The 72,089-nt window shown below is 39.2% G+C and overlaps 1 protein-coding gene across 2 annotated transcripts; it reads right to left on the bottom strand.

The window, feature by feature from the left end:
- Nucleotides 1-21,192: 21,192 nt before the first annotated feature.
- On the bottom strand, nucleotides 21,193-61,335 carry MYSM1 (Myb like, SWIRM and MPN domains 1). 2 transcript variants are annotated; one of them, XM_046014096.1, is made up of 20 exons: nucleotides 61,253-61,335; nucleotides 57,090-57,165; nucleotides 55,413-55,483; nucleotides 53,236-53,313; nucleotides 53,120-53,143; nucleotides 51,952-52,030; nucleotides 49,187-49,285; nucleotides 46,049-46,818; nucleotides 40,727-40,857; nucleotides 39,518-39,621; nucleotides 37,748-37,825; nucleotides 36,068-36,153; nucleotides 32,824-32,878; nucleotides 32,441-32,491; nucleotides 31,657-31,731; nucleotides 30,625-30,813; nucleotides 29,560-29,692; nucleotides 24,787-24,892; nucleotides 24,552-24,609; nucleotides 21,193-23,546 (listed from the first exon to the last, which is right to left on the bottom strand). In XM_046014096.1, exons 1-20 carry the CDS (start codon nucleotides 61,333-61,335, stop codon nucleotides 23,379-23,381), a joined length of 2,514 nt encoding a protein of 837 aa, XP_045870052.1. In that variant the 3' UTR covers nucleotides 21,193-23,378. The 2 variants fall into 2 exon arrangements, with proteins under 2 accessions (XP_045870052.1, XP_045870053.1); XM_046014097.1 differs by having other exon boundaries at nucleotides 24,552-24,606; nucleotides 61,253-61,324.
- Between the last annotated feature and the right edge of the window lie 10,754 nt (nucleotides 61,336-72,089).

Below are 72,089 nucleotides of genomic sequence, written 5' to 3'. Positions count from 1 at the left end.
CCTGCCTCTCTGCCTACTTGTGATCTCTGTCAAATAAATAAATAAAATGTTTTTAAAAAATAAAATAAAATGCCGCATCTGACACTCACTCATTCAGTAATTGTGTGTTGAGAGCCTACTATATGCCAGGTACCATTCAAATGCTTGGGGGAAATTGTTGAAATGCATAAAACAAGGGAGATCTAGACACAGTTGTAGAAACAGAAATATTTCAGTACACTAGGACAGTTATATTTTGTAAAATAGCTAGATCCAATTTTTAAATTATATAGTATATAAATAAATATGCATTCTCATTGTTTAGGCTCCCATTTAGGCAAACCAATTCAAGGAAGACTTCTAAGAGCTCCTCACACTAGGTTAAATCCTCTTTGGAGGGAGTGGGAATGTTTTTTTTGCACCATATCAAGTTCCTGCTATAACATGAATCACATTACGTCACTGCCTGTTTACTTATTTTCCCCACCAAAAATCATGTGGAGAACAGATCCCGTTTTACTGAGTCAAATCCTTGCATGGGGCCTTGCTTCCAATCCACATTTGTTAGGTAAATGGGTTCATATCTAGTACTTTGGATACACCTGTTTGAACTCAAGGCTATGAAGTTCCTTACCAGGAAGAAAGCCATCTGGCTATTGGCCAATCACAAAATATGGAGTCCAGAGGGTAGAAAAGAAAACGTACACACTTCTCTGCCAAGTTCCTTTTTTAAGGATGTGCCCCAGCAAAACTAGGGAGAGAGAAACAGAGGGTTCTGTCCAGAAGAGCAACATAGAGTATTCCCCCAACGGTAGCTGTGCAGCAGGCCCAGAGAGCAGTCCTTCTAGTTTGGAGCCGGAGGACAGAAGCTTCTGGAAAGAGGTCTCCATGTTGGAACAAAGAGAGGAGGTAATGAGACCAATGAAGTACCCAGTAGGAGAGTATGAAAACAATAGTCAAAGGATAGATAGAAGATCTGCTGAGGAGTTTGAAAAAAATTAAAAGAATCGGATTACACAGTCATTATAATGTAAACCGTGATTTTTTGATATAACTAAAACTATAGGACAAATGGGGGGGTGGGAGGCTGGTATAAGGAAGGCTAAATGTTTAGATCAGAAGAGACAATAGATAATGGCTACTTTTGGTAAAATAGGAGGTAGTAAAATAAGCGTATTATTTAGGAAACAGAGGTAACTGTCCGGTGAGACAGCTCCATGAGACCAACGGTGTTGCCCTTGGAATGGGGCGCCAAGATATGGCGAAGGGCTTGCTGTGTTTCTTTAGAAGCCTTAGGCTACTTTTTTTTTTTTAACTACTTGCCTATATTAGTTGGATGAAATATCTTAAAAAACTAAGTGAACCACTGGCTTACAAGAAGAATTTCAGTGAACCGGCTTTGCATCTGGCTGCCTGGCAGCAACGTTACAGAAGGCTCGCTCACGTGGAGAGCTGGCTTCTCCTAGCCTGCTCATTTTGGCCCGGGGAAGTCATTCCTCTGACTCCCTGCCTCTTGTTTAGACGTGGAGGGAATGTCAAGTGACCACTTTGGCTAATGACAGTGGCCCCTGGGAATGAGTGTCTGACTGACTCGCGTCTAATCTTGACAACGGCTCTGTAAGGTGGGTATTATTATTCCCATTTCGCAGAGGAAGCAACAGCTGCGGAGGCACTGCCTCGCCCCAGGTCAGTATGCCAGGGAGAGGCGGGGTAGGGAGGTTCGCTGACGGCAGAACACAAGCAACTCTGGAGAGCAAGCTCTAAGGTCACATCCAAGTGTGTCTCCTGCAGTGCCGTCTGCCCCAGCAAATCGCCTTCGACCCCTTCTCTGCCCATCTTGGCCCATAGAGGCAAGGCCAGTTCTAGCCCTCTCCCTGCTCCACCCCTGCCTGGCCCCCGCCACCCCTGCCGACCCCTGTCCTCACCGTCACTGCTTGGATGCGTATCCTTCCACTTGCCTTCTGTCCAGATGCAAACAGATGGCTTTTAAAATAGGTGAAATCGCATGATACGTATTGTCCTGCCCTGTGTTGTTTTTCTCATATGTCTCGTCTCTCAGCCTCCATTCGGATTGTTCCGGATCATTTCTTTTTCACACACAGTCTATGCTATTCCACAGTATAGAGAACCTTAATTCACTTAATCTCCCTCTGCACGTCTGTAGGGACATTTATCACCATTTTATCATTCTGATTCTTACAGCAACACTTCAGGCAGAGAAATTACCATCCTGGCTTGTGAAAATGCAGAAGGTAGGCTTAGGCAGCTAGTCCCTTGGTCTCAGCCACTGACTTGACAAGAGAGGCTTGATGAGAAATACCCACAGTCCAGAAACAGACCCAAGACTCCAAAAAGTGCCCCTCACTGGGCATTGCCCTTAACTGCACAGAGCTGCTTCCCTCCTTCCCAGTGGTAAGCCAAGGGCCGCTGCCTGGCAGATGCAGGGATACAAGGGTCCAGTCCCCTTTCCCTCAGTTTGGACGACCTTGAAGGGTTGCCCTCAAGTGCAAGCTCACTATAGTGTCTGCTGGGGGCTCAGACGTAATCAAACTATGGCTCAGCATCCTCTCTGCCCAGTCCTGCTGTCCTCATGTTCTCATGGGTGTATTTCCTGAGAGCACCTCCCAATCAACCTTGTGCATTCCGTCTCAAGTGCCTAGTGTATCTCCAGGGCACGGAGACTAAGACACTGCTGCTTTGGAATTTAGATGCCTCCATTCTTTAAATACTTCTTCCTGCACACGCCCTTTACTCTTGTTCATAGCATTTACCGATATCTGATATGTTATGTATTTATTCCTTATTTGCTTTCCTCTGTCCCCAGAGCATATGCTCCATGCAGACAAAGACTTTATTTTGGTCTCTTTTGTATTTCCAGCAGCTAAAACAGGCCTTGCACTATTTAACAATAAAGGATTTCTGAGGCACCTGGGTGGCTCAGTTGGCTAAGCGACGGACCCTTGATTTCAGCTCAGGTCATGATCTCAGGGTTGTGAGATCGACCCCGTGTTGGGCGCTGAGTATGGAGTCTGCTTAAGATTCTCTCTCTCCCTCTCTCTCTGGCTCCTGCCCCAGCTCACACGTATACACACCCTCTCTCTCTAAAACAAAACAAAATAAAACAAAACAAAACATGCACCCCCAAAAAGCAACAAAGGATTTCTAAATTAACTGAATAATTGATTCCTTTGAGAGCTGTGCAGGAAACATAGAGAAATGGGTTGAGTTCAGTGGCAGACAGACTGCTCGATTTCAACCCTGTGACCACGGGTAACTTTGGGCAAGATTCTCAACCCGTCTTAGGCTCAGTTTCCTCACCTGTAAAATACGGTAAGTAGGAGCTACATCGTAGTGTTTTGAGATAACCAAAGGAGATAACGTACACGAAGCCTATAGTGCCAAACTCAATGTTAGCTCTGAAGCCTGTGAAGTGATAATTATAATTCTGAACCGATTTCTCAAAAGACGATAATTATAAAAATCACACTTCTAAATTATTTTTCTAGACCATTGTGTTAAAATACTGGGGGAAAATACAATTAGGCAGTAATTATCTCTCCAACCTGCTGCAGGAATATTTTCCCTAATTACAATGTAGATTTCATTAGCTGGTTCTGCAACATTCAGTCCAGGACACAAAAACTCACCGGACAAATTACCGCCTACTCCTCCCTGGGCTCAGGGCCCTTCATCTGAGCAACTGGGGCTCTCCAGGCATATTATCATCATTTGTAGCAGCCTGCAATGCTAGGTGTATTTGGGAAATCTGGTAGCTTGGAGAACTGGTTTCAAAGCTGGGTAATACAGAAGTACTAGGAAGGAAAGAAGGTTTGACTTTGAGTCCTTGTTCCTTCCTCTGAGGGCCATGCCAACTTGAACAAGAGACCTATCCCTCCCTCCATCCCTCCCTCCATCCCTCCCTCCATCCCTCCCTCCATCCCTCCCTCCATCCCTCCCTCCATCCATCCCTCCATCCATCCACCTGACGCTTACTAAGCGTCTATACATGGCAGTCACCCTGCTAGACTCTGGGATAGGAATGAGCAATTTCGGCTCTCAAGGAGCACAGCCTCTAGTGAGAAAGAGAGAAAACAACTTCACACCCAGGGAGTAAGCACTGGAGTTAAGTGGAATGTGCCATGATGGGGCCTCGTCCTGTGCCGGGGCCAGGGGAGTCAGGCGAAGCTTGCTGGAGAAACTGATGTAAGTCGGTCAAAACTCCAGGCAGAGAGAATGACACAGGAGCCGGGCAGGAATCTTGAGAAATGAGGTCCGGTAGCGAACTCTGACAGCTGAGTATGAGTGGGACATAGAACACCAGTCAGGGAATGAGGGGTGATGGATCCAGGAAGAAGAGCTGCGTTACAGACAGAAGGGGACGTGATCAGCTAGGGGATTTGCAATTTGTATTGATGATAGGGAGATCCTGCGTGGTGTAAAGGAGAACAGGGGCGCCATGCAACCGGTGTTTATAAGGATCGCGCTGTCGGCACGGGGGTGTGGGGTCTGGAGGGGAGGGGACCTAGAGCCGGGGTTGCAGAGGACTGAGGGTGGCAACGCAGGAGGTCAAAACAGCATCCAGGCCACTCACAAGCCGGAGGAGGTGGTCGGGACCTCTGCCAACGCAGGAAGGATCCTCTGGAGAAGCGGTACTCTGCAGCCCAGGGCTCAAGGGACAGGAGGGGCAGAGGCTGTCTTGCAAATTTCTGGCGGGGTGGTGAGGAGGGCGGTGGTGCTGGGAACCGAGGTGGGCAATCCCGGAGGTGAACAGGGTCTGATTGGATCAGTGGGGATGGGAGCTCGCTGAATCCCTTTCTGGACAAGTATGTTGTCGGGAGCCCTCGTGGGTTGTTGGAGGAGATGCGCTACAGTTGTGGGAAAAACAGAATGGAGCTCAGAAGAGCAGCTGGGTGGGAAAGTGCCCTCCTCGACAAAGAGGAGCAACAGTACTTTCCTTGAGGATTCAACAGCACCGGGGATGTGAAGGCTCACTGTAACGTGAAAGGCGCCCTTTTCTGAGAATAAATAACGGGTCGCTCAGTGTTCGGGTCTCCAGCTTCATACTTCCTTTACAGAGTGTAACTGGGATCTACAAGTAATGAGAACGACTGTGCTTTGTCTCTACAAGGTGGACACCAAGTCCCTGTCCTGGTTCTCTCCCTGGGGGAGAAATCACTCTTTGTGGTGACATTTTCTCAGGTTCCCTGAAGGTCTGAGGGAGCCATGGCCCATGCCCACTTCTTGCCTTCCCTGTCCAGGGTTGGCCTTCACCTCCGTGGGGCTCCCACCGCCATGACCCCTTGTCTACCTCCTAGCGCTCAAGGCTTATGGGGTGGCGCATGAGTACTGGGACACTACCACACTGGGGATTCACCCCCCCAAGACTGCCATCTCCCAGACCCCGACCCTCGGTGCTCCTGGGGTTAGAAGGAGGGGTTCTCAGCTCCTGCGTGGGGGATGTTCCTGCCCTCGATTTTGTCAGGCCCCACGTGCATTGGACTGTGTGGGGTGCCTCGACCTGCACGTTATCTTCTGGGCACCAGGCTCCCTTACAGGTGCCTCGACTGCTTTCGCCCCACTGCCCCCAGGCCCCAGGCATGAGCACCAGCGTGGCTGGGCTTCTGGCGCATGGCTCAGGGGCAAGGGCCCATGCATACCCAAGCCATGGGCCAGGCCAGGCCAGGACCCTTTTCTTTTCCCTCTGTAGCCACAGGAAAAGCCCTCCAGATCTGCAAGGGCCTGTTTGGGTTTTGCTATTCTGGTTTTGTCATTGCTGTCGCTCTCTTTCCGGAGGCGGGGAGGCTAACTCCCTCTGGGTCTAGAGCGCCTGGTCCGCCCACAGCACAGGTGTGAGCCCCGTGTGCTGGGGGCCAGAGAAGCCGGGCTGGAGGGACACCCTGGAGGAAAAGCTCCTTGTGCAAAGGCATCATTCACAGCGCAGAAGGGGTTTGGAAGGGAGCAGGGGCTGCCTCTCCCGGTCTGCCTGGCTAGCTGGGAGGATGCCGCACTCCTGCTCCCCGTTTGCCCCACCTGCTGGAAGAAGGCAGAGCCCATTTCCCTGTCTGACCTCAGGTGATGGATACACCTTTGTCGTCTTAAAAATGGTGCTACCTCATTGCCTGCTTTTCAATTCAAGTTGTTTTCTCTATGGGAGGTGCACGAGAAGGCAAGGCGATGGGTGAACATGTTGGAGCAGCTCCCTCCCCCAGCTTGCAGGGATAAAAAGACCCAGAAGGAGATTGGTAACACCACCAGAGCCTCAGAGCTACCCAGCTCACGGTGCACTTTTGATTAGAAAGCGCGATCGTGTCATAGCGCTCCCACACCATAGGAACCAGCAGGAGAACCCATCTTCTGCAACGAGCTACCAGGCTCACAGCTGACTGATGTACCAGAAGCTCTCACTGCCCTTTCCCTAATGAAGAGGTGCTGCTTCTCCAAGGCTTTTCCACTTTTGCCCTAACTAGAAAATCTGACAACTGAGTGTGATACAACTGGTTTTCGCCCAAAGGATCTTTCTTCTGTTCTTTTTGTTTTCCGTCATTCATTCAATGATCAAATGTCTTCTTAATCTATGCTACGTATTCTATTAGGCGTTGGGGATACACAGTTTAACACGGCAGGATCCATGCTATTCAGAAGCTCCCAGTCTGGTAGAGGCCCCAGAAACTTACAGAGACAAGGAAAAGCCAGGGTGACCAGGGACGTGACAGATGGCTTAGTTGAAGAGTTCTAACCCAGTCTGACCTTGGAAAGTCAAGGCAGGCTTCTAGGTCAAGGGATGTTTGAATTTTGAAGGTCACATGGAAGACAAGGGTGGAACTAGGGGACATGTTCCATGCAAAAGCAGAAGAGTGTATTGGCCTGCTGGATGGAGCTATGAGTGTTAGGGTTCACCAATAGTGAACACTAGAGCAAAGAGTGTGTGTGTGTGTGTGTGTGTGTGTGCGCGCGCGCGAGTACATGTGCGTCTGTGTGCGTGCATGTCTTCTGGAAGTGGAGGAGGACTGGCAAGAGGTGAGACTAGAGAATGGATGGGGCACATCCTGAGTCTTGTAAGCATCTGTGTTGGACCAGACGCAGGGAGCTCGGTGAGCCTTTCGAGAATCTAAAACAGAGTGCCTACATGCTCAGATCTGTGCTCCACAGAACAAACAAAACAAAGCAACAACCCCCCATCTGGCTGCAGTGTAGAGGGTGCAGGGAGACCCACTGGAAGCAGAGAGATGACTTTCGAAACATGCAAGGTGCTCTGCTGGTGAATTCCCTTCTCCCAGCCTTGGCCATAATAGGGAAGACAGAGAACGAGGTTGAAGCAAAATTTCTATCTGTAAGGTCCATTTCTTCTGTCTAGGTAATAGACTAATAATCCTATGGCTTCGCTTGCTGTGTTGGGGTATAGCATGGCACAGGATCTATGATCGCAGGATCTTGGGGGTTTCCCAGAGAAGGCAGGGAGTCCCAGAGCTGGGATCCAGGAGCATGGGCGATGGGAAGGCAGTGATCGTCCTTTTCTGGCCTTGACTGAGTCTAATGACTTGGACAGGTCACTTCTCATCACTGGGTATCAGTTCTCTCATCCAAAAACGAGGAGATTTGAACTAAATTGTTTCTTAGGTTCCTTCCAGCTTTGAAACCAATACCATGGTAGTTTGGTGAGCTGATTTTAGAATCCTATGAACAACAGTCTGAATTCTGCGTCTGCCACTGCTAGCTTACACAACACTCTAAGGCTAAGTTTAAAACGGGGATGATACAACTTCTTGTAGGGCTCTTGTGGGGATCAAATGTAACACTGTACATAAAATATTTAGCACTGTATCTATTTATAAATGGGTGGATGCAATTGTGATAAAACACCTTCACGTATGAAAATGGCTGACCCAGAGACCATGAAACAAACTCACCGCTATACCACACGACGTCAAGGAACTAGACAAGAGAATGCTTCACAACCTGCACAAATTCATCAATCTGCGCGGTGTTTTCTGATGGTCGGGCTGGTCACTGTTACAGGGCTGAAATCATTGTGCTCATTCGCTGTGGGAGAGCGCCCTCTGGTGGCCTCAGAGTTAACATTTTCATTAAGATGATTGAAGAGCAGATGTAGCTTTGGGGATTTATAAAACAAACAGCGAGGATTTGGGGGTTCGTTAATCTTAGATCGAGCTAATATAGCTAATCTTAGATAAAGCTACTAAAGTACCATTAATTATATCACTTCTAATAGTAATTCTTTAGTCAACTTTTCCATAAAAGTCATGTTCCTGGCATTTATTAGATCTTGCAGTTCTAAAAGACAAAATTACATTTTAAATTAAAACATAAATTATATGGAACATTTGAATCATACATAAAATCTTCACAGTAGTTCTTTGTGCCATGAAATTGAAAATAATTTGGTATCACTCAAAAGGACGGTGCTAGAGCAAAGCTGGGGTTTGCTCCGGGTAACCTTGCTACCAAAGGGGCTGTGTGGCTTTGGACAAGGTGATTCATTTCTGGGGACCTGTTTCCTTCTATTAGGATATAGGACTCTAAGCCTAAACATTTCCAAGGTCCTTTCCAGCTCTCAGATTCCTTGATTTGAGGGAGATATGTTTTCCATTTTCTTTTAGTATATGTGCTGCCGAAGCGAGCACATCCATTTTCTTTTAATATTAGGGCTCTGGCTTCAAAGAAACTTGATGTCAGTTTTTCCTTATGAACCGGCGGGGTCTGAAGCACAGTAGTGCAAGGCCCATTTGAAGATGGGTTTGTAACATTGTATAGAATCAGCTCTAGCTGTCTGTAGCAGAAATGGCTGGTCATTAGCTGAGATTCATGTTCTCCTTCCATCAGTAGAATTTTGTGCAGAAGCATCTGCCCCATCAGGACTCTGCCGAGCAGTCCCTCTTTGCATCCAGGTGGGACCGTATCATTAGTTCTTGATCGAGAAATTATGAGTAAAAATGATGTGTGTCCTCCAAGCCAAGGTAGTTAAATATCAGTTGTGTCCCCCATTCTTTCTCATTCTCCTTTCAAAGAGGTGACACGTGAGTTACGGGGAGTCACAAGATGACAGAGTCAATGGGAAGGTGCTTTGGCACCTGAATTACCCATTGGAAATGCACTGCCCAGGAGAACCGCCCAATTAGATCACTTGCAACGGACTTCCTGTGAGTGAAATTTTACTATGTCCAGGCACCGAAAATTAGGGGTGGTTTGGTAGAGCATGGCTTTAATGATCTCAACATATTCTCCAATTGCCTGATGCTGAAATCTCATTTGAGACATTGTATCTCAGCAAACTGAGCTCATAAAAGCTCCCTCTCTTTCTCTCTCTTAGGAGAGACAGAACTAGTTACTCAAAGTTAGTTACATCTCTGTTCTGAAAAAGATCTTTCCAAGATTTCCTTTGAACTATTTGATTTTATTACACAAAATGAGCCCAACTTAAGACATTCTTCTGGTTCTGGATGGGTCTAGACGCTGTAATTACTGCTGAGTCATACCTGTCAGGTGTTTGGAAACAAAACAAAGTCCAGTAATCGGTGATATGGAAAAAATTGCCTAAGCAGTTAAACTGCTTTCTGAACCTTTCCAGTTCCTCTGCATTTGGAAGTAAAAGGAATCACTGATTCTACCCAGTAACAGGTATCAGAGTTATTAACTGGTAAGTCTTGTATTTGATAAGAGGAAAGATATGGGAACACAAAAGCAAGGTTTTGTTAGGTTTTTTTTGCAAGGGTTTTTTAAAAAAAATTTAATTTTTTTTTTTTTAAGTAGGCTCCACACCTACTTAAAAAGGTGGAGCCCAACACAGGACTCAAAATATAAGATCAAAACGCTTGATCTCAACGCAGTTGAGAGTCAAACGCTCAACTGACAGAGCCACCCAGAAGCCCCCAAAGCAAGATTTTTTACTTAGCTCTATCTTTCTGCAAACTCTGACAATATTTTGTTTAAGCCAGCACCCTATGAAAAGAGAACTGAGAATCAGTGATGTAGAAACACATCAGCAAGAGTAAGAAAAACCATTACAGTACAAATAGGATTGTGGGACAATGTTGGTCTGGAGCTATTGGCTGAGCATGATGCTGGTCACAATCAGACAATTACAGCAAATGTTTAATTAGCAAGAATCCGTAACAGCTGCACGAAGGCATGAACTTCCAATGAAATAGAGGTCTCATGAAATTAAAACTCTTAGGATTTTATGGTACTTTGCCACCTAAGTTATATCATTTAGGATCCTTGAGTTCAAACTGGTTCTGTAAACAACATGATACACATGGCTATATTGCTATGAGGAAAATGAGCTTATAGAAATGGAAGAATTTTCTGCAGAAACTAACAAGATTTAAAGGACACATAGATCTTGATCTGGCATCTAAGCTGCTAGGAATCTAGTCCAGGAAATATTAAGTGTGCAAAAAAAAAGAGAATTATTTTTCCTAGAAAAATGGAAACCACCTAAAGTTCATCCGTTAAGAACTGATTGGATCGATGATGGCAAATCTGTGCTGTAGAATGCTCTGTACGTCTTATAGAGAGCAAATAGTTATTTATGTGCTGTTGTAGGAAGAAGTCCTCAACGAAAGGACAGAAGCCGAAGACACATAGTATGACCCTGTTGGTCCTTGTTTTTCAAATTGGTGGTGTCACTGGGGCCCAAGAGGGCAAGAGCACCTGGCTCAGGGACCGCAAATGCGTCAGGTTGGTTTGCCTACTCACCACTGGCCAAATCCAAAGGCAGAGACAGGGACGGTGGTGAAATAAGGATGGAATTTAATTTCTGTGAGGCCAACGCTGGAAATACAGTGCACTAAAGTCACAAAGACTGTTTCCAAAGTGCTGTGAAGACTTCAAGGTTTAAATAAGGAAGACTGGGATGAAGGCAGGGGCTATGTGCAGCTGGGGCGTAAAGGTCAGGTTGATCACTGCCTCGAGGTCAATTGCGTGGGGTCCTGCTGGTGTCAGGGCAGTCCCTATTATTTGAGGGGTCGTTTCAGTCCCCATCATAGGATGCTTTGCCCACAAGGTCTTTTGCCTGAGTTAAGAAATGAGCGGGAAAGAACTTCATTCATTAGAAAGTACAGAGCAAGGTCAGAATGGAGGCAGTTGACGTCATCTTTGCAATCCCCACTGTCAAACACCATTCCTTTTGTACAGAAGGAGAGGGGTGACAACCGTGCCTTCTGTGGCTACTTTCTGCTACCAAAGTAGCAGATGTAGCAATGCCTGGGACGATGTAGGGATTTTGGAATGGAAGACTTGGGTGCATAGGAGAACTTCATGTCTTGAGTCTCTCCTGAAATAGCCACTGATGGCATCTCCAAGCTTGTGTGAATAGCGCAGGCTCCCATTTAACAAACACAAAAAGTCAACCAACCACCAAAAGGAAAAAGAACAAGAAATAGAGCCATGCTTAGCAGAGCACATTTCCAACCGCTGAAAGGATCGAGAGCTAGAGCATCTATAGCAGCGATGTGTTCAAATCTTTCATGGCTTCAGTTCCATGTTTCAAGTGATTTGGAATATATACGCAGCATTCTGCTTTAAGGAGAGCACGGCTTCCTCTTCGGGCTGCAGTCAAGGTATTGTGGGCCATTTGGTCGTGAAGGACTAGTTTCAAATTTGTGTGGTTTCATCGTTTAGGAGGGTGACTATGTGCCGTGTTTGGTTCAAAAGCAGCTGCTGGGTGCTTGGTGAAAGCCTCTATTTGTAATTCTACACCCGGAGAGGCAGGCTCCTTGGACAAATATGTTAAGGGATAAGACCATCGAGAAGTCTTCTTTGCCTCCCAGTTACGAGGAACCACTGGCAAGTGGGAGAGGACTCATCTTGGGGGCTATGTGCATCCCCAAGCACACTGTTCAATCCAATCTCCAATCCACTATTTTTATGAGCCCATAGTGAACCCCATAAGGTGGAGGTATGCTCTGACTTGAGTGATTTTGCTGCATAGAAGTGGTCAAGGTGATAGCTGAGTTACATAGTCAGTTGTTGGGAGAAGTCGATCTCATTGTCCAGCTGTTGAAATAATCATATCCCTGTGGGGTCCTTTTATTGTCCCCACAGAGTAACAGAGATCATCTACACCTGGACTGTTGTGGCAATTTCTCTGAAGTTTACCTCAAGTTGTCTAGCTTAGACAAACAACAAACATTCAAACACAATTAGAACCAGCATCTGACTTCCACAAAGTGTGTGTTATTGAAACATGGTTTTTCTCTCTATAATCACTCTCATTTCCATCAAAGATTGCCAAATTATGACGAATTCATTTGTAAAAACTTGTCCAGTTTTAACAAAGATGGCCTAATTATTTACATATCACAGCAAGAATAGTGACTGATGATATAAGTTCTTTTTAAATTTGCTTTGCTGGAACTTTTTATGAGGAATTTCTGACTGAACTTTTAATAACCACTCAAGGCCAGAAGCCATGTCAAATGTTTGCCATCAGATCTTCCTGCAATATCCTTAGATTTGGGTGAATTCCTCTTCTTGAGTTCCCCCAGAGTATCCTGATGTTCCTGCACCTGCCAGGAAGTGACATTCTTCAGTCACTGGTAAGGCCGCTGGGAAGCTGGTATCAGACCAACATTTCAAGATGGCTCCATTGGTTCCATAAAGTCAACCTGAGTTCCTAATAGCTGTCTGGTCATGCCTGTCTATGCATGTGTCTCTCAAATTTGACTTTCCAGTCAAAGTCTTAGTAATATAACCAGTGTTTCCAAGGGTGTCCTGTTACAAGGAGAACAGGTTCTTATTGACCTTAAGCAAATAATTATAACTGTCATGAAAGAAAGAATATTCACTAAGAGTTTCTGAATTCTGGAGGGTTCAGGTATGGAGAAAAGTTAAATGTTTCAATTTGTTTATAAAGGAGTATTTTATCATATTTCTGTAAATCATGGATATCTTAAGAGAAAAAGTTTGCTTCAATCTGAAATCTGGGAGGTCAAACATTAGAAAATCAGCAGTGTTTCAAACAAGAGTCACAAAGAATATAATCATCTTCTTCAATTCATTCAGTCTCATGTTACTGATTCTTGTTCTGGTTGAATGCAGCTTTCCCTTTAGTTCTGAAAATTCTACTCAGCTTAGTTTTGCCATTTAAAAAAAATTATTTATTTGAGAGAGAGAGGATGAGAGAGAGTGAGCATGAGAGACGAAAGGTCAGAGGGAGAAGCAGACCTCCTGCCTGAGCAGGGAGCCCCATGGGGGACTCCGTCCTGCGACTCCAGGATCATGACCTGAGCTAAAGGCAGTCGCTCAACCAACTGAACCACCCAGGCACCCATTAGTTTTACCATCTTTTTTTTTTTTTTTAAAGATTTTATTTATTTATTTGACAGAGAGAGAGATCACAAGTAGGCAGAGAGGCAGGCAGAGAGAGGAGGAAGCAGGCTCCCCGCGGAGCAGAGAGCCCGATGCGGGGCTCGATCTCAGGACCCCGAGACCATGACCTGAGCTGAAGGCAGCGGCTTAATCCACTGAGCCACCCAGGCGCCCCTAGTTTTACCATCTTAAAGGTATGAGAAAACTGTATTTGTCAAAAGTCCTTTTCATGCATCTCCTTGAAGATGAAACATAGTTTGTAAGAGCATCTCACCCAACAAATGTCATGGTTAAAGATCTGATGAGAGTTCATCATAATGCAGTTGACAAAAAGTCTGCTTACTTTCATGACACTCATTTCAATAATTAGAATGTCAAGTGACCTTAGATCAGGACCTATTAAAACTTCAGGTATTTCAGGGTGCCTGGGTGGCTCAGTGGGTTAAGCCTCTGCCTTCTGCTCAGGTCATGATCTCAGGGTCCTGGGATTGAGCCCCGCATCAGGCTCTCTGCTCAGCAGGGAGCCTGCTTCCCCCTTTCTCTGCCTGCCTCTCTGCCTACTTGTGATCTCTCTCTCTCTGTCAAATAAATAAATAAATAAATATTAAAAAAAAAACAACCCTTCAGGGATTTCATATAATTTCTAGAACAGTGATAGCATTTACCCATTCAATATACCCAGGCTTATCACCATTTAACAGGATTCCATGTAAATTTACAGACCACATAAAGAAGCTTCGTTAGTCAAAAAGAATTTGAATCTTGGGGAGTTTGTTAAAAACCTCAGAAGGTTATAAAGAATATGCTTAAATAGGATTCAGATAATTATAACACTCAATATATAATTATTTAACCATGTTGGCAGTAAGAGAGAGATTCTACAGACAAGTATAGAAGGTTACACAGCCTTAGTAAAACTTAGCTCTTTCAATATGGACAAGTTTTAACTTTTTTAAGGAATCAACAATCTGATAAGACAACATAGAAATTTTGGTTTTCTAGGCAGATTAAGAAAACTTTGCTTACAATGTCATATCAAGAGCAGACCAACAATCCAAGAGAACTTTGTCATTTTAACAGAGGAAAAAACCCAAATCCCAGTCTCATACTAGTATATTTTAAAAAATTCATTCATTTCAATCTCAGTCCTGGTCACACATTAAATTCTTTTCCAAAGATTCCCCTTCACTTTCTTTTTCATTCAGATTTTGTCCTAAGTGTTCTCTCTCTAAATAACCAGTCTCATTTTAGGACAAAATTACTTTCTTTTCCACAAAAATGTATTCCCATTCCTCATGCCATTCTTATCAAAATCATAGCTTATTTCCTTGTATATAAAGTTGCTTTCTTTATCATTTCCTGGCAGTCTTAATTATGTTTATCAGAACTTTTACTTAGAAGTCTTAGTTTCTAGTGAAAACTATGTAGTGACTGACTGTGCACTATTACACCAGGATTCTTTAGATCAGAAGTTTATGAATATGTTTCCTAATTTCCAGAAACATGCTTCTCCATACACTCTTTAATTATGCATAAAGCCAAATACAGTGTCTTTGGTTTTTCTGTAATAAGAAGCCAAAAGCAGATGAAGTTGTGTTTAGTAATGAATGTTTCAGTATTTTTTCTTATTTGGAAAAAATTTAGCCATCCACTGAGTTATTACTTAACCTGGCAAAACTTCAAAGTCTGAGGTGACCAAAGATGTTGAAAGCTATAAACCTTTTAGTCAACCTACTTGCTCTTAACAATTACCTATGGAAGTTTTAAGAAACAGACAAAATTAACTATCATTTTAACTCAAATTGCAACAGATAAAACATGAATTTAGTTCAGGTAGAAGAGAAGTTGATTCTCTGTATTATATTTGATGTTGGTAACTCCAAAAGACATGCCTATTTTAATTAAACCAGCAAACTTAGATTAGCATCAATGCTGATACGTTATACCCATGTCCAGTGTGTGTCAATTTTACCTGGGGCTCCTATGGGGAAATCTGAGGTGGGCATTCTGAGTCCCTGGGCCCTTTCATGCTGACTTGGGAGGTGCCCCAGTTTGAACCTCATAAGGAAGTGGAGCTTGTGCCAGCTCCGTGAGCGGGGGCGGGGGGGGGGTGCGCAGACACGGGGTGGGGCCGGGAGGGGGGAGGGGCATGGGTGCCACTGACAAGGCTGGAGGTGGGTTCAAAGTTTGGACTAACACTGCTTAATCTGTCTCCTGTTTCTCCCTCCTGCTAAACAGGCTGTTTCTCTGGGTGATTTTCAGCCCTTTGCACCAATTATTCAAAATATACCCCAATGCACTTTCTTTGGGTACAGAAGGAGTATTCCTTCATCTTCCTAGGTAAAAGTTCAGAAAGGACAGGGAAGAAACACAATTATGACTAAACGAAGCTCATTCACTTTTCCCCAAAAGTCAGAGCTTCACCCACTGAACCAAAGGGCTTTCTAGTCAAACTAAGAGAGTCAAACCAACCGTCCCCACCCACTCATGTGGAGGCAACCGAATGAGAGGAAGGGATACTAGAGAGCTATTCAGTGACCATCCTTCCTCTGAGCTTCACATGCATGGGTCAGGCAGTGTTGCAATAAAAAAATCATCTCCTTAATCACAGGGTTCCTAACCAAAGGTAGACCAGTTAGCCAGTACTCTCCCTAGAGGGCTTTGAGAGGGGATAGTTAGCATCCCCCATCTTGTACACACACACACACACACACACACACACACTCCAACAGAGATCTCCCCAAATGCATACCCTGGCTTCTACCCTCCTCACGTCCACTCCTTTTCTCAAGGATAGCTTCACAAATTAGATCAGCCCCTGCCACAACTCAAGTGACGCCAGCCTGAACAAATGGGTTATGGAAACCCGAACCAAATGGTTCAAAAGAAACCAACAGCAGGGAACCAAGGAAGGATGGGTTCCAGTGTGCACTCCTGGGGAACTTACCAGGAGCCAAATGTCTAGGGCCCACTGATTCTTCAACTCGTTTCTCTGCTTCACCAAACGCAGTGAAGGCAGTCGATACAGCTCAGGGCAAGCAAGAAAGTCCTGCAACAAAACAGGTTTCAGCAGCTGCCCAGGACTTCCTGTCCTCACATCCGGGTGGAGTCACCATGAGCAGCTGATTCTGACCTACCACAGCCACTGGCTTGGGAAACAGCAGAGCCCCTGGTGCTGCCCAGACCCACTGCTCCGAAGGGGAGTGCCCAGGGGGCTGGACAAACTGAAAATACAGCTCCTGGCTGGCTTGCCAAGAATTGCAGCTGGGGGGGTGCCTGGGTGGCTCAGATCAGTGTCTGCCTTTGGCTCAGGATCTGATTGCAGTCCTCGGATCAAGCCCCACATGCAGCTCCCTGCTCAGCGGGGAGTCTGCTTCTCCACCCTCTCCCCCAACTTGTGCTCTCTACCGCTCACTCTTTCTCAAACATAAAATATTTTAAAAAATTGCAACTGGGGTGCAGGGGTGCAAGAGCCCCAGCTCCCAGGGTCCCAGACAGACCCGTTTCAGCCACTCGCCTCTGACAAAATCCAAAGCAGAGAGAGGAGTGGTGGTGAAACCAGAAAGGAGTTTTTTCAGTGAGGCCAACACAGGGAGACTTTGGACTAGCAGCTCCAAGTCTGTCTCTGAAGAGCTGAAAATACTTCCAGGTGCCCATCAGGAAAACATGGGGCAAAGTGGATGGGTACGAGCAGCTGGGCAGTAAGGGTCACGTCAATCATTATCTTGGGGTCAATCACATGGGGTCTTGCTGGTGTCAGGGCAGCCCCTATTATTTGAGGCGTAGTTTCTGTCCCCATCATGGGATGCTTTGACCACAGGGTCTTTCGCCTGTGTTAAGAGATAAGTAGGGGGCACCTGGGTGGCTCAGTTGGTTGGGCGACTGCCTTCAGCTCAGGTCGTGATCGGAGTCCTGGGATCGAGTTCCACATCTGGCTCCCGGCTCCATGGGGAGTCTGCTTCTCCCTCTGACCTCTCCTTTCATGCTCTCTCACTGTCTCTCTCTCGAATAAATAAATAAAATAAAAAAAAAAAAAAGATAAGTAGGGAAGAACAACTTTATCAATTATATAGTACAGGCAGGTCGGAATGGAAAAAAAGTCCTCCTTCAAGTTTTGTATATGCTAAGAAAAAAGACTAGAAAGTTGAAGGACAGTGAGTTAATTGATTTTAAGGTGAGATTTTCCTCTTACTTTATACCTTCTGCATCCTTAGTTGACTCAGTGTGAATTACCTAATGAGCGTCTCCATATACTCTACGCTCTGGCCAAGACTCACCATTCTCAAGTACTTCCCACTCCTCATCCCCACACCTGTGCTAAGGTCACTTCTCTCTCGAACATCTCTCCCCAAATGTCACTCAACCAAATCCTGCTAGGTAGATCTCATCCAAGAAATCAATCTCACCCCTCACATTCTAGAGAATGATTTCTCATTTGTCTAAACACCTATTACCGGGGCACCTGGATAGCTTAGCTGGCTGTGTCTGCCTTTGGCGCAGGTCATGATCCTGGAGTCCTGGGATCGTTCTCTCGCTCTTTTAAGAAAAAAAACAATAACAACAACAAACGGCTATTACCCTTGAAGTCTTTTACAGGCATTTATAATCAATTCCAATTTGTATCTCAGTGTCTTACCTGGGTTGGGTTTTATGTATCTTCCACTGACTTACTAGGTAATGGGTTTCTTGTGGGACGAAATCAAGATTTACTCATCTTTGTGCCCCCTACAATGCTCAACATAATAGACACTCAACCAATGTTTGAATTAATGAGGCATATTTGCAATTCAATGTGTATGCTGCTAAAACTTTAGAGAGACCAAACGATTCACCACTTTTTTTCAAAATTTTATTTATATAGAATCTTCAGAATGTTTCCTTTTAATTTTTACCACAAGCTAAAATCTCAAAGCTTAAAATCAGACATTTTATAATATGCCATTGTTTAGTACAGGGAGAAGAGTTCAACCATTTCAAGGAAAAGGTTTCAAAGCTGTATAAACATTAATATTTACAATATTCTTTAATACAGATTTAGACAATGTGGTATCATATTTAAATGTACAAAATAGTTTAAGTCATTATATTCCATTACAGAACATTCCAAAATACAAAGTAATAAAAGAAATCCATAAACACTAATAACATTTGGGGAAAACAACAGCCCAACAGGTTTATCAATAATCATAGTAAACTTATATGATACTTATACATAATACACAATTTACAATTTATACATCAAATCCATAAACTTAAAGATCTGTGGCCAGTCTATTTAATCATGCTGGATTCTAAATACTATTTTATAATTCATAGCTCAAAACAAATGTTCTATGGCAAACCTATGAAACAGGAGTATAATCTATGAAATCATATTTAACATTCCTCTTAAATCCTAAGAGACTACTCTAGGAAACCTCAAAGATAGCACATAAGGCATTTTTCCCTGAAATTAAAGTTCTTATGAATATATTCGTAAATATATTCAAGAGAAGAAAATATAAACAACCCAGAAACCATGAGTTAATTTTACCTTCTCAAATTCAGTTTGGTATATAGCATCTGGTATAATCACAGCTTCTCTGGGAAATTTTTATTTTCTCCTGATTTAGGGGGTTAACATATTTATTCTCTGCCTTGTTCCAGAAAGAATTTAAGGTAGCTTACAAGATTCAGAAAATGCTGGAAAGCACAAATTACAGGGCAAATGTCAAAACAGAGAAAAGAGAGTTTGGAAGAACAGCACACATAAAACCATTTGAGAAAAGGTCAGGACTTGATTAAGTTAAAAGTATATGACATTATTCTCCACAGTGATTTTCTGGAAATATTGCAAAATAGGATATTAATCTGTAAGAAAGTTATTTAACTGCTGGTAAGCTGGGAATACTGATCAAGTTTGTTAAATTTTATATTAATCCTGATAGAGATGATGATGATAAAAATGTGCTTTTTTCCTTTGTGCTTGGGTGAAGTTAAGTTTTCCCAAATGCCATGATGTATAAATCTGGACTTTCAGTGTCTTGTTATTGGTAGAGGACCGTGTAGGTGAAAAAATACAAAATTGGGGTACCCTTACTTAATTCCTACTAAGAAACTCATCCACTGAATGTCTGTTGATGACCCAAAGCTAGGGAGCCTCAGGTGACCACAGGTCCCCTTGTCCCTGTGCGAGGAATCAATCTGGAGCATCGTGCCTACAGCATTTCCCCCATGTCCTCCGGCTCACCTCGTCAGGCCCAAACAGGGCAAACTGAAGAGCAGGAGGCCTGCTCAGGCTGGCTTGTCAAGGCGGCCACTGCGCTGCTGCCCAGACAGCTGCAGAGGTTCTGACCCTGCTTGGTGCCCACATCACCAACCTCACCCCACTCCTGTGGGGGAAGTGAGTTTTGGAGAGAAGGCTGGGGCAGCACTAATCAGCTTCCGTGAAATACGAATGGATCTGTTCACCTCTATCCTTCCGGCCTTGCTGTCACCAAATGCTCAATGAACCATCCTGTACCTGTATTCCGAGAGGTAAGTAGAGGGAGTGGGGGAAAAACAGGGAGTGGGGCTTGAGGGAAATGAAGAAAGAAAAGCAGAGGTAGGATATGTGGCATGAGTTTCAAAACTATAAATTACAGGTCAGAACAAAAATATCTACCTGAAAGCTAAAACTAATCACTGCCTCCTATCTTTTTCGTGATGATGATTACTTCTAAGCAACACTCCTAAATTCTCTAAGTCTAGAGCTCAACGTTCTTGGCTGGGGTGGCAAAGCTGCCCTAGGGTTTGTGAGATAGGTGATACGGGGACAGGGTCATGACTGCCGGCGTTCTAGCGCTACCCTTCAGAATACAGGCAGGGCCACCATTAGACACCAGGCCGGCGGTCACCAATACTTTTAAGGCCAATAAAAATGTTTTTATTTCTTTTAAATTCAGAAGGAAAAAAATAATCTTTTAGGTTGAGGACGTGTTTATGTATAATATTAGACTCATTTTATACAAATGCAGTTGTAATGAATTAATTTTTAATTTTTTTCTGGAGGAAGACATCTAAGAAAGCAAAAGTGTCTAAGTCCTACCTAATGTGGCTTTGGAAATAGTTCAAGAATAAAATACTGAAGGGGTAAGGAGAGTCTGATCTTGATGACTTTATTCTACTGGTTTTTCTTTTTTGAATGTTATTTTGGGATTAGATTTTTAAAAGAGCTAAGTCTCATATCGGAGAAGTACTAGTGTAAAATTCCACCAGCCAAGCAGGAAAAGAAGAAAAAAATTAAGTTTATTATTTAATTATCATTGTGCAATCTTAAGAATCAAATCAGGATTAAGAGATCTGGATGTTTCCAGGTCCTGTCTCCACTCCTGTAAATATTACCAGAGGTAGGTTTTTTTTGGGGGTCTCTGCCTCCTGAACCTCCCATGTTACACTGCCTCTCAGTTCCAGACTTCTGTGCTTCTCCAAGGTCCTGGCTCTGACTACCCTAAGTAGCCCAAGTTGGCAGTGACAGGAATGTGGGCACCTGCAGTGGCAAAAATGTTTTAAGAATATGTTAAGAGAAAAGAGGTAACAGGGAGAATGAACAAGGGAGGAGAGGAAGAAAATACCACAAATTTTAATGTTCTAAAATTGCCTAGTCCAGGGGCACCTGGGTGGTTCAGTTGGTTAAGCGACTTCCTTGGGTTCAGGTCAGGATCTCAGCACTTCCCAGCAGGTAGTCCGCTTCTCCCTCTGCACCCCCACCCCCCGTTCATGCTCTCGAGTGTGCTCTCTCTCAAATAAGTAAATAAAATCTTTGAAATGACACGGCCCAGGGGAAAAAAGGGGGAAGAATTTATACTAAAATATTACCTGTGGTTTTCCAGATAATAGGATTTATATTTTTATGTTTGTTTTTTAAAAAAATATTTTGAGATAAACATATTCCATCAGAAAAAAAATACTCAGTATTATTTATAAAATTGTGCTCTCCAAACTGTATCCTTTGAGAATTACCATCTTTGAGTTCCTCACGGTATGGCTTAGGTTAGTAAATATGTTAACTACTGGCATGCAGGGGACCCAGATTGGAAAACAGAAGTTTTAGCAATTTCCATTATTTTCCATCACCCAAATTAATCAAAATTACAGGGAAATGTCAATCAAGAGAGCTATTTCATACCAACTTCTAGGATGCGTGCCGCACATACAATGAGAAAAACGTGTCAAAAGGAAGAGTACCAAGGAATCAATTACTACCTTTCACAAATTGCAGACTTTCGGTGCTTGGAAGGAAAAACAGAGCCATAAAATTTAGACCCATGGATTATATAGGTGAAGAGCCTGGGGCCCAGACAGATTATGTAATGTTATCTCTGCCACAGAGGGAAGTGGTAACAAAATTAGGATGAAGACTTGGGTTTCCTGATGTTTGGTCTGCAGCTCTTACCTCCCCTAGTCGTAAAGGTAACTGTGTTATAAGTTATGTTTCATTGTTTATCCTACCTACATATAGAGAAATGCATTTTAGACCTGGAAGGTTGTCAGGAAGGTAACTTAGCCCTCAGGTGCACAAGAATTCAGACAGAAGTCAGCTTATATTCCCTACTCCACCACCACGAAGTCACAGGGTTGAGCCAAGACATAGGCAGGCCATCTAGAACCGGTTCACTGCTCCCTCAAACACTGCTATATTCTTCCATGGCTAATGATTACAACCAAAAAAGGTAAAAATACAGAACCATATCCAGATAAGGTGTAAACTGTTTACTAGTAAGAATGCTTGGAGGCTGGGTATAAATCGTTCTATGGCTCAGAGAAATAAACTCAAATCTATCTGTGCAAATGAGGCAGCATGATTGCTAATTTTACTTGAAAATATATTTAAATGTAAATCATAATTCTAAGTTTTGTTGTTGTTTGAAGATGACGTAAATAAGGCTTTTCAGTGTCTCAGGTTCACATACCTGAAAATAAATTACAAATGTTTGTAATTCTCTAGAGCAGGGGCTGGAAGATAATGGCCAGCAACCCATTTTCTGTGAGGCTCATGAAGTAATAAGAATGGCTTTACATTTTTTAAGGACTGTAAAAAAAAAAAGAAAAAAGAATGTCTGATAGAGACAGTATGTGACCTGCAAAGCCTAAGTTTTTGTCTAACTGTCCCTTTACATAAAAAGTTTTGCTGACATCTGCTCTAGATTTAGAAAATATATGAAACCAGACTAGATATGTAGTATGTCCTAGAAGGCTTTCTTCTTTTTAAAATTAAGTCTCTGATTTAATATTTAAGCATTATTAAAATCTGCCTCTTTCTCCTGATAGCAGGTAGTAGAAAAAAAAAATCTAGTTTGAGAATTATGATTATCTGTGTTCCGATTAAATGAGGTTTATCACACATACCAAGTGGACATAGAGTTGAAGCTAATTATTTTATGTATCTGAAATCCATACTAAATGTTTCAGTTAGCTGAGACAATGGCACAGCCTGTAGTATTATTGCTATAAAGTAAAATGGAAACAGAGATCTATAACTGAAAAACCAGCAATCTGATTCTCTCCGTTGGTCTCTTCTCTATGGTAAAGACTTTGGCAGTAGGCCTCCCCTGGCCTCCTGCAGCGTGGTGTTAGATTTACTGCACCACTAGTTCTCATCCATGTTCGTTACCTCAGTGACCATCCATCCACATTTCATTTGCAACCAGAAACAAAATCTCACCAGAAGACATGGCAAAAATGGAGGTGCTCCTAATGAGACACAGACATGAAGTACTAAAAGTGGAATGACTAGTTTGGGGAGAAATAAATACTAGAGATACATTGCATTTATCAACCTGAACACACCAGTAAAGCAGACAGCCCTTCGGAGTCCCCTGCAGAGCCCGCCAGCCATGGTGGGACTGCAGATGCGGCACACCCTGCTTCACACCGCACTCTGATAACGGCTGTGTGAAAACAAGTGTCACAGGATTTATGTGGGAAAGTTTGGATTTTGTGACTAGAGAAAAAATAATAAAGTTGTGCCACCATTAGCTGAGTTACAATACTTTCAAGGTTATTACTTGCAAAGAAGGATGTCGAAAGCAAGGGGTCTTCCTTTAAAATAATTACATTAACAATTCCTTTGGACACACAGCACAGTTCTCTTCAGTCACTCCATTCTCTTGCTTGCTTTTATAATTGGAAAGGAATAAATTTTCTATTTGAGTTAAGAATTCTTCAGCAATGAAGCAATTAGTCACTTTGCTCAGAGTTTTCCTCAGACATTCCAAAAGCTAGTTGAAAAGAAAATTTTATATTTAAAACACAAAAAAAGCGTAAGAGGGTTTGCATTACTATCATTATTGTATCTCTTTCCAAATCTCACATTTTCTAATGTGCAAATGAGAAATAAACATAGTTGGTGATGAATTTATGATCATTTATGATCAATAATCATACAGCCAGAGTGTAGGAGTGTAGGAGAAATGCTTAGGCTAGTTCCTTTATGATTTCATAAGAGGAGACAAACCTGAGATTTTAAGTGTGATGCCTTCTACCTTGGACAAATTTGTGACTTTTTTTTTTAAATTTCTTTTTAGTAGTTACATTTACAAAGCAAAATAATCCTGTAGAATAAAAATCTATGTGCATACACAGGACTCTACTATTTTAAAATTAGGATACTAGAGTTTGTTTCCTAAAAAATATGCATATTAATCTTCTAACAGAACAAAGTAGCTTTAATAGAAAGGGGTAAAAAATATTAAAAAGAAACTTAGTATGTTTAAGTTTTCTATTCTTAAATTGCTACCAAGAAAAAAAAAGGTGTTGCCATACTGGTCTTTAACTCTATACATATGGAAACAAAAAGTGAAATAAAAGAATTAAGGACTCTAACTTCTTACCAGAAAGTTAAATAAAATGACCACCTAAATGTAATTATTAGATTTATATTACTATTACTGAAAATGATCAATTGTTAAACCTAAATGGAAACGTGGTGCTTTTGAATTTAATGAAATGAGAAAAATGTTCTCCACTGTGTACATTAATCTGCTAAGAAATTAATCGGCCAGTACAAATTTATTCTAAAATAGTATTATTTCTATATGCAAGTGTGTGCAACAAAACGCATTACTAATTATCTCTTAGAAATTAATTTCTGAAAGGAAAAAGCAATAAAAAAAAATACAGAGAAAATGTATCCACAAAGCATTTGGCATCATGGGAAAACACATCAAGATGAATAGCTTTAGAATCTATGAACAATAGAACCAATTAAAATGAAGGCAGCTTACTTTCTGCAAACAAGTCAGGTCAGAATCCCGGCGAAAGATTTTATCCATAGGGACACTGCTGTTGGAAGAAATATGAAGACAGACTGATGAAACAAATACCATAAACTAATCAGTTCTGTAATAAACTGTCACTGATGCCATATATCACAATTTCCTATTTAACTCGGGCTTTCTCTGAAACCGACTTTAATGAGAAACGCTGCAGATGTGCAACATATCAAACCACAGTACATACCTATGGGAGAGCCGATATTTTTCTATTATCCATCTTGTCTTTTCAAACACTAATCCCCACTGAGGTTCTTCCAGCATCTGCTGTACTTCAAATTTGTAAGGTAACCCTAGAAAAGCATAAAGAAGCAGACTGTCATCAACTATTTCTTAAATCCCCAATCTCCTTTTAATTACCTAAAATCCTCACCCTCGCAACTTGGCACACCAGCTGAACAGCACTTTAAACATAGTGGGCATTCATTAAATATTTACTGCCTGGCTGAACCTGGTCCATCAAGCACATTAATGCCAAGCAATTAATAATAATAAAGAAAAGTAAAAGCACCATTTGCATGACAATTATATGTAAGGAACTGAGAGGCAGGATGATCACATAATTGATATCCAAGCCAGGAGACCTTCTGAGTGAAAGGGGGCATTGTTAAAAACTGTGCCAGAACCCCGGGCTTAAACCAACATTTAGCTAAGCTAAACAAGACATGTTCTATCCCAGTGATTTGTATTTTTACACAGGTTAAGCTTACAGCAATGCTATAAGGTAGGCAGCATTACTCCTTTTTAACAGACAAAGAAGCTGAGGCTGAGACCAGTGAAACAACCTGTTTAGGCTGGTGAAGTAGAAGAGGCTGGATTTTAAGCCCTAGCAAATCTGCCTGGCTTCTGAGCCCACATTCACTTCATCTCCCTACAGGAGCTCATCTAACACAAGCCCGGGAATAGGGCTAACTCTGGAGAAGCAGCAGTTGCACTTCTCTGTCAAGCCAAACTCTGGAGGAAAGGAGCCCAAGGGGTGGATACCATGCACACAGCTAGAAAGGAAAAGTATCACGAATTAGCCTACTTGGAAATTTCTCACATAACATTCAAAATCCCCCTGTCACTTTATTTGCAGTGTATTAAAAGCTCAGCTCAGCTGATCTATTACCAGAGGTCAAGACCGTAAAAATAATAGTAAAACTTACATAATGCTTACTACATGACAGGCTTAAGGTGCTTCACATATGTAAGGCCACTTAAGTGAAGCAGCTACCAGTACTGTTCCCCAAATAAGAACATAACCTGTTCATTAGCATACATATAATTACGAAGAAGCAGAGTCAGGATCTGAACCCAGGCAGTGTGGCTCGAGTTTCTTTTATTAACTTTACAATATATTGCCTCTCAACTAAGTTTTTGTCAATATAAGGCTTTTTGAGTAAATTCAATGCCAGCAAATCAGAAGGTGTGAAAAAAAAAAATGAAAGGAAAAAAATCACGACTAGACTTCCTTACAATATAAGCAAACTTTGTCAATATGTTCTAAAAAGGCCTCTACCCCACTTTTTTTCAGGTGGATTTTTTTTTTCATATTTCAATTCTCCTCCGTTTCACTTTTTCCCTCTAAATACTTAGGAGAGTGACACATCACAGAACACAAGCTATTAAGCAAACTCCTTTTGGTGACACCTGTAATTTACTTGATATGCTCCATTACTTAATAAGCATAGACAACAGTATAATCACAACTACCTATTGAAGATCTATTATTTGCTAAGCAGCTGACATATATTACCAGCAGTTTTTACAACGCTCCTGCAAGCAAGGTAGTAATTTTTTTAAAGATGGCAGCAGCAAACTTCCTGCTGAGTGTGGTGATGCTGACGCAGGCCTCAATCCCAGGACTCTGAGATCATGACCTGAGCTGAAGTCAGATGCTTAACTGACTAAGCCACCCAGGTGGCCCAGTAAGGTAGTAATTTTTTCTCATTTTATAGATGTGGCAAAAGGGAATGAGAGAGGCTAAGTATTCTGCCCAAAATAAAATAACCGATAAATATCAGAGCTGGGGTATGAATCCAGGCAAGCAACTCCTATTCTTAATGAGAGTCAAATAAATGTAAGAATAAAAAATAATGCATTTTCAGTCTGTACTGGTGGAAAACCATAAACACACACACACACACACACACACACGCATGTGTGTGTGTGTGTGCGTACCATACAACTCTGTTTGGCAGTAGGAATACTTGTCTAAGTTAAAAAAGTGGCACTAAAAGCAGTACAAATTTCCTTTTGTACTGAATATTTTTAAGTCATTAAAATATCAGAACACTAATCATTACGTATATTGCCTATTACAAGTACAGAAAATGCTTATCCATTAGAGACATTTTAAAGATAGAATTTGGGTATATACCTAAAAGGAAAAAAGAAAGGACAAGACAGGATAGGCAAGGAAGAGAGATCCTAAGTTAAGCGTACTTTAACTTAAAAGTTAAAAGTAACACAAGGTATCCTATGGCTTCTAGAAAACTTTAATTTGTGAACCAGAATGTTTCCAAGAAGAGCAAAGTGAAGAACCTAGGATTAAGACCTATGAAGCAGTGTTAAGAGGCATTTAAGAGACAGCTCTGCCCAAAACAACCTTCCTGCGATAATGATCATGTTGAATACTGTTTGTTGTGCAACGGCAGCTTGTGAGAGCATCCAGTCCTGTCGCCCTCTGATCCTTTCAAGTGACCCCTGCCCCTGCCTGCAGTACTTTCTTCCTCACATGCACTGGTCTGTATTTCTCCAATACTAAATCTGTACCTTCTACAAATCTCCGGAGCTGGGCTCTCCATGTAGGTTTCCACTCTCTGGTACAATTTAGCTGCATTTGTCTCCCCTGTCACCTCAGCTCAGTCTGCAGCCTCTCGGTAGGGTTCTCCTCCTTGTGTCATATCTGGAAACTCTGTTAAGTTGGTAAGCTAATTCAGGGCTCCCCTCACTTTCCATCTCTCAGCAATCATATCCCCTCACTGCCTGATGTTACGACCTAAACATCACTATCTTATACATGTGTCCAGTTTTGTGGTTGTTTCAGACAGGTTTTTTGTTACTTCCTTTGGGCCAGAAGCAAAATTCTATGAACTGAATTTTAAGTTATATTGAATTCTAATTAATTTGTAGCTAGTTCATAGCTATTTGTATTCTCTGTATACTCTGACAGCATCAGAATACAGGCTCACTCCCTAAATCTAGCAGGCCATGAGATTAAAAATGACTTAAATTGAGAATGAGCTGATTGTGATTACTCCCTTTGTAACTTTTATAAAATTATATTGGGCTAAAGAATGTTATATACATGTGCTATGTTCAAAATGGGCATTTTGGACTGAAGTTAGTATCAATACTATTTGTTCAATAAAAACCAGCAGAGTACTGACCACTTCCTAGATGCAAGGCAATTGATTAGATGCTGGTGGTGTTACAGAGACAAAGGCAGTTTGGGCTGTTTGAGGTTCATATTTTAGTGAGACATGCTAAAGAGATACATTAAAAGACAAAAGCATCATGAAGGCAGGAAATAAGTGTTGCAGGTGTGCAGGTGTACAAAGAACAGATTAACTAATTGCAATGACGTGGGGGTCTTTGCCAAAGAGATGGCATCTAAGTGACATCATGAAAAACAATGACATTAATTTGTTAAACAAACATTCACTCAGTACCTACTTTATGCCAGGCCTTGTGCTAGAGGCAGAGGATAGAAAAACGAGTGTAATATCACATCTACCTTTAAGGAGCTCATGAGCTAATGCGAACCTGAGTACAATGTGCAGGGACAGCATCAAGAGGACAGTGAACGTGAGCAGCGGTGGTAAGGATAGAGAATAGAGAATAAACATCCTACAGATGTCACTGTTTCTTCCAGTCTTTTCCTTTCTGTACACACTCGCTTCTTCCATTCCCCTCCCTTACCTAGTCTGCCACACCAATTCCCTGTCCAGCCAGAGCTGACTGGACCACAAGTGAACACAATTCCCAAAGGAACCAAATCATGTGATGGGCTAAACCCAGCACATTCTTTCTTGAGACAGAATGGAAACTAAGAGAAGGAAACCAGTTGGGCACTGTTAATAACAGCCTAAAACTGGAGAGGCCATGGAGAGCAGGTGACAGGGTGGTCATTTCTCTTTTTTTCCCATTTGAATGCCATTGCAGAGAAAGCCAGTCTGCATTCATAAGAAATTTCCTGAGAACAGAGTCTTTGTGTGTTTTGCTTACAGCAGTATCCTTAGTACAGGCATACCTCAGGTTATTGTGCTTCGTTTTACTGCACTTCATTTCACAGTTACTGTGTTTTTCAGGAACTGAAGGTCTGTGGCAAACCTATGGTCAAGCAAGTCTACCAGCAACATTTTTCCAATAGCATTTGCTGACTTCATGTCTCTGTGTCACATTTTGGTAATTCTTGCAATATTAAAAAATGTTCATTATATTTATGATGATTTGTGATTACCGACTGACTCCTTGAAAGCTCAGATGCTGGTTAGCGTTTTTTAGTAAAAAGTACTTTTCCACTAAAGTATATATGTCATTTTTTAGACATGATGTTAGTGCACACTTAATAAAACACAGTACAGAGTAAACATAACTTTAATATGCACTGGGAAACCGAAAAATTCATCTAACTATACTGTGATATTTACTCTAGTGGTGGTCTGGAGCCAAACCTGCAATATCTTGGAGGTAGACCTGTACTTAACACGGACATTGCTTGGCCCAAACTCTTCTCCACATTGTAATCCTTTTGCCCATTGGTCATGGTAATACAATCGGGGCTTGAATCTAGAAGGAGGTCACCAAAAGGAAGAAGACAGCTGCACTACATGGTGTGCAAACACTGACTCTCTATTTGAGGGTACAAAGTTTTCCATCACATAGTTTCACATAGTTGTAAATTCTTTGATATATAAAGATTCAAAGAAATCAAGGTAGGAATAGGGTGAAGGTGTCTTTGTTGAAAACTTACGGTAAGAGCCATCTGAGCTAATTTCGTCACTTATAACCAGGCAGGTAATCTGGGAATAAGGTAAAGGATTGTTTTGATTATAAGGACTAATGATCATTCCAATGAATTTTGCACCACCTCTGGAGAAGTAACTCTACAGTGAAAAGAAAAATATAATTAGTCTCGACTGCATAAATTTAAAAGTCAGTATTTACCCATACCAACATCTTAAACACCTAATGGAGGAAAAAGGAACAAAAAGTGTGTTAAAAACCTCACATCCAAACAGCAACTAAATGAAATACATATCATTCCACACTCTAAATATTTCAGGTCAAAATGTGCTCAACCCAAGCAGAAATGACCCTTATACAGATCACATGGCCTGCAACATCTGTATCATGAACATGATTACAAATTATTTTCACTATGCTTCAACTATAATCTTTATCAATATGGTAATAATTTATTAACAGCAGCCTATAGCAAAGCATCCACCCATTTAATATAAACTATCAGAATAAAACAAAATTTCATTTTCTTCCAGAGAAGCAAAATTCACTCATACCCATTCCCTATCCTAGTTGTTTCCATCAATTTTTTTTTTTAAAGATTTTATTTTTATTTGAGAGAGAGCATGAGCAGGAGACGGGGAAGGGACAGCAAGAGGGAAAGAATCTCAAGCAGACTCCACACTGAGTGCTGGGTCTGACGTGGGGCTCAATCTCATGACGTTGAGATCATGACCTGAGCCAAAATGAAAAGCCAGACGCTTAACCAACTGAGTCACTCAGGTGCCCTGATCCCATCAATATTTAAAGGCTCTGAGAGTACTTATTACTGTTACTTAGATGGTTTGTCTGTGCTAAACAAAATCGCTGATTTCCCAGATGTTTAAATAAACACGTATTATTCTTCTGATCAGAAAAAATGGAGTTATTTCGAAACTCCAGATGTAAATAATATTAGAAATGCCAATGCTTCGCTAGAAATGTTAAAAATACATTTATTTAGTAGAAAGCAATGAGGGAGGAGAAAAAGTACAATTATTTACACACAACATACACCTAAGACCTAGAGGCCCACCTGGTATTTGGCTTGAGTGTCAATATCTCGTAAGGAAGGATTTGGATCAAAGGCAGGATGTGAATGATACCATCCAATAACACTATAGCCTCTCACAGCCAAGGTCTCTGAGGCCTGTGTTTGCGAGACAGGATCCATCTCACACTGCAGTCCTGTACTCAGACTGTTACATGGCTCTGCTGCACAGACCTATAAAAGATTAATCCTTGTACAGTTATACTGAAAACCTGTTAATTCTATTACTTTAAAGTTTTAGTTCTTCATATGTAGATACAGAAACATTTTTTAAGCCAATGAAAGTAATTAACAGTATCACAGGCAGTCTTTAACTTGCAAATAAATGACACTAAAAGTGTGATTGTATTTAGGAACTCAGAATCCATTTTTCTACTCAAACAAGGACTAATAATAATTGTTAGTTTTCCAAGTTAGCCCATATAATATCTGACAAATACAGTCTTTCAATGACTCCCATTATTTACGATAATAATTACAACAGAATTATGCATACCAAGTTTAAACTATAGGGTTGGTGCATGTTTCCTGGCCTTTTAAAGTAGTTGTAGCTTTTTATTGGAGAAAGCAATGAGGAGGACTGGCTGGCAGTGCGCCCTTTCTTGATGGTAAAAGTAAACAGGTGTTCAGTATACAGAATGTTAGTTTGTTTACTCCTGGGAATATCTAACCTACATTTGCATAGTCTCATCTCCATCACAGGTAAAAGTCTGTATTTTAATTATATCCACTGAAATCTATAAAAATATTTGGTATGGTAGGGCGCCTGGGTGACTCAGTGGGTTAAGCCGCTGCCTTCGGCTCAGGTCATGATCCCAGGGTCCTGGGATCGAGTCCCGCATCGGGCTCTCTGCTCAGCAGGGAGCCTGCTTCCCCCTCTCTCTCTCTCTCTGCCTGCCTCTCTATCTACTTGTGATCTCACTCTGTCAAATAAATAAATAATATCTTAAAAAAAAAAATTTGGTATGGTAGCAGTACTAAATAATTAAAGAAAATTTTTTTACAGAGAGAACTTACTTCAACTATCTTATCAACTTCTGAGTATCTTCCTCCTAATAGACCAATCACTTCTGCCATAGAAACATGAGCATGCTAAAAAGAAATACAAAACAGACTTAGCCCAAACATGCAAGTCCATGCGACAAAAAATCAGAGTAAAACTCACTTATTACAAGAGACTCATTTACAAGTATGGGAACTATGCTTTTCAAATACAGTAGCGTAGTAGAGGAATCAGATGCTAGGCTCAGTGCAAAGAAATTTAGGATTTCAGATTTATCTTCACTGCCAGCTGAGAAGCTTTGAACCAAATACTCAAACACTCCAAGATGCTGTTTTTAAATTTACAAAATAAAGATACCATTTGTTTTCCTTACTCAGAAAAGGTATCATAAGGACACAAAGTAAAAAATCACTCTGGGTCCTCTTACAGAAAAACGCCCAAAACAAACACAACTATTGGAGGTCTCTGGAATTTAGTGCCAACAAAGAGCCTCCAAACTGTAAGAGTTGTGGTTTGTTGCAGTTATCTAGAAGGCCGCAGACAAAGGATACCAGGAAATGAATATAGGGTTAATGATGATAAACAGTCTGCAAAACTCACATTAATTTATTTTCTCTAAAATATGGAAACATGCAATTGTTTGGCTTTTCTCCAAAAGAAAAGACTTATTTTTAGATTCCTTGTAAAAGAGGATAGTTAAGATCCAAAATACACGTCTTCCATACTCTCTCTTAAGCCTGCAATAAAAATACACAAGAATAGAAATCAGAGTAAGTAAACACAATAGATTATCCTTACCAAATCCATTATTAAAAGTGCTTCTGAAGCCACTTTCACCTGAAATGGCTCCTGAAATAAAAAAAAAAAAAAAAAAATGGGGGAGCATAAAAATAGAGATTTTGTTCTTCCTCTGGAATGTCCACCCTTTCCTCCTTCACATGTCACACCAAGTTCTCATCCTCAACCAAGGCTTAGCACAGACCAGAGATTTTTAAAATATTATCATTCAAAATCCTAGCATGAAGAAATACTCTTTTATTTCCCATCTGTATCACTCAGTTGACCCTTAATTTGCCTTGTCCAGTCTTTCATTTGCATATATACCTTGCACACACAGAAAAATAAATACTTCGTGTCTAACAGGGCATTATTTATGACTATTCACTGATGCATAATAGTACCTGCTTTTCTTCACTGAAAAAATTACAAGGTATCAGTTGGAAGGGATCAAATGAGCTGCAAAAGAAAAAAAAATCACAATCTCAATAACATAGATCAGGAATCACATTCATTTAAATTAGAAAATGTGCATCAATACTCTAAGCCCCAATTATCAGAAAAACACTAAAGTAGGAGAATTTCTTAAGGACAATTAATGCCATACAACCCTTTTGAAAGAAGCACTGGTTTTTTCAGACTCAATAAAAAAGATGAGAAACAACATGACCTTTAAGAGAAAGTATTCTGTCGCCTTAATTTCTTTTAATACCCAAAGAAAAGAAATTGTAAAGTACCCACACCCTGACCTACACTAAAAGCAGGTTTCAAAAAGTTTGAAGAAAATGTAACCAACTCTCTGACAAGACATAGGTAAGAAAGTTCAAGAAGGAAGTTTCTCAAAAACACTCGTAAATACAATATCAGCAGAGTACGGACTCAACAAATCTTTGCTGAATGAATAAACAAAAAGCAGTTCTGCTAAAGAAATTAATGTATATAAAAAGCCCTATGATAAACCTTTTTTAAAATGAAAGAGTTTAAAAAAAAAAAAAGACAAGAAGAGGGGCACATATGGGTAGAATACAAAAGCATGTGTAAATCTGAGAGAAATGTTAGAAAGGCTTTTACCAGTAAAGAACTGAGATTTGAGAAAGATATTAAGATCAGTTAATAAGGTTTCTTTAGGCTATGTCCAGAGAAAGAAAAAAAAAAACAAACCCAAACAAGGAATATGTTCATGTTATTATGACTGAAAAAGAGCAGGACTATTAGTTCCTATTCCAGAAACTGTTAGTGCCAGAAAAATAGACACTTCATATCCCAAGCGCCTAGAACAGTGCCTGATACATCGCAAGCATGCAGAAATACTTGTTGAATGAAGGGGAAAGATCCTCAAATTAAACAAGTGCTTCATCAACATGAATCAAAAGAATAAGAAGACAGTGTATGCATCCCAGAGGACTGAAGAAGCATGATGTGAAACCCCACTGATCTTGTTGGAGGAAATGTACAGAATGGAAAAATTTACTAACTAGAGTGCTATGAATTTTTCTTTTTTTTTTTGAGAGAGAGAGAGAATGCGTGCATGTCTGAGGGTAGAGGGGAGAATCCCAAGCCGGCTCCAAGTCTAGCACCAAGCCTAATGCGGGGATCCAACCTGGGGCTTGATGTCATGACCCTGAAATCACGACCTAATACCAGGTTGCCCCTGGGCTTATTTTCAAAACACATAAAAAGCAGAATTTATTTTTTAAAGATTTTATTTATTTGACAGAGAGAGAGCACAAGAAGGCAGAGTGGCAGGCAGAGGGAGAAGGAGAAGCAGATTCTCTACTGAGAAGGGAGCCAGATGTGGGGCTTGATCCCAGAACCCTGGGATCATGACTTGAGATAAAGGCAGCCATTTAACTGACTGAGCCACCCAGGTGCCCTAAAAGCAGACTTTAGAAGTGGAGAAATTAGATGTATATGTTGGGAAATTCTGGAAAAGATTATTAAACAACTGATTTTGAGCCTTTAGCTAGTACAGAGGTGACTACTAAGAATAATAATAATGGATCCAGGAAAATATAAGTCAAGTAAATCTAAATTTCATTTTTGATAGGACTGATTTGCTAGTAACTAGCAGACTCAGAGATTCAAATATATTTTATCTGAATATAAGCAAGATATCTGTTAAGCTTTTTCTTTTGCATAAGATGAAAAAACACAGGTTAACCATAGCAATGTACAGCTGATTGAACAATGAATGATGTTTGAGGCTTACATTTATCTCAGTTAAACATTTTAATCAGTAGTCAATGACAGAAGAGATAATAAGCTTACTGAAATGTTTTTAATTCAAAGCTATGAAGGCTAAATGAGAAAAGTGGATCTGAATTCAGAAAGATCCTGACATGAAAAAAAAAAAATAAAAAAAAAACAAACAAACTGAAAAATGACTTAAAATAATTTTTAAAAGCAACACTTAATTTTCGTATTGGTTTATATTTGTAAAGAAAGCACTTTAATAATTATGGAATACTCTTCTAATTTCTCTTATGAATAATAAGGAGTAGAAATTTTAGTGGATTACCAAAGGTCACGTGTCTCTACTAAGCATAATATTATGGGTAATATAGAAATTCTCCAAAATATTTCTTTTAGAACATTAGGATAATGTTGGTTTTAATAAAGATATAAATTAAAAAAAAAAAAAAAGAAAGATCCTGACAAACTGGAAAAAGGGCCTGGAAATCACAATAAATATGCCTCACATTTAAATTCAGAAAATCAAATGTCTGGATACTAGATGAGGAGTCCTAGCTTATGGATGCCTATCTTTTTTACTTAGTTTATCTCATTTAACTCACTCTCACAACAACTGTAAGTTTTAATTTTTATTTTGAAGAAGTGATGTGTAATGTAATGGTTAGCAGTATGGATTCTTAAACCCAACTGACTGGATTTAAATCACAGCCTCACCACTAACAAGCAGAGGCAAGTTTCTCAAGCTTTTTGTGCCTTAGTTTCCTCACCTATAAAATGGGAATGATATTAACTACTGCACTGAGTAGTTATTTGGATTAAATGAATTAATATACATAGAGTGCTTCAAACATAGCTAACTAACAGTGTTAGCTATTATAATCACTACTTTATAAGTGAGGACTGAAGGCTTAAGGCTTTATGTAACTTACCTAGAGGTTAATCATCAGGGGCTCTTTCCACTGAAAATGACTTAGTGCCATTCCTAGATATCTTGTTTTAAAAGGGACACTGACAAAACTATAGTCTATTCAGTGGGGCATCTGCAGAAAGTAAGGGTCTAGAAAATCAAGACATTTAACTTATTTGGTGACCTTAACTGTTACAAGTTACAAATATCAAATTAATCAAAAACAAGGAACCTTGCTAATAATCAGCACCAACCAAAGAAAGAAGTCATTTCATGAGGTTATCTGTTTATAATGTCTAAGAAGATGAATGACTACCTGTCATAATTAAGGTCCCTTTACAACATATGTTGGATCCTATAGTCACTAAACCCAAACAGATTTAAAACTTTTGCTTAAGGTCTTCTAAATTGGTAATCAGTGAAAAAATTTCAAAAATTTTAGTATTTTTTGACTTAATATGAATATAATGTTATATCAGGTATTTTTTTCCATGCATTTCCTAATCCTTGTGGTAAGTTACAAAAATTGTACTTATATAACACTATACCTTTTTGTTGGTCTTGGTACTTTTGAGGATTTAACAGGTTTACATTTTTCCTCTTTTCTTCTTGCCAACTCCTCAGCAGAGAGATGCTAAAACATAAAACACATGTTGATCAAAAAGTCCATCAGCCAATGAGAGGCAGAATTAAAACAAAAACAAAACAACTCTTTAAACCATATTTAGGTTTAGGCATATGAGAATGAGATCAACTACATTGACATACATCACCTTTCTATTAGCAAATTGAAATACTGGATAATATATAAAAAAAATTGTTCCAAAATTTACAGCCACACCAAGCTTAAAACTTAATTCCTTCTCTTGTTTTGCCCAGTTTAATTAATGGCACCAGTCACCCAGGTTAAAAAATGTCAGAATCACTTGAGTCCCTCCTCTTACTCCCTATTTCTAGTCACCACGTCCTACTGTGTTGAGTTTTCTTTCCCAACCAGAAGACACTGAAGCATAATGATAAAAAGCACAGATTCTGGAGACAGAATGCCTGGCTCTGCTACTTACTGGGTGGCCCTGGACAAGTTACTGAAGCTTTCTGTGCTTTAGTTTCTTTACCTTTAACATGGAAACACATGTAGTAATAACAACAATGTCCTGGTATTACTGTGATGACTGATTTGATTAACGTTTATAAAATCCTGATAACAGTAAGTACAGAACACATCCCACTTCTACCACCACTCTTATACTCTAGCCCAAATGAACAATGCATCTTTTTCAGAATTTGGTATTTTCCCTGTCTATACCTTTGTTTATGCTGCTCCCTTGGCATGGAATGTCCTCATGTACTAATTTTCCTGCTAATCCTTTATGTCACAGTTGAAATATCACATTTTCTGTGCTACCCCCTCTGACCATACCCTTTGGGGAAGACCTGACATTTCTTAAAACCAATCTTATGGAACTTATTAGACATCATCTTTCCTTAATCTAGAAATTAAGTTCCTTCTGGGCAGGAACCACGCATTGACTAATGCTGTGCCTAGACTGGTGCTTGGGTGTGAGGCTAGGGGCAGGGAATGGGGAAGAGAGAAAGAACTTTTTTTGGCGGGGGCGGGGGCACTTAAATCCAGGAAGAAAAAAATAACATTTACTAACTGGTATATGCAAGGCTTATTATGTGCTTGTGGGACAATATTTTAAATGGTGTATCAGAACATCATTCTATAAATGTTTACTGAGGGGCGCATGGGTGTCTCGGTGGGTTAAGCCTCTGCTTTCGGCTCAGGTCGTGATCTCAGGGTCCTGGGATCCTGTGTTGCGCTCTCTGCTCAGCAGGGAGCCTGCTTCCCCTCTCTCTCTGCCTGCCTCTCTGCCTACTCGTGATCTCTGCCTGTCAAATAAATAAAATTTTTAAAAAATAAAAATAAATGTTTACTGAAATGAATTAGGCATACCAACTCACTGGAAAAACCAGCAGATATTGTTGAACTAGAGACCAGAATGCAGAATAGATAATCAAAATACAGAAAATGAACGAAACTCCTAGTTAAGTGTACTGATGCCTTTATTTTGTTATCTGTTGGTAACCTCTGGACAAGAAAATTAACATAGGAAGGATACACACACACAAACACAAACGAGTGTAACACATGTGGCATTAAGATACATAAATACAACTGCCAGAACAACTTTCACTGATAAGCTATTTGCAAAGGTCAAAGTTACCTCAAAAGTTTGTCCTTCTAAGTCTTTTGCATCACACCAATTTCCCCATGGGTCTCGGACCCTACGTCTCCTTGTGCGCTGGGGTAAGCATTAAAATAAAGCAAAAGGTTAACAAGGTTAAGTTGGAGAAATCAGAGCACATTAATATATAACACCAAAATGGTATTTTTCTAAAAATCAGTTAATTTCTTCATTAAAATATAATTTCTGATCAGCAATGCCTGAATAAATTTTATTTTATTAATTTATGTTTAAGAGCACTCTGGTCAAAAATAAGTCAGTAATGATTTTCTGAATTTTACTTGGATTTCTTCTTGAATTTTCATTTCTCTTCACCTTCAGGAGCTAAAACACTAGGACAAAAGGTATTTTTAAGACCAAAAGAACCACCAAGAAAATGACTTCCCGGGGTACTTGGGTGGCTCAGTGGGTTAAGCCTCTACCTTCGGTTCGGGTCATGATCTCAGGGTCCTGGGATCGAGCTCCACATCGGGCTCTCTGCTCAGTGGGGAGCCTGCTTCCCCCTCTCTCTCTGCCTGCCTCTCTGCCTACTTGTGATCTCTGTCTGTCAAATAAATAAGTATTTAAAAAAAAAAAAGAAAAATAAAAGAAAATGACTTCCCTTTCAACCACTTGTGATAGAAAACTTGCAAGAATCTACAGGAAGAGGTAGAATATTGGAAACTAGAGGTAAAATAATTATTTCTCAGCCTTAGAAAAGGAAAGATTGCCTAGTGGATACAAAAAGAAAAAAGTACAAAATTAGCTGACTGGATTACTAATACCCAGTTTTGTAAACCTCAATACGGAAGGCTTTAAAATGCACCGGCTCAGAAACCAGCATATGAAAAGAACCATTTCCAGCAACTACCATTTTCAGGATCTAAAAAAATCCTTTCTTACTACAGTAAATCTAGGTAGAAATGGTTTACGGCCTAAACACCCTAAGAAAAATACCCACTCTATGAACAGGACTTTTCTTATTTGCCTCACCTATTACCAATTTAACCTACTTCATTAGTAAAACCAGAAAGAATCCAATATGACTCTGCCTTTTAGAGGACTTGCAGGATCACCCATTTTAAAAATAAGATTCATGAATTGTGAGATACTGTAAAATTCACTAACCTCAAGAATTAAGGAAAGGCTACAAGAGTTTGGATATCTATTCTAAAAAGCTGAATCTTAAAAGTAAGACTTAAATAAAGTAACTGAAAGAGAAAAAAGAACCTGACTGGATGGCGGTAGAAGACACACTAGATACAGAAACCAGAACCAAGCAGTCTAAGAGCACGCAAGTAAAGCACAATGCTTCCGTGTCAAGTCTGCCAATGAGTGTTTCTCATTTTTGCCCTTTCAAAAGCTAACGTGGGGGCGCCTGAGTGGCTCAGTGGGTTAAAGCCTCTGCCTTCGACTCGGGTCGTGATCCCAGGGTTCTGGGATCGAGCCTTGCATCAGGCTCTCTGCTCGGCAGGGAGCCTGCTTCCTCCTCTCTCTCTCTCTCTCTCTGCCTGCCTCTTTGTCAAATAAATAAATGTCTGATCTCTGTTTGTCAAATAAATAAATAAAATCTTTAAAAAAAATAAAATAAAAAAATAAAAAATAAAAAGCTAACATGGAACTGAATGGGAACCAGGAAAGTGAATGCCTAAGGTGAATACGAGAGAAAACAAGTTCCTTTGTTAAATAGCAGGCGACAAGGAAGCACACCTGATGTGACAGGGCCAGGAGCAATCTGGAGAGATTTCTTAGCGAGGGGTGGCTGCTTACCACAGACTGCAGACGCTGTGCAAGCTGGTATGCTTCTACTGTATCTTTTCGGTCTCTGACTCGTACTTTGTCAACCGGTTGTGGCCTGTTGTATACAGCCTGTTCTATCAGAGTTCAGGAGAAACAAAACAATCTATTATTTTCTGAAACTCATTTGTTAACTAAGAAGACACATCTACACTGACTGTAAGTTGTAAGCCAATGTCTAAGTTCTGTTACACCTGAGCTTCTTTCTCTACAATCACTTGGAAGTTCTCAGTAAAAGTCAGGCTCTTAAGGAAATCCCAGTAAAATGGGGTATTCATGAGGTGGGTAACTGAATTTCTTATTAAATGAGTGCTAAGCCCACTTTGCTGAATTCAAAATATCTAATACAGAAAACATGATTTTGCTTTGTGGCTGAAGAAGCTGTGACACTAGTTTTCGTGACTAGCCAGTCCCATATACAGTGCTTGGGGTAACAAACACACTGAAATGAAGGACAGACCACAGGGCAGACTGTGAATTCTCTCTCTCCTACAAAATAAAATAATCTCTGAAAGGAAACTTTCTGGTTAGCTGTCTTCTCTTATACATATAAAATATACTTTTCTGAAACCATGGGTTACAAAGTTCTAATTACCTTAATCACTTTGCAACTATGGTTATTATCTTATTTAAAAATGTTTGTGTCACATTAATTCAATAAAAGTGAAGAATACATTTAAAGTCATGCATATTCATTGACTTTAAATTTGAGAAAAACTAGGGTGAAAGAAACTTTCTTCCATGAAAAATATTTTGACACTTTTATTACATTTAAGTGTAGAGGCTCATAAATTATTTCCTTTATTTAAACATTGCTAGACAGTATTTCTAGCATTAATACAGATTTTACAAATTAAATGGGCCATTACTAGATTTTTCTTAAAATGACTTTACTTTTACTTGACAAAGAGCTACATCGTTAAATTATTTCTACTACTTAGACTGACTATTTTTCCTTTTCATACCATCACTTTCACTGCAGGTTACAGGAAAATACAGTTTGATCAACAGAAATCTGTTTTAAAGAAACAACTCAATGATACATTTATTTCATAATGTTATAATACCCTCTTGAATTCTCTATCTATACTAAATCTGCTTGAATTCTAACAAAGAAGTTAATGGGTGCTCTAAGGATAAAAAAATGTTGTGTAAAAGATGTTGTTGGGTTTTTATTTTTACCACATCCAAAATTGATTGCTCCTATCAACTCGAGGTATGTATGAATCCGTCCAATACAATTAACATCCCCACAGTTCTTCAGGCCAGGACGTACTGAGGTCTTATTTAAGTATTTCGGTTTGCATATCTCCCTAATTAAGAGATGGAAGTATGGTTATTTTGGATAAATAAAAACATGAAAAAAAGATTTCTGGGGAAAACTTTTAATATTTGAAATATCTTAAAAATTTACCCCCTCTCAATCTGTAAATGTGTAGTAAAAACAATGCTAATACATAATACCCAAGTGTATTTTTTCCTGAAATATCTTTAAATGATACAAAATCTTATGAGTATAATGTGATTTTTATTAAGTATTATTTCTTTCCCATATGAAATGTAAAAGATTCCAGTTATCCCAAGATTTTAAAGTTAGAAGCTTTGTCAACAGATCCCAATTCAAACTTCAATGTTTGAATAAAAAGGGCACTCTGATACTATATCTAAAGTATTTACTATTAGGCTTTTCTTATTTTTAATATATTACTTAGCTTCATCTACTTTTACTTTGCTGGACAGTATATTTTAATTATAAGCTAAATTACAAATGCTTAAAAGTTTTATATTGGTTTTTAAACATTACACCAATAAATATCAAGTGCTTACTCTCCCTGGAAAACAGAAAGAGATATTAAGGGGATTTTAAAGGAATCAAGGAATGCCCAAAAACTATGAAAAAATTAAAAAGTTTACGTAATAAAATGAATATTTATTGAATATATTTACTATACCATAGTAGATAACAGGTTAAGAGTAATGGAGTACTAATAGTAGCAAAAATGCTTATGCCAGTACTAATAGTTATCAACCTTAATCCTCATAACTCTACAAAGTAGCATTTATTATTCTTATTCTTATTTTAGAGAGGAGGAAACGAAAAATCAGGGGGATTAAAGTACTTGCTTATGGAGGTTAAAGTTGATATTTACATACAGACGTCATAAACCAAGTATTCAGATATATCATATAACAGGTATTTCTTATTTAATCTTTATTTTATTCTACAAATATTTACTTTGCATCCTACACACCAGGCACTGTTTTAGGCACTAAGGATCCAGAGAGGAATATAACTTTATATTCCTCTCTGGATCCATTTATATTCCTCTGGATCCATTGAATATATACAATGAATAATATCTATTATATATGTGTATATATAAATACATACATATATAAATAAATATATAATATAAAATACATAATGACAGGCAGCAACAAGCTCTAGGAAGAAAAACTCAGAAGGATAAGGGATAGAATGAGAAAACTAGGTGCAGACTATTTTAGATAGGGTATTCAAAGAAGACCTAAGCAGAAACCAAATTTAAAATCATTAGTTTGGGGGGCGCCTGGGTGGCTCAGTGGATTAAGCTGCTGCCTTCGGCTCAGGTCATGATCTCAGGGTCCTGAGATCGAGCCCTGCGTCGGGCTCTCTGCTCCGCAGGGAGCCTGCTTCCTCCTCTCTCTCTGCCTGCCTCTCTGCCTACTTGTGATCTCTCTCTCTGTCAAATAAATAAAATAAAATCTTTAAAAAATAAATAAATAGGGGCGCCTGGGTGGCTCAGTGGGTTAAGCCGCTGCCTTCGGCTCGGGTCATGATCTCAGGATCCTGGGATCGAGTCCCGCATCGGGCTCTCTGCTCAGCGGAGAGCCTGCTTCCCTTCCTCTCTCTCTGCCTGCCTCTCTTGTGATTTCTCTCTGTCAAATAAATAAAATCTTTAAAAAAATAAAAAATAAAAAAATAAAAAAATAAATAAATAAATAAAAAATAAAATCATTAGTTTGGGGCACCTGGGTGGCTCAGCGGGTTAAAGCCTCTGCCTTCCACTCTGGTCATGATCCCAGGGTCCTGGGATTGAGCCCACACCGGGCTCTCTACTCTGCAGGGAGCCTGCTTCCCACCCTGCCTGCCTCTCTGCCTACTTGTGATCTCTGCCTGTCAAATAAACAAACAAAATCTTTAAAACAATTTTTTTTTCTCCTAACAAAAATTACTATTAAAAAAAAAACAAAAACAAAACATTAGCTCTACAGACATTCAGGGAAAGCAAAAAGTAACTTGTGATGTGGAAGGGTATCGAAAGTTCCACTGAGGGGCACCTGGTGGCTCAGCGGGTTATGCACCTGACTCTTAGTTTTAGCTCAAGTCACCAAGATCGCAGGGTTGTGAGATAGTCTCGCAGTGGCCGGTGCTCAGCAGGCGGTCAGCCTGGGATTCTCTCCCTCTGCCTTTGCCCCTTCCCTCACTTGCATGTGCTCTCTAAAAAATAATGAATATAACCATGGGTGGGGGGGGGAGAAATTCCACTAAAAGGTTTGAGATCCCAGAGTGTTTTTACTTCACTTCAATCAAAGGAAACAAACTGCACAAATGAAGCCAAGAGAACAGGAATAAGCAGTGTAACCAGCTTCCAAAATTCTATAGGAAATCTAAAAACTGTATTGACTTAAAGACTGCCCAAATCAAAAGTCTTTAAAAAGAGCTCAGCACTAGCATCATGATGCTGAACAAATGGAAGTCCTCTAGGGGCACCTGGGTGGTTCAGTAGGTTAAGTGCCTGCCTTAAACTCACATTATGATCCCAAGGTCCTGGGATTAAGCCCCTCATAGGGCCCCCTGCTCAGCAGGGAGTCTTGCTTCTCCCTCTGTCCTCTGCCTCTCCCCTCACCTGTGCACGTGCTCTCTAATAAATAAATAAAATCTTAAAAAAAAAAAAAAGGGTAAAGCCTCTAAAGATCTAAAGATACTTATTCATGATTCATTTGCACCATCTTTCCCCCTCAACAAATATAGAGTGCCTCTATATTTGCTTAGAACAAGTATTCTAAGAACTAGGAGTGTAACAATGAAACAATGAAAAAAACAGACAAAAATCTGCCCATGTGAAGCCTGTATTATCACGGGGAAGGAGGAGGGAGGAAGAGGAGACAATACACAAATAAAAATATAATATCCAGTAGTAATAAGTTGCATGAAGATAAATAAAATACAGAGCAAGAGACTGGGAGGCAGAGCTGGGAGCTATTTTAGATAGGGTGGTCATAAAGTCCTCTAGTTCTTTTGGAGCAGACCTGAAGGACTTGACGAAGCACAGTTCATTAAGCCCTGGGGTGCAGAGTAGGGGAAGCATCCAAGGCAGAGTGAAAAGTCTGGGTAAAGGACCTGAGATGAAGTGAAAATAAGGAGTAAGACTGCAAGACCCAGAAATCACTTTCCCCTAATGTGACCTGGAACAAGTTCCTTTTTCTCTCTGAACCTCATTTTTCTCACCTGTAAAATGAGGACAAGGTTGCCAAGAGGACTGGAGACGATTTAAATACATTTAAATGCATTTGGTAGGCATTTAATAATGGTATTGGTTACTATCTTAATAAAACATACCCTTAAGGAAATCAGTTGTGTTTTTACGGAAAGGATCTTTTAGCTACGAACAAATTTAGCAGGTCTTTTGTATTTCAAAACTTTACTCTTTTTTTATTTTTTTAAATACCACCTCTAGTTCCCTCTTCTATTTCTGAAGAGAGTAGTTTTGAGCTCCTGTTCCAAAACATTTCTTTCTACTTTCACACTGTTTGCTAAATCACTATATTGAAATAACATTTAAGTGGTTTTATGAACAAAGGCAAATGTTGTTAGGAAACTACTGCCATATAATTTATATCATCTGTATAAGTTATTCTGCCTTACTGAGGCAAAATTCAAATAAATGAATTTATTCAAATTCAAATAAATGAAATTGATTAAAGCACCATTAAGTCACTCTCAATGATTCATACAGATAAAAAAAATTTGAGATATTATTTTTAAGTCCTTCTATTTTGGCCATTCATCCTCTTATTTCCAAAAACAAAATTAGATACCCGTTGAGATCTAATTTGATTGGTCCTCTCAATAGCATGAAATCAATCAGGCAATGTGAAATAATGGGGAGACTGATGCCCAGGGTTGAGACCTGCGCATAGGTCCTTCCGTCAGTAGCTGGTTGTATAATAAAAGGCAGGCCCCCAAACCTCTCCTGACCACAGAATCTATCAAACACTTTAGAAAACACCACCTGCCTATTTTTAGGCCAGTTGTGAGGAACCAAAACACAGAAAAGCTTTCTGTAAACTGTAAAGCACTGTGCAACTATCAGTTGTTCCTTATAATTCTTCTTTCATTTGATACCACCCTAACCCAGAAATTTTTTTTTTTTAGTCATCTCAACCATCAGTCAAGAACAAGAGCAAAAATCCTTCATTTAGAATAGAGCCATCTTTGAAAAACAAATTAATATTGTACGGCAATGAAGGTTACTGATGTAGTAAGCCTGGTTATTTGTTTTCCTTTGGCCATCTTCCTAAGTTATAGCATAAGTCCTCTGTAAAGATGGCCCTACACAATTCAGTATCTCCTGAAGCAAAAACAGTAATTATGAATGTTTGATAATGTCTTAAGCTGTTGGGAAAAATTCAAATTATTTGCAGAGCACTTAGGCTAATAAGGTGGGAAGTTTTTTGGTTTGTGCCCCATCCAATGCTAAATAATTCAAATTCTCACAATTTAGAAGATAAACTTCATATATTAGAAAATTCCCGTGTCCTGGTGAAGCTGGATGAAGAGATTATTAACACGTTATAAGATCAAAGCCGAAAGCATTTATAGCAATTTAGAATGGTTTCTGTAATCTAGCCACAGTTGATGACAGAAATATCCTCTGTCACCAAAATTTTCTTTTTTTACTTACAAGTACATGATAAACTAGGAAAGACATTCTCCCCCTTTTCCAGTAATGTTTTTGTATCTTCCTAACACTGTCCTAAGAAACTGTTTTTGTTTTTGTTTTTTTAAGATTTTATTTATTTATTTGAGAGAGAGAATGAAAGAGCACGAGAGGGGAGAACATCAGAGGGAGAAGCAGACTCCCTATGGAGCTGGGAGCCCAATGCGGGACTCGATCCCGAGACTCCAGGATCATGACGTGAGCCAAAGGTAGTCGCTTAACCAACTGAGCCACCTAGGCGCCCAAGAAACTGCTTCTTAAAGCAAATTATCTTTTTCCAGGACCAAATACTCTTAATGAACAGACAAATGGGTTGAGATAGCTAGTGACAACAATATTTACCAAAGCTTTCAAAGAAAATTTCACGAGAAATTTTAAGTCTTGCCTATTAAAATACATTGATGTTTAAGCTCTCCACATCACTACTGATGTAAAATACTAAATTCTGCATAGGCCTAATTAAAATACTCTAGAGCATCATACGTTTTACAACAGTATCTAAAATATAATTCTTCCTTACCACTGATCCAAAATGTAATTCCTAATTTTCAAATAGCGTTCTGGTGTTTTAGCTTGGCGTCCCTCAAAAAACTCAGGAATTGCTTGTTTCTCTTCTTCTTGAATGGTATTTCTATCTATTTCTACTTCTTGTTCTGGTGGCTTAAGCTCTTCTTCCTCATGGCTCTCCTCCTCCATTTGACAGGAAGAATGAAAAAGCATTTCATTGTCACCCAAGTCTTTCTGAATTTCACAAGGCTCTGGAAAAGGCAATGGCCTGGCATCATCTATTATTCCATTTCCATCATGTTTTTCAGAGTTTTTCATCAGTTTATTACATTTCTGATTATTTAATTCAACTGATTTTTTGTCACTAATGCTCTCTTTTTCAGTCCAAAATTTACTTCCTGAACTTGAAAGTGCTTCCATCTCGCCTTGCTTTATATTCTGAAAATATTCCTCGGAAGATTCAGATACAGAATCTTCCTGATTGTAAGCAATAAATTCCCCTTGACTGGTTTCATGACTTTTACTATTAGAAATGTTTAATAAGACATCATTGCTAGGATTCTTTTGAGGAGCTTGAGAAGTCAACTCATCTGCCTCATCTGTGATGTCTACTTCTTCATCATCAGATAACTTTTCAATTTTTATAGCATTCAAGTTGGGATCAGCACGTCCCCTTAAACTTGACGGCGTCCATGCCTTTGTGCCTTCATCTTCATTTTTAGTCTGAAGATCACTGCTGCTCTTCTGATTTGGTATTTCCTTCTCTGGACCATCTAATTTTACCTTGTTAAAAATCAAGATAAAAATCCCCATATTAACATTTAAAAATTTATCACCTGGCACATATATAATAAATACAGTATTATTAAACTGACACGTCAATGGTGTATTATACCTTTATTGTGCTTTTCTTTAAGGATTTACAACTGCATTTTAAATGAAAAATATCATCATTTCAAACTTCTATCATTATATTTGACTCATTTGTGGCCAGCTGATTTTATTTATTTATAATTTATAAATATATATTTATAATTTATTTATTTATTTTATTTATCAAATAATCATGACCTATGCCCTTGTACAACTATTACCTGTTTTTCAATATTAAGTTTAAAACAGGACTCTGTCTCAAATCAACCACAGAGAATGAACCAACAACTGTTATACTAAGGTATTTTTTAAGATATTAAAATATTTTCAACAGCTAATTTCTTAGAATGTCAGATACCTCAGCTGATTATTGTTTATAATGCTGAACAGCCCATTATTTAAAGGAATCTATGTCACATATCTTTACTTAGTAAATTAAATTCATCTTTCATTTAAATACAGATATAATAGAAACAAACTATTTTCAAAGGTTCATTTAATGTAGCTCCAATGTTATACAGCTTATAATTTAAGGCATGAAATTATCTTCCATATGTACTATTACAGACATAACTATCTAGTCGATGGAGAAAAAAATGACTATCAATGAAAAGAAATGATTTGAAATAAAATCTTTCCACATGGTTTTTGAAAAATTTTGTACATGACTGGCATACCCAAGGGATTTCAGCTCCTAAAAGAAGCTTACTTACAGATCCTATATCACAAGAGAATCCTAGTATCTAGTATTTGAGATTAATTGGCTTATTATGTAAAGAAGAATAAAAGGGTAGCAGGAGAGAAAGGGAAATTTGGACATATGGCTTGGAATAGCCTTTAACAACCTTGCTATTTACTTCAAGCCTCCTGTTTTAACCTTAAAAATTCAGGTAAGATTTCATATTATATTTTTTATGAATGTCTCTTTTAACATCCCGATATATCCTTTCATCCCAAGTCTTTGAGTAAAACTGACACCCTAAGATGTTCTGCATGTTCTAGTCTGAGAAGCACGGGGATTGGAATAACTGAGTTAAACTTTATTCTCTTCCAGAATACCTTAATCTTGCCAAGCTGCCTTGAATATGCATTTGATTGGTTAAAGAAGGAGCAGATGATTGATATATAATGAACCCATTCCACTCTTTACCTCCCATTCTCAAATGACATTAAGTTATATAAATCTTGTATACAGGATAAAACCCATTATTTGCATTAAAAGAAAACTGCAAATTTCACTTACGACCTTGTCAAATTCTATATAATTATGTTCCCAAATGCAAGCAGAGAAGACATTAAAATTTTCTAAATACCAAACTACATGATTGAACATAGCACAGATTACTTAAAAGATTAAAGAACTACACCCAAACTATGCTTTTCTGAACACTTCAATTTACTGAAGTTTTCATATAATTCTTCAAAAAAATTATAAAAGTTTCATTGTTATTAAACAGATTTTAGTTTCATGTTAGCATTTATGGTTCCTAAGCTCTAATCATTCCTAAAAGCTACAAGGCAAATCTTCAGAGATTCTGAGGCTACTACGATGTCCCGGGTGCCTGCAGGAGGAGGCCCAGCAGAGAAGTAGGCTGAAGCCACAGACCGTGGAGTCCTAAGAATATAGTAGATGCTGCCGCCATGAGGATGGAGCAGGAACAAAACATTCAGAGCAGGAGCCAGTTCACGCTTTGGAACATCCAGCATCAATTTTGCTAGGAGCTCTTAAACCTCCAAGTAAAATCCAGAAACTTCCTCAGCCTCTCTTGCAGCCAGGACAGAGGTAAGCTCTGTGCCCAACATGGGGCTTGAACTCACAACCTCAGATCAGGAGTAGCCTGCTCTGCCAAATGAGCAGCCAGGCACCTCTAACAGCTTGTATTTTCAAACACCATTCTAGAGCTTTTGGGCTTGCTCTTCTGGACTGGGTGTAGTACTCATATATGGAAAAGACTGGTTTTTAAATCAAACTCTTCTCAGAATTTACAAGTAGGCATCTTGCTAATAAAACAGTAACAAAAACAAAAACAAAAAGCTACAATGCAAATCTTTAAAAAGAAAAGATATTTTCCAGGAGCACTTAATACTCAAAGCAATTAAGATATACTTTGAGATTTCTGAACATAAACATGTGCTGAGTACTTTATGAATATAAAATACTTTCACTACAAAAACTTTGAATATTGACATTAATGCCCAAATTAAAGCACTACTTTTGCTTCCTAATTTTATTTACTGCAAATACTATTACTAAGTAGGATATTTATATCCTGCTTACCTTATTTTTAAAATACTGCCTGGCATAGCTCTTAACTTGTAAAACAGTGCGACTTCCAATTAGCTTTGCAATTTTGGTCCACCTTCGGCCAAATTTAGCCTATGTTATCAAAATGGAAAGAAATTTATTTTGATTAATTTAATATTTAAAGCAACTGCATATTTAAAAAAAAAACCTAAAAGAACAACCCATCTTTATTTATTTTCTAAAGCACACAACAAAGCCTCATATATAAGCTAAGACTCTTAAAAGTAAAGCCCACACTCTTGGAATCTCGACTTCTGAAAACTGACCAAAATGATTTGGAAATTAGTTTTCTTTTTACAGCTATCTAAATGAAGATCCACCACTTTTATGTATCCCTAACAGTATGTATTCATATTGAACATTACAATGTTCCAAATCTAAAAAAACAAGTGTCTGAAAAAGAGGCAGGTTACATTTTCCATTTATAGAATCAACTGATTATGTTCTGGAACTAATTTCAAAATATCTTTTTTTACCCACATTCCATCTGGCACAATATCCATTACCTGTCCCATAGCAGATACCTTTACTCTACCCAGGTATCACAGAAAACGGACTTAGAAAAACAAATGAATCACAAATGAAGCAACCTGCAGCCAGCACCTCCCTATACCCCAGTACTGTTAAAGGCTTATGCCCGCTAATAACAAAGTTGTGCTGGGGAAAAAAACTGAAACCCTGAGGGAGCGCTGCTGTTTTCTGAAGTACAGAAAGGAATGAAGTATAATTTTAAAGCTAAAAGGAATTTTTAGGTATCGAGTCTATTATTTGATACATAAATCTTCACAGTATCTTTACAACTCAGGGAAGCTGATCCCAAGGCCAGATTTATATAACATTTATAGGTCATGACTTATGGTGGCACATCACCTTCAAAACCTGACCCTATGATAAGTTAATTATATACTTATTTCTGATATTCACGGGAAAATATGACATGTGAACAATTTCTTAAAACTGAAAGTATTTCTGGGAAAATTCTTAGTAAATATAAATTAAGATCATTATTAACTAACACTAGCTAAGATCAAATTACTGAACAATTAGTTAAATTTTGTGGGATGAAAGCAAATAAGTAACTTCATAGGATGGAGAACTTTTGGACAGATCAAAGATCTGGACAGAGCATAACCAGTTGGGATTATAGGGGCTTGAGCATTATGAAAATTGGAGAGGGTATGTGAACAAGAGGAACAAAGAAAACACCAATTTCAAAACAGAGCAGAGACAATTCTATGCCCAAAAGTGAGGAAAAATTTTCCTTTCAGTACCACATAATTCCCTTCTCTAAAGCCTGAGAAAATTCAGTGTATAAGCAAACTATATCAACAGGTTAAAAAGGCTGTAAATACAACCAAACAGTTCCATGTAGTTTTGTAGGAAAACATTCTAGGTTTAAAATATCTGTTTAAGTATATAGACAGATACCTACATATGTATATAAATACATACATATTGGCGTATATAGGGACAAATATCTCTGGAAGGACATGCAGAGAACAGATAACAATGGTTACCTGAGGTGAAGAGAACTGAAGGCACAGACAGGAGTGATAGGGAGACTTAATACCTATAACTTTATATACCCTTTGAAGTTCGACTCATGCAGACATAGCCCCTATCATCACCACCTAAAAATACACAACCCGTTTTTGTGTATGTGCATACAAACACATACACACATATATATATAGCATTTGGTAAGGGGCAAAACACCAAAGTAGTCAGCAATCTTAAATAAGTGACTGGTTAATTAAAGTTAGGTATAAAAATGATAATCATGCAACAGAATGAAATACCAATATAAAAAACATCAACAGTACAGGAGAAAACCTCAGGAGGAGATAAAATCTTCCAGATAGTTTATTTATTTATATAAAGACATCACAGAACATACAGAAGTCATGGCGATGTCTATAAAAATACAAACACATTTTATTTCCCATCATCTGTAGAAATGTTAATAATGACATTTCAATTTATATTCATAAAACCCACATAAATATTATACTAATATCCTATACATAATATATAAATGTATGTAATTTCAAAATTAGTTAGTCTAATACTGGGTAACATGTACCTTAAAGGAAAAGATATAACCTACTCCTAATAATTAGAAAAAAAATTTTTGAATATTTACTTAAAAGTTTCTTCCTATTAATAGGGAGAATTTTCAGAATTACAAATGGGCGTACATTTTTTCCTATTATGTAATTTGTGGATATTTAAATAGATTTCAGTGAAACATTCATGCAAAAGAAATGTTTCTGGTCTTCAACTATATCCACTAAAAAAATATTCAGACTGTGAGCACAATGCCAAGTATCTGAATAAATAAGAACTCAGTTGATTATGCAGACAGTTCCAAATATCAAGGTTTTTGTTGTTGTTGTTTGTTTTTTTTCCCCCCAAGAGAAGACATCAGATAAGTAATTTTGTCCTTTAATCCAGGTAGTCAATGTATACAGAGCTCAGTATCTTGGGTTTTATTATTATCAAAAAAAAGGGGAGGGAATGAAAATTATCTAAAATATTGATCCTAGTATATTTTAATATTTTAGTGACTTAGCTGTAAGTTAAAAGGAAGTCTCCTGTACTACAAACATCATCACTACAGAAAAATTAAAGATGTGATCATTGAAAGAAATTTCTGGTCTACCCAAATTAACCTTATAATTCTATCAATACTGGCTTCTAGAATTATTTTACTATAAATTAAAAATTGCTCTATTTACCAGCCCTTGTTCAAACAGCTCTTTTTCTTCTATCGTCCACTTTACTGAGTAACTGGCTGGTTTTGTAGGAGAATGTGCCCTGAGGGGAAAAAAAGGAATTGCAAAAAAAAAGTCTGAAATGGAACATTCCATATTTATGCAGCTAAAGGTTATAGATAGCCAAAGGCTAAATTCAGTACTGTGTGAGTCTAAGAGTTAAAAAAGAAGAAGAGAAGAAAAGGCTGCAGCCTCTACCTGGGGGACAGATTTACCCTGTCTTGTATACTTATCTAGCTCAGGATGATAGGAGCCCCAAGAGACATAATCCTTGGGTCTGAGTGAAGATAACACTAAAAGACATCAAAGGAAGTCAATGTAGTAACAAAACAAATACACTTCCTTAGACTGGACACAAAGCAGAAGATATTAGTACATTCCCAAATCCTGAAAGGCATGTAAGTGTTTTGGCTCCAGAAATATTCTCTCTTGATTCTTCCATATAAATCTATGTAAATACCAAGCCAAAAAGGAAGAAACTATGGCACTGTTTATTACTTTTGAAATGCAGTCCTTAAGAAATTAAATGGTGATGAGACTCATTAATTTAATTCAAGCAAACCATTCATCTTGTCATTAACTTCTTTGTTGTTATTTATTCAGCAAAATGCAAAAGCCAAAGTCTGCTCACTGCTCAAACCCTTGGCAATGCTAAATCTGTAAGTCTACTCTTTGAGGAATCATAAACATGAAAGTTTATAAACACTAAATAACATCAAATTTTCTTCTATTATAGGGAAAGGATATTTATAACACAGTTAATACTTGATTTCTCTAGATAATTTTTGAGAGCCACAAATTCAAATTAAATTTTTGTTCAACATGAAAATTAACTGACAAGGTAATTAGAAATCAAGTCAATTCCTATTAGATAGCAGCTTTAAAAGACTTCCCCACAAATCCCTAGGAAACCACCTTTTCCATAATCCAATGGAATAGCTTATATAGGCCCATAAAAGAAATTCTGACATATAAATAACGTCATAAAATTATCTTATGGCATTCCAACAACTGTATAAGAAATTTTGATTTTATATTTTTGTACAACCCAAGGTCAAGAGTTTTTCCACAGGTCAACTATAATTTTTAAAATCTCCTATAATTTTAAAATATAAAACGTATAAGTACATACATGATTTTTGCTGTTTTCTGTAGACTGCACCACATGAAAAAGAAAATAAGGAAGCTTGTGAACAAGTTTTTAAAAATATAAGTTCAGACTTTTAAAGTGTTAAAAATTGATTTTACCTCTTCATGTATTTTTTATCATCTTCCTTTTGATCAAGCCAGAATTTTTCTGGAAGTGATTTTTTAGATAAGTAATACCTGTGTAATTATTAAAGAAACTTTTAAAACAATAATAAAATCATAACCTTTTTATGTGACCTATATTAAGTAGGTACTCACATCAATGAAAATCATACTTGAATCCTAGATAAATTAATTCTTAAAACCTTTTCCAGATTTGCAAAAACTACAATAAAAATATCTCCAGGGGGCGCCTGGGTGGCTCAGTGTTAAGCCTCTGCCTTCAGCTCAGGTTATGATCTTAGGGTCCTGGGATCGAGCCCCCATATCAGGCTCTCTGCTCAGCCGGGAGCCTGCTTTTCTCTCTCTCTCTCCCTCTCTCCCTCTCTCTGCTTGTGATCTCTGCCTTTTAAATAAATAAATAAATAAATCTTAAATTAAAAAAAAAAAACTACACTTCACAAGGCTGTTATATAGATTAAATACCACATATGAAATCACATGAACACAGCACCTACACAAAATGTGTTCTACATAAATGTTAGTTTCTCCTATATGCTCTACTTAGAAGTGGTTAAGAGAAGAAACAGTCTGTGTTTCATTTAAATCATTTTTCCTAAAACATGGAGAATGTAATAGATGAGTCTGATTGGCTGTCCAGGATTAACAGGGGAGTTTGTTTTCCTAGTTCTAAAGAAGACAGAAAGAGTTCAGGGTGTTCTCTACATTAATACTAATAACAGGTCATATCTACCATGCAGCTTCCCTCTCCGACTCCTTAAAACTGGCTTCCCGCAATACTCTTCAATTAGTTTGACATGTTCTTCCCTTAACAAATATTGACTATATATCATGTATGTCAGGTAATACACTAGGTACGAGGAGCTGATGACAAAGATACAAGAAAACATTCCTGTCCTCTAAGAGCTCACAAACTTCTTCATTAGTTTTGCTTCTAAATCTGGAAGTGAACCCATGACTACTTAAGTATTAATTAATTGAGACTTGTACTATTCAATGTATCAGCTAATACCACATATAAACAAAGAATGTAAAATACCTCAATAATATGTTTCTATCGTTAAATGTTGAAAATATCATTTTAAATATACTGGGTTGAATAAAGTATCTTATTAAAATCAATCCTACTTGTTTTAAATGTAGCTACCAGAAAATTTTAAATGATGTATGAGTCTTGCACTATTTTTCTATTGAAAAGCAGTAATCTAGGCTATAGTTGTGATGTTTGGGGAAAGTAAGAGAATAAGAAATACTAAAAAGGGCCATGACAATTAAAGGTAAACAGACACTCTGAAATCAACATAGCAGTTATAGGGAATAAAGGGAACAGAGAAATTCTGGCTTAAAAAGGAGGTAGATACCCACAAAATACAGATGAGAGTTAGAAATAAACCACTATGTATTAGACGATTATTAATAATCTTTACAAAATCATAAAATCAGAAGTCATTTTGTTCAACCCTTTCATTTTGCATATTAAGAAAATGGAATCCCAAAGAAGTTGCCATCATCAAACAGATGAAAGAAACAAGGACAAGAAGCCAGTGACTAAACTGTGGATAAAGGCCTACAACTTCTGAGGTAAAATCTTCATACTGCAATATTTGTTTTGTGCTTTTTACTTAGATTCCTCCCACATAACTAATACCTGTAAACTGGTGGAGTGAGACCTGAGAACTTTTACATATTTTTTTTTTTATTTGTTTATTTACAGCATAACAGTGTTCATTGTTTTGGCATCACACCCAGTGCTCCTCCACTTTTACATATTCTAAGTGTATCTCTGGGTAAATTAACATCTTTGGGTTTTAGCTTGTACAACTGTAGATGGAGGCTCGGACTAAGTGATCTTGGACATGGACAAAAGGTTCTCACTGATTTAAAATGTTTTATAATTTCTACTCAACATTCAGACAGTATAGAGGTGGCTGAGAAAAGAAACTCAAGCATATTGAGTTAGATCCTACACTCTGCAGTAAAACAGAAACAGAGGAATAAAATGCTGCTTTTGTCATAGGTAGCTAACACATTATATAATTGCAGTCTGGGGCCAAATAAGGTCCATCTAGTAATAACAGTGGTCTCTTTGGTAAGTCTTGTACTTATAGATTTTTAACCCTAAAATCTTTACTTTCCTCATAATCATTAAAGGATACTCTTCTTCCAACAACATCTTCTCAATGACAGCTCTGTTCTCTTCACTGATGGTGCTATCCAGAGTCCAAGGCTATTAAAAAAGAATATAAAAAATAAATTAAAAAAAAAAAAACAACCCTGGGGATAAAAATATATTAGGTGTTTATAAAAAAAATAAATAAATTTAAAAAAAGAATATATTTTTCTTTTTACTTATTGCCTTCTGAAATTATCTTCTATGTTTCATTAAATGAAATACATGATATAATGATTACAAATAATAAAGCTCCCATTTACTGTGCACAGACATATCTGATTCCCCCGATAACAGTGTTACTACTTCACTGATGCATCCGGACCACCGCAAGTATTTCAAGTGGAAGAGTAGAGACCTGACGCACAAGACTGCTGGATTCCAAGGCTCCTACCCATGATAAAGTCATAATGGCTATCATGTATGAGACATACCAGGTAGCAAACATGTTGCTAGACATTTCACCAATTTCCAAAAGTCACCACAGTTCTTTTTTCCTTTAAGCCACAATCTTTCCTTAAACGATCATACTCATTTTCAACTCTCAAAAATGTTCAGCTCAGTTCTCTTCTCTAAACTCTACCTAGAATGTTATAACCAACTGCCCACTCCCCAATGTCCACCTGGATGTCTAGTGGGCTTCCCAAAGTTAACATGTTCAAAACTTACTAACACATACCTTTACCTGTTTCTCCCTGTGCTTCCAACTTTGTAAAGAGCATTATGAGTTACCTAGTTATTCCACGTAGAAACCTAGGAATCATACTGGATTCTTCCCCTTTTTCTTAATCCTGTATCTAATCTACCAAGCAGTTCTACATCCAAAATATAATTAAAATCTATCCAACTCTGCCACAACCTCAGGCCACTCTACCACCAACTCTTGCTTAGACTACCATAAATGTTTCCTAATTGGTCTCTGAGATTCTACTCTCGCTTCATACAAGCATGACAGAGCTCGGGTCTGCCTCTCCAATCGTCACAGCTGCCACTCCCTGCTTTCCCACTATATTCTAGGCACTGGCTTTCCGGCAGAGCCTTTGTGCTGCTATTCCTTCTGCCTAGAATGTTTTTCCTCAACTCTTCACATACCTACTCCTCTCTATTACTTTTCAACTTAAATATCGCCTTTTGTTTCCTTCAATGACAACTTTTTCTAAAATGGGTTCCCCACCCTGTTACTCTCAGCCAGCATCTTGCGTTCTTCATGGTTTCTACTTAATCTGTGTACCTGTTTATCACCGGACTCCCTTTTAGCATACATACAACTTGAGAGCAAGACTATGTCTGTCTCGATTATAGCTGTATCCCCCAAATCTGGTCTAGTGTCTCACACACAGTAAGAATTCAACAGATAACTGCTAAACGAAAGAAATGAACCCTTCAATGATCCCCATCTTTTAACGAATTAACAAACGTTCACGAATCTGGTAAGTCGAAGAGCAAGGATTTATACCTAAATCTAGCTGGCTCGAAAGTAGTTTCCCAACACACCATTTCAAAGTCAAAAGAAGTAAGAATAAGGTTCTTTCATTTTTAAAGTAAGAAAAATGTTTCCAGTATACTACCTCTGTAACTGCTGAGAACTAGCACCAAGTAAAAAAGAGGTACTCCAGGCAGTGAGTAATAGCTTATGCACTTCATATTTTCATGAAATACTTACAATAAGACCATTCTCAGTTCTCCATGATGAATCAAGATAGTGATCTTGTAAAACAGATGCTGTACTTTCATCACTTCTGTAATAATTAAGAAAATGGGTAAAAAGGTGACATTATACCAATTAATAAATACCACTCACATAACACGGGAACTGGCAGGGCATAGATGTTAAGCAAATATTTTATTCCCTTCTTCCCTTAAGAAACAGACTTAACATTGCAGAAATGCCTACTCGATTTCTTTAACCTTTGGAATATAGAGTGGCTTTAAACAACCACTTCACCACTGCAACCAGAGTCTGTTCACTTCTTTTGTTTCCCAAGAATAAACAACTTTATGAGGAAAAAAAAATACCCGAAAACAGCAACCACAACATACTCTATGGCCATGAACCAACACTTCAGAGTTCAAGTTGCCTAGAACACTACTGACTTTTCCCAGACTAGTCTAGTGGTAGTAAGAATTTTGTACCTCTTAGACTATAAAAAGGTTTAGATTTTTCAATCTTCAGTTAGTTTTGCAGTGGTTATTATAAATTGTGGGACTAACAGACTAGTTACAATAAACTAAAAGCAATAATTTCTCTCAGCTGTTGATGGCAAAAAGGTTTTAATTCAGGTGTTAACTCTGATTTGGTAGAGGCTGACGGGAATGCTAAATAAAGGATTCTGAGACTTGTATCGGCAGAAGGAAACCTATGCTTATGGAGGTCTGCCAAGGGACAGGAGGGGGAGTAGTATCACTTCCGGTGTTTTTTTGTTTGTTTGTTTTTGTTTTAGATTTTATTTATGTACTTGAAAGAGAGAGAGAGAGAGACATACAGACAGACAGAAGGGAGCACAGAGGGAGAGGAAGAAGCAGACTCCCCATTGAGCAGAGAGCCTGACATGGGTCTTGATTCCAGAACTCCAAGATCATGACCTAAGCAGAAGGCAGACACTTAAATGACTGAGCCACCTGGGTGCCTCTCAGTTCAGGATTAATGTCTTTCTACAGTATTCCTCAATAAGGATTAGCAACTTCCACACTTCTGGTGTATGCCTCTGGACACCTGAGTCTCCATAGGTAGCATTAATTAACATGCTTAAACTTTAACTGAGAAACTCCTCTCAAATCCGCTACTCTTCCATTGTTCCCTACCTCAGACAAAGGATATGCATCCCCCTAGTTTCCCAAGTCAGAAATCTGAGCCTGCCCTTATTTTCCTCACAGTGTATTCAATTGGTTGCCAAATCTGTGAGCTCCTACCTTTTCAAATCCGGTCCTTCCACTATATCCATGCTGACCTCTGAAGTCCTGTAGTTTCAGAGCCAGTTTTCCTGGGTAAGTGTATAAGAAGCTAACATGCCATTCACTTTCCCTTCTTTATCTTTTTCCACTTATCCCCATTTGGCCTATCTCTAAGTTTTACTGTTTCCTACCCAATTAGAATGTTAGTTCTATGAGAGCAAGGAGTTAGTTTGATAACTGCTATATACTCAGGCCTTGGCAGAGAAGAAGTGCTCAATCAATATTTGTTGAATGATTAAAGTTAGTAGGTGGAGCATGGATCATCCAGGTCTGTAGGAGTTAAGGAATGAGGATTTTCTCATCAAGAAAGTTAGGGATTGAAGGGAGTAACATGAGATTTGGATGTAAGAAAGACTGGTCTAACTTCAGTAAATAGAAGGGGGCCAAAGAGATACGGAGCAGTTAAGAGGAAGTGATTATATAAATACTAGAGCAGTGACAGTAACTCAGACCCAGGGAACAAGCAGTGTGAACATGAAGAAGTGAATACATTTGAGAGGATACTTAGAATCAATAGACCTTTAACAACTAATAGGATAGAAGGGGTGGAAGGAGAGAGGTAAGGAAAGGGGATAAAGTCTCCATCTGTGCCTTGAGTTACTGGGCGGATGGTGCCATTTTTTGAACTAGCAAACTTGGAGGCAGATGGCAGGTGTGGTGGGAAAAGTTTATAAGCTGAGACTAAGGTGCTTGTGGAACATCCAAGAACAGAGATTCAGAGAATTAGATAAATGGATCTAAAGCTCGGGAGAGAGATTTGGGTTGGTGACAGATACAGAAAACATCAGTACATATTAAGCGCAATTTTAGGAAATTCCATTTTTCTTATGGTCAAAAACGGCTGAACACTGGCAAATTTTGTATGACCCAACCTAACAGAAATTTAAGGCTTGAGAGATGGTGAACCAGGGACTGTGTGGTTTGTTTTTCTTATGACAAAACCCCTTAAAACACTGATTTAAAGCACAAGCAGGAGAAAAGGAAGATGAGGAGGAAAGGTAGGTGAAAGGGAAACCAAAGTTTCAATGCTACCTTCTAACTTTGGTACCTAGAACTTAGCAAGTACTTAAAAGTGTGTTTTCAATTAATCCTCAGGGGTTCCACGGATGTTATCACTAGCTGTACCTACACACTTCAGGGGGCACCATTCACCAGTATATAATGTTAATGATGCTCTTTGGAGGTGAATAAGGCAAAGGCTCTGACCATCAGGAACCAATAACCTGTGTAATCCACCTTGCATGAGTCTAAGATGATCATAAGTGTCACCAATAGACCTAAGGCTGAGCACAATAGCAAGAGAAAGGAAAGAAAAAGAGAAGGCAAAAAAAAAAAAAAAAAATTAAACATGATCAGAAAAATAAAGAAGAACCTATGGAAAAGGGTAGAGCAATGCTCTGAGATGATCTTCTATGTTTCCAAGGCTAACTCACTTCTCTCTGGACTGCAGTTAACCATTCCTGCCCACTTATCACATAGACTTACTGTGAAAAGTAAATTATATCATGCATGCAAGAGCACTTAAGATTAACTTGATAACTTGATCCACACAAATGTGAACAATGACTATTAATAAAACTTCCCTACTCATCTGAATAGCACTGGACTGCTTTGCCTACAGATCTAGAAGAGAATGACTATACAAATTTAATTACTCCTCACATTTTTATAGTGTTTTAGAGTTCAGTAGAATTTTAAATCCGCTACCTTAATCCCTCAGGGCAGGGTGGGTACTGTTCCCCATAATTTACAGAGTCTCTAATATTAGGTTGGACTGTATGAAATTACCATTTTTTATGTTAAAAATGGTCTAAGATTGGCAATTCCACAGGGTTCATTCAACCTAACAGACTTATAAGGAGGTTGTTCATATTTATAAGCAACATAACTGGCTGAGTTTAGATCTGAGGTCTTTTGATTCCTGACCAGTCTAGGCCTCTTCCAATTCTAAAAGGTGACTGCGGAAGCACATTTTAAAAATAGTATGTATCAATTTCTTACTTGGAAAGCAAGCAAAGGGCTAGATCTCTCAAGCTGGATGATGTTTCTTGAAATCACACTGGCCTGTTTGCAGAACTCTGTATTAAGTAAACTGTGACCCTCACTAGGTCTTCACAATAATCTCCATGACGGTAAAGAGATGGTGAAGAACATATACCTAGCTCCTACTGTATGCTATAGTACATTCCCTAATTACTTTAACTGATGTTCACAATAACCATATGAGGCACATACCATGACAGTCTCACATGAGCTAGACAGCTCAGGCAAGTTACATGTCTGATCCAAGGTCACAGTGCTAGGAAGTGACAAGGCCGGCCAATGCTGGAGAACCCAGAGCTGTCCAACTCTAAAGTCCTGCCCCTTTCCTTTAAGTCAAGCTGTATACCGAAGTTTTTCACAACCCCATGTGGAATAGGAAACCTGTCAGTAGGGATGAAACGACACGCCCAAGGTCACACCGCTTACAAGCGATGGACAAGGATCCCTGAGCTCAGGTCCGGTTCAGAAGCCGCCCTTGTTCTAGTTACTGTCTGGAGGGAGCAAAGGGGCGGATTCTGGAGTGTACATCATGGAAGAAGGAATCTAATTGTTGGGTAGACTGCAATGTTGTAGGCGAAGTCGGCGCCCTCAGGATATTCCGGTAAAAGGTGAAGCAACCATCCGACCCGAGCCTCGGGTACCTACGCCCGCTGGGCTCAGGAGTAGCTTACAAGCCGGATGGGCGCGGCACCTCCCCGGCCGCCGGGAGACCCTGGCCCAGCGGATGGTCCTCCTCTCCCTGTTCCTTGCTGAACCCGCAGCCTTGCCAGGGTACTCTCTTCGCACCCGTGCTCCTCCCCATCCCTGCGAGACCCGGTCTCTACGCCTCACCCTGGCTGTGCCGCCGCTGGCACCACGTCCCCTTCGATATCCACATCCGCCTCTTCAGCCGCCATGATGGGACCTAACCCCATCCGTCTTCCCGAGAGATCCCGCGAGAGGTGGAAGACTTGGGGGCGGAGTCTCATGAGTCACGGGGCGGACCTGAAGACTTGTCCAGCCCCTTAGGTAAGGGGGAGGGGGGCCTTAGAGGAAACATCTGTAGTCTTAGGAGGTTGGTGTGTAAAAGACCTTGGGAATTTGCCCACGCTTGGGCTTTGAAGAGATAGTGCTCTTGGACAAGTTCTTGGCTCTTCACTTCTCTTATTGATAAAATGGGTATATCTCCCTGGAGTGCTGAAAAGATCAAAGCCAGACCCGTTTTGAACTGTGAAAGGTGCCTGGTTTTCTGTCTTTTTCTCTTTCTTTCTTTTCTTTCTTTCGGAAAAGAGTCACTCAGCGATAATGTGAAGTACTAAACAACTTCTATTTTATTTTTTTTTAAGATTTTATTTATTTATTCGACAGAGAGAGATTACAAGTAGGCAGAGGCAGGCAGAGAGAGAGGAGGAAGCAGGCTCCCCGCCGCGCAGAGAGCCTGATGTGGGGCTCGATCTGAGGACCCTGAGATCATGACCTGAGCCGAAGACAGAGGCTTTAACCCACTGAGCCACCCAGGCGCCCCAACAACTTCTATTTTAAAATTGAATGTAACTTACTTTATAGAGATCTTTACAATTAATTAAAGATTCACTCTCGTGACCATTGATCTTTACAGTAACCCATGATGTCATCATGGTGTCATCAGTCACACTTTACAGATGAGGAAATTGAGGCTCAGAAAACTGAAATGACTATCAAAGGATATATAGCTAGTCAAAGACAGAGCTTGGACCAGAATCCGGTCCAAAGACCCTATACTGAGGACACCCTCTACAAATCACATTACAAATTACTACAAATCAGGATAAACACCATTTCTCTCAAAGAATTTATGACTTCTCAAGAAATTAGATATTGGTGAGTAGCCTCTACGAGCATTTATTGCTCACATTGTTGCAACTGTTCATTCACTTGTCTGCCTCCACCATGAAACTGTGAATTCTTTAAGGAAAAAAGCTCTATTTGCTAGTCCTTGTACTAGGCCTTATACCAGCAACATTCAGAATGGTGCCTGACATGTCTTAGGAGCTCAGCATATATTGAACTGATGAATGAATGAAACAATTTAAGTATGCTCATACAGCCTTCTGTTTCAGGCACCTTTCCACTGTTATACCTCCTCATATCAGTTTTTGCTAAATTTGTGCAAAGAACAGAGGACAAAATGACTCAATTTAACTGAGATATCTCTATAGTTTTATAGTATGTTCAAAGGAGTTTTCAAGTGATCATATGTTTAGATTTTTTCCCATCAAAATGAACTTTCATAATTATTCCAATTTTCCATCATAATTAGTCCCTTTAAATTTAGTTCTTTATAATACCTAACAAAAATTTTAACTCATTATGATGCTCTTCTTTCCATAAACTGAAACTGAATGAATGCCAGAATAATTTTAGAGCAGTAAGGGTGGAAGATGAATTACAAACAGAGAGGATGGGTCAAGGCTGATGTGATCACCTGTTGTATCCCACATATTGCATAGGGTGGAATCACTCTTGGACCTCCCAAGAATCATGCAAATCATGCAAGTTAATTATTATCACTCCACCCCATCCCCCATTGTACAGGTGAGGAAACCAAAGTTCAGAAAGTTACAGTTAGATTCCTGAGTCCTAGAGGTGGAATTCCAACCCAAGTCTTTTTTATATTATATATATATACATATGTATATAATGTATATAATATAATAATATAGCATAAAATATGTTGCTAATTAAATTAAAATATAGAGTATGTATGTATATATATGTACGTACATATGTATATATATATTAAAATATAGAGTATATATATACTCTATATTTTATATAGATATATCTATATAATATATATTTTATATATTTATATATAATATAATAATTATATTATATATAATATATAAATATATATAATATATATAAAATATATATTATAAATAAAATTATATATATTTTATATATATAAAATATAATATATTTTATATAGATCTATCTATATATATATATCTATATATGTATACTCTATATTTTAATTAAATTTTAGTTAATTGATTAATTAATTTTAATTTACTTTTAATACATATATACATATATACACACATACATACTCTATATTTTAATTCACAACAAAAGCAATAGGGTCTTTCGCAATACTACATGAATTGGTTTAAGGGTACATCATAATCAGATAATTTTCTGATTTCTCTGAGGTGCTTAAATCTAGAAATGAGTAGAAAGTGTATTTTGAAGGTTAGAAACTTATCTTGGGTGTACAGAATACTTTTTAGTCCCCTAGTACCCCTTTATTTCCTTCATTGATCCTAAATAGAATTGTCAAGAGGTACCATACCTACAAATCCTCACAAATGTAGTTAGAGGAACATTCAGTCAAGAAAGTGTCTGGCTCACATTTTAACTGCACTGTGTTCAAAGCCATTGGAGATGCAGTTTATTCATTTAATTTCTCCCTATTTCTGGTGAAAAAAGATCACTGCATTTTTATTGAAAAAGCAAAGTATAATTGCAATATTAATTCATAAAAAGCTGGCATGTTAGCGATCATGCTAATTAGCTCAGATTTGTAAAGTGCTTTAAAAGCAGGAACTGTCACACAACTGCTCACTAATGTTATTGTTACATTATGATCCAAACTGTCAGCTAAATGATTGCCAGGAATTCAAGAGTTTCCATTTTAAATAGAAAATGGCCAGTGAACAGGGAGGAAAACTACTTTATCTATGGAGAGGTGAGATAATAGATGAACGCAGACATAGACTTAAAGGCTACACTTGGCAGGCATTGGAAATGGCTTGAATTGTTCCAGGAAAACAAGCTGCATTTTATTTTATTTTCCCTCCCCAGTTCCCTGAAATCACATAAGGTAGCTACTGAAAAAGCTGTTCTCAGTATGTTGTAAGGAGCGTCTGCCAATGTACTTCTTACATTTTAATTACAGTAATGCTACATCCATCTGACATTATGCGGAAGGGAAAGAAAAGATGCCAACATTAATGAGCTCCTACTGTGTGCCAGGCATTTTACAGACATTACTTCTTTATAGCCCTTTGAGGTAAGGAATTGTTATTTTCACTTACAGATGTGGTAACTGAGGTTCAGAACAGTTAAGCAATTTACCCAGGGAACTGTAGCTTATCATTGTTTTCCTTGCAGCATGCTGTCTTAGGCTCGTTTCTAATGGCATCATTCAGAATTGCATTGTTTCTTCTCAGCAACCCCCAGTGAGAGAATTATGCCTCTTTCTCAAAAGCCCCAGGAGGATGGGTGTTGGTGGGCGGGCTTGGGTCTCAGGCCATCTAAGAAGCCAGGTGGACTCAGTTCCACCTGCACCACATTCAATAAGGAGGCGTGGTGGCTCCCCAGAGCAAAATAAGGGTACCGTTTCCAGAGGGAGGAAGAATGGATGCTGGGTAAGGAAAACAACAGATGCCCGCTATACTGTTCTATATTGCCATTCCCCTCTGTTCCCTCAGGCCTTTGGTACAGTCTGTTAAAAGCTATGTGCTCCTGTTAGTATTGTACCAGGCAAGTTACTCAACCCTTCTAGATGGCTACTTCTTCATTTGGAAAATGACCTATGAAATAATCTCCTCCAGAAGTAAAATTCTTTGATCGTGTTCTTGTTCATTTCACAGACATTTCTGAACCCTGTCACAAGGAAAGCAGGGATAGAATTGTTGAAGTCTGCATGGGTTTGGATGTGGTTGGCTGCTTAGTTAAGTATGGACCGTAAACAAAATACTCCCTCTGCCTGGAATGTGTGACACTTTCCACCTGCCTTCCAGGACCCTCCGCATTCAGGGGCACTCTGCCTTCTGTGTGCTCCTTTCCCTGTCTCCTTCTCTCTGAAAGGGCTGGTCCTGACTCAGCTTTGGTCCACTGTTGCCGTTTTGGAACTCGGGCTCAGAGTTGTCAGGTATTTTGATTCTTTTCTTTGAAGACAAGCCAGAAATCAAGATTAATTTGTGAAAAACCATTCAAAGTTTTGAAAAACACTATTGAACCAAACAAACACTCACGTGGGCTACATCTCACCTGCAGTTTGTGGCTCTTGCCCTAAATCCTTCTCTCCTACCACATGTAACATTTCCATGTTCTTATTTTCTCAAGGGTCTGCCTATGGTTCTGCTAAAGTCTTCTTCAGGGTGGGGAGCATGTTTCTGTTCCTCTTTGTATCCGCAGCCTCTAGCTACAATGCCTGGTACATTATAATCATTTAATAACTATTCATCTAAAGAATGAGTGAATCAACTAGAAAAAAATAAAGCCAGAGGTTTTTTTTTAAATTGAATATAGAAAACTTATTTTATAAACACATAATCAATGGATATCTTAAATGAGAGCTATATAAATATATATATTTACATGTATATGTATACTTGTATATATGTATATAGACATATATATGTATATATGTATACATATATATGTATATAACAATATGTATATAACAACTGCATTATGATCCTGACAAAAAATACAGAATGTAGTAGACAAAGGAACAATTATAAACCTAAACAGAGTCCCAAAGTCCCTTCTCATGAGTGAATGAGAGACATGTGTAGTTTTCTTGCCTGCCTCTTTATTGTGTATGCTGCCTGTACTTTGCAGGGGATCGAGGGGAGGCAGAAGGCAAATCTCCAACTTGAGGGGAAAATTCAATCTGTGCTGATGCTGAAGGGCTGCGTAAAATGAAATGTAAGCCTGTGCCGACTCAGTTCTAGAGCTCGCACATGGTCGAGTATGGGAGCACAAAATCCAGTCCAGGGTCCTTCCCTTTGTTGTCTAGGTAGCTGCCTTTCTACTTGTAAAGTCAGCTTCAGCGTTGTGCTTTTGCTTATCTTCCTGCCCATTCACACAAACTCGTTTCTCTGCAGCCCCAGAGCCACAGTGCACGCTTGTGTCAGGGGCCCAGCACTTTGGCGGGTAGCTGCTTCCACACTAGCCTGGGACCTCCTTGAGGACAGGGATCATGTCCATGTTATCCACATGCAGCACACAGTAGGGGACCTACCAGTGTTTGAATGAACAATATGCCTTATGTTAGAAAGCACATTGTTATCTCAAAGCTTCAAGAGCTTTCATTCAATAAGTGTTTACTGAGTACCTACTATGTGCCAAGCACTATTCTCATGCTTGGGATATACTGATAAATAAAAAAGACAGTTTCCTACCCTGATAGAAGTCACGTCCTAGCAAAGGGGGAGAGAAAATAAACACTAGACATAATAATATTAATTAATTAATATTAATGAATTATTATATATTAATATATTGTATTATATTAATATATTCTATATTAATTAATATATTACATATTAATAAATTATTATAAATTAATTATATATTTGTTAGAGGTGATCGAGTACTATGGATAATGGGAAAAAAAGTAGAGCAGGATATGGATCCTGAGAGTTCAGAGTGGTGAAGGGGTACAAGCTTTAAAAAAGGGGTTCAGTGGCGGGAGGTTGGGAGAGCCTGGTGGTAGGTATTATGGAGGGCACATATTGCGTGGAGCACTGGGTGTGGTGCATAAACAATGAATTCTGGAGCACTGAAAAGAAATTAAAAAATAATTAAAAAAAACAAATAAAAAAAATTTTAAAAAGGGGTTCAGCCTAGGCCTTGTTGGGAAGGTGGCATTTGAGCAGAGTCTTGCCAAGCTGATGTCAGGAGAAAGTGTTCAGGTGGAAGGAACAGCCACTGCAAAGGCCCTTGGGTGGGAGTGTTCCTGGTGGGGGCCAGGATGGTGGAGAAAAGTGAGCAAAGGGAGAGCAGGAGGGGAGGAGGCCAGCCAGACACCGGACCACAGGTCTGTGTCTATCTGTGTCATTCTAAGGACATTCTGAGTGAATCAGGGAGTCATTGTCGGGGTCCACTGAGATTAAACCTAGACATTAGCAATACAAGTTCACTGAAATTTATTTAAGATTATATGCCAAGTGGTTGATATCATGAACTATTTGATGTTTCTTTTGTAAGGTTTCTGGAGGAAAAAAAGTCCTACAAAATAGAACTGATACTTTTATTAAAATAATTCCTCTTTTCCAGGATCACGGATGAGTCCCCTCTATGCCGGTTTTTGTGTTGAATCACCTGACTTATTTCTCCTTTTTTCCACACTGCATCCCAAGTTCTCATTTGAACAGTCATATCGACTATCTGAGAAATAGACTGACTGCCCTAACATTTCCCATTCATTTAAAATGGGTGTTTTTACCACATTGAGGGGCCCCAAGTCCCATATGCTGCTTGCTGTTGTCGCTGCTGGGTTCAGTAGCCTCTGATGTGAACAAGATCTGGTCACCACCGATAAGAAATTCATACTCAATACATAAATGGATCATTACGAAGCAACAGAACAAAGGCCATGAAGCAGAAGTCTGTGCCGGGAACCATGGAGGTCTGATGGGGCGAGGCTAATTCTGTGCCTTCTTATGCTCTGCCTCTCATCCTCTCTAGGTCACTTTTTGCTCCAGTGATTTCCATGGCAACCAGCTTCACACAGGTGTAACCTGATGGCACCATACATCTACTTTCTGTAGCAGAAAGCGCACAAATGCACAGTCCAGAAAAGCAGGGGTGTTAATACCCCATGAGACAGTGAATGACCGATGGGGAGCAAATCCCTGTAGGATGGAGCCCCTTTGTTCACAAAGCAATAACTTACTCTTGAATTGACTTTCCCTCCTTTACTGGCATGCTCTTTCCAGTCCTCCTTCATAATCCTTGGGACTACTTTCCAAATAAATTAGTGTCTGAAGCCCTGGTCTCAGATCCTTCTTACCTGGGGAAGCCTACGAGAAAACAGTGAGGTCAGACTTGGGTTTTGAAAGTTGAGGGAGAGCTTTCCAAGTGTAGAGAGAGGGAAAGTGCTTGCATTCCAGGGGGAGGGGGGGGGGAAAGGCAAGAGCAAAGAAAATGAGGCGAGGGCAACACAAGGCAGGGTTAGGGATTTGCAGTGACCTGCTGTGACTGAAGCATAGGATATATGGACAATATGAGGAGGAGAAAACTAGTGGGATGATTTGTTCATTGAGAAATACCCGCCAGATACACTAAGCTGAAAATATTGAAAAAAATATTCTCCTGAAGTTTTGTTTGTTGTTTGTTTCTCATTATAACATTTACAGTGTTCTAGGGACACCTGGTTGGCTCAGCAGGTAAAGCATGCGAGTCTTGATCTCCCAATCATGAGTTCGAGCCCTACATTGGGCATGGGGCCTACTTAAAATAAAGTGCTATTAAAAAAAAAAAGCATTCACATTGTTCTTCATTTCTGGGAAATCAATGGCCCATGGACTGAATAGTAACTGTGAGCCATGCACTCAGGACGAAATTGAATATTTGGGTGAAAAACCAAATTCTGGAAAACAAAACTGCTCTTAGTATGCATATTATCAACAGGTATGTAAAACAGATTTTGTTGTGACCAGAAAAGAGGACATCCTGAAAAATTTCAAGGAAGCAAACAGAAATGAACTGTATAATATCCATTACTATTAATTAAAGTTATATAAAATAGCTGTGCATTTTCATTGTTTTATTATTATGAACAAAACGATTTTTAAGTGCTTTTGTGTAATCATTCCTACCTTATTTACCATTAAGGACTTACGTTTTTGAACTACCCTCTTCCAGGGAGGGATGGTACATTTAGGTTTGAAAGGAAGTTTTGGACCTCTTTGTTTTAGCACTATGTTTTGTCTTGTGCAATAATCACCATATTTCACTGAATCTAAGCTTCATTGTCATGGATAGTAAGTTCTTCCATTATTTTATGTGCCATAAAGAAAGAAAAATTGCTGCCAATTACATTTTGACATTCTGTTGATTGCAAGATGCATCCTGTTTTCAGAGCTTTGAGAAAATATATCACTTGAAATTGTTGCCTTCAATTTCAAACCCCACCGCCACATTGGGAGCTCTGGTGGGGGCAGGTGTGAGGATAGTGACTTAACTTGTTCAACTTTGACTCTTTCTAATACTCGAGAGAGTTCCCGGTACACCTATGGCAGATGTGTGTTCTGCAAATGTTTATTGAATTAAACTGAACAGATTTTGATGTATCTTTACCTGCTTTGACATAGGCTATTTCATGGGATAAGAATTTCATCATCTCAGAGGCCTGCAAAGTATCATGAAGTAGACCCACTACAGTTCTGTATCAACAAAATATCATATTGCTGTTTTCTGTTCATACTGACTGGAGAACTTATTGTGTGTGATTTTCCACAATGTGTTTCATATATGTTTGTTTCCATGCCATGGATTACTTTCTATCACATTCATAAGAAAACCAAGGACCTCTTTAAAAAAAAATTGTTTAGTTAAACATAGTTGTAAAAATAATTTTGACAGTACAGATACTGTGTTAATTATTTACATGTGAGGGTATGCTTGAAAGGCCACATGCTGTCTGTAACTCTTCTAACCCTTTGAAAGGATTTACATTGATAGAAAAAATTGGACATCAAGGAATTATTCATATACATTTGCTGTGGTTTTCATTTAAGACAGGAAGGGGTTTTTCAAGGTTTTCCACGCTTGTATTTGATTTAATTTCATGCTCACTAGAGCCCATTTCCATCACAGTCACCGACACCTTGAACTTGCTGTGATTTTCCTCTGTTAAGCAGCCCAGATGATACTCAGTAAGATTCTTGGACTCTAAGCCCCATGTCTTGGAAACAGACCTCACTGAATTAGTGAAGATTCCAGGGCATTCTTCTTACTGAGCTGGTTAAGCCTTTGAAAATATAGTATGGACGGTAGGATTTGCAGGCTTAGTGGACCTGCCATAAAAGTTTCCAGAGACCTTGGATGGCTCCAGTGCCTGGGGTGCAGTGGTCACACCTCATTAGTCCCAGAGCAGGGGCTGCCTTCCCCACGTTCCCCTGTGGTCTACATCTTCCCATTCTGGCTGCGAGGACTCAGGAAGGCAGCCCAGAGTCACTGAGGTACTTCCCGGGAGAGTCTGGACAGGCGCACACCCACACTAGGCTCCCCTCCATGGGGATTTTGTCTGTATTTCTCCTTTGTCTGATCACTGAAGAGTTTAGGTAGATTCTTGGAAAGGCAGAGGTGATGTTTGCTGGAGTAGACAGTGAACTGTGGGGTAGAAAGTGAACAGGAGGGAATTGCAGTTTTGCATTTACTAGCGGGGAGCCTCTGAAAGGTACTTGTTACTGGGTCCCCATTTCACCATCTGTAGCGGTGGTTAACGATCCCTACCTCCGAGGGCTGCTGGAAGGATGATATGATCTGAAATAAAATGAAATAAAGATAAAGGAAGTGGACCCGGGGTCTGGCGCCCGGTTTGTAGGTACTTAACAAATCTTGCTGCCTCAGGCTACAGCTGGTCAAGGTTACCATGAACTCCATATATACCGGACTGGTTTTGACCCTAGCATCTGCTTTAGGTCTGCGTTCAAAACAGCCCCTCCTTCAAAGGGCACTAACCGGCCTGCAAGGTGTGGCTAAGACCACCAGGGATCAGCCTTTGCCCCTTGCGGGGGGGAGGAGGTCTCTGTGATTTCTGGCCATCATGGTTCTGCGTTGTCAGTTGCAGCCTGAGATGAGTATCATGGTCTTGTCCCTTGCTTTACATCATGTGGCCCTGCCCACATCCTCCCCATTAAATGAGTAAGGCAGGCAAACTTTAAAGCTGCAGAATGATTAAAAAGAATAATCTGGGGCCTAATAATTCCCTTTCAGGTTGTGCAAGCAGGAAGGTTTTAAATTGCACAAGAACTATTTAAGGGAAAAGGCACACTCGTTTCTATTCCCAGCAAACATAAGCAGCTAGTGGGTCTGGTTTTCTTAAATGATCTTTACTTACAGAAGCATCCATCACCCAGAGAGAGTATCTGTGTCCAGAATCTGACAGCAGGAAAGTGACTCAGAGCAGCTCTGGGGTTCAGAGAGCTGAGGCTGGCTTTTGATGTGCCTTTCACATCTCCTGGGCACCACCCCAGGACTCCAAGTGAGGAAATCCCTAGCTCCTTTGTCTTCTTCCCTTCAGGCAGCATGTCCCCCATCTGTGGGTAAGGTCTCTGCTTATACCTCTTCTTCTCCCTTAGCTCTTGCTCCCCTTTCTCCATATTTCTCCTACCTCCTCTCTTCTTTGGATAAAATCTGAAGCAAAGTGTTGACTCAGAGGACATAGCTTTCTGACTTTATCTCTTATGAAATGGAGCAAGTCACTTAATATCTTGGTATGTTCTTAAATATCTTGAAAATGGGAGAATCATATTTTTTACATATCCAAGCATTTGCAAATGCATTTATTTTTAAAAAATTTTTGAAAGATTTTATGTATTTCTTTGAGACCGAGTGAGGGAGCACAAGCAGGAGGAGCGGCAGAAGGAGAGGGAGAAACAGCCTTTTCGCCGAGCAGGGAGCCCAAAGTGGGATGCAATCCCAGGACCCAGAGATCATGACCTGAACCAAAGGCAGATGATTAAACCGACTGAACCACTCCGGTGCTCTGCAAATGTATAGGCTGGCAGGGAAAATATTCCAGGATGGTGGGTGATGAGAGCCCCAAGGCAAGGCAGGAACAAAAACTGTCTGTTGACACTGAACTATGATGAATGCAGTGAAGAGTGGTGTGAAATCAAGCCAAGAGATGCCTGGGGCCATCACAGGGGCCATGGAAGTAGCACGGAGGATTTTTAATGATATT

Source organism: Meles meles, chromosome 1, assembly GCF_922984935.1.
Source record: "Meles meles chromosome 1, mMelMel3.1 paternal haplotype, whole genome shotgun sequence".
Taxonomy (NCBI): domain Eukaryota; kingdom Metazoa; phylum Chordata; class Mammalia; order Carnivora; family Mustelidae; genus Meles; species Meles meles.
The sequence above is the reverse complement of the archived record's forward strand: the minus strand, read 5'-3'. Positions and strand labels throughout refer to the sequence as shown.

What these genes read in the sequence shown, in the direction of transcription:
- MYSM1 (XM_046014096.1), bottom strand. Translation starts at nt 61,335, where the DNA reads ATGGGGTTAGGTCCCATCATGGCGGCTGAAGAGGCGGATGTGGATATC. An exon ending in ACACTCAAGCCAAATACCAG is followed by an intron (nt 29,693 to 30,624) that starts GTGGGCCTCTAG and finishes TTTTCACTGTAG; the next exon opens with AGTTACTTCTCCAGAGGTGG. An exon ending in AAATATCGGCTCTCCCATAG is followed by an intron (nt 24,610 to 24,786) that starts GTATGTACTGTG and finishes TTCTTCCAACAG; the next exon opens with CAGTGTCCCTATGGATAAAA.